We start from the raw sequence: 55,077 nt of genomic DNA on the forward strand, positions 1-55,077 counted from the left end.
TCCCATATGCGGTACGTAACCCAGCCTGCGACGCAGATGAGAGGGAGTCTCACGCACGCGCCCTCCGACGGGCCACGCGAATTCGTGACTTGTGTGTGTGTGGACGTGTGGTGACCTGTGTGTGCGTGTGGAGGCGGCCGAGTGGACGCGCCGCGTGGACGCGGCGGGGTGTACGTGGCGTAGCCCCTAGCTGCCCGCGTGGGCGCAGGGCAACTGCGCGGCCAATGGACTTCGACATTCGAAGCCGACATTCTTGTCATTATTAGAGAAATGATGAATTACTGGGAATTGCTTTTCAACTGAACTGTGAACGAAGCCTACGCGAATTGTGTTCATCGTTGCCGCACCTCACTCATTTGGGAAGGACCCCGCCTCGTGGCCTCCCGCACGCCACTTACCGTGCAGGTTCCATTCAGACACCTCTTCCAGCAATCTCTGCCTTCGGCATCGACCGACCCTCGATACCACCACGTGCCATTCAAAGCCTTAGCTCGAGAATTCACTGCCATTATTGCGACCTGATTCTCAGAATGAGCCAGTTTGACTTCTTATCCGTCATACAGACGATATCGGTTGCATCCACACAGATCCTCCCTCCGTTGCTGTCATCGCCGTCATTAGCTGACATCGCAGATACAGCCATCGCGCTCAACCCGATCGTAACATCATTCTGGCTTACCCATATCCTCATCTTTTTGCAAATTGTCCTTTCCATCTTTTCGAGATCCTACGCCTGGAATGACCGCTTCTGGCCGTTTATACCACCAATTCTCTCCCTCGTCTTCACTCTCCACGCTCCGATTAGCTCTGATCGACGCACAGATTCACGTGTTGATCCACGCCTATCCCTAATGTGCGGCCTTCTCATTATCTGGAGCAGCCGACTCACGGCAAATGCCATGCGTAGGGGCTACTACTCACCTGGCTTTTTGGATTATCGCTACACTTGGCTACAGGCTAATGTTCTTCGAATCAAGTTCCTCTTCAACATCGCCTACTGCGTCACCATTTGTGGCTACATGAAAATCATTCTAGCAATGGTCTCCTCGCCCCTATAATACGCATGGGTTTCGCGCGGACCGACAACACCGCTCTCATGGCTTGATGCACTTGCCGCGGCTGGCATGACGAGCTGCATCGTCCTGGCCACAGCAGCAGATAATCAACAATGGGCCTTTCAGTGTCGAAAACAAAGTGGCTTTCTCTGTCCTCTGAGGACCGCAAAAAGAAAGGCATGCCGGCTGGCTTTCCCGAGGCGCAGGATGGTTTTCGGCAGACGGGACTCTTCGCATGGTCACGTCACCCCAACTACTTTGGTGAAATTACCGGCTGGTGGTTCTTCTATCTTTTCTCGGTGGCCGCCAGCACACGCATTCTCAACTGGACGATCAAGGGGGCCTGTGGTGTATACTATCCTTTTCAAAATCACGACCCCACTCGCAGAGTACATCTCGTCTGAAAAATATCCCGCATACCGTGATTACCAAAACCGTGTTTCAAGGCTCATCATTATTGAGCAGGGCTGATTTTGTTCTGCATCGGTTTCTTTGTTGCGACACCTTTCGTCTAGTTCTTACAAGACTTAACGGCGGTACAAAATTACTATGGGCGTTTGGTTGGGCGGCTAGGAAGCACAGGAAGTCCGTGGAAAGGGTGAAGTGCAGGGCGGCAAGGGCGATGCAGGCGAGGCAGAACAGGAGGGATGGGGATATGGAGGGCGCGGGGGAGGAGAAATGCAGGCGGAAGGGGGCTTGGACGAGAGAGATGAGGACGACGTGCGGGGTGCGGACTTCGTGCGGGTGCGAATGGGTGAGGTGCTGGAAGGCGGTGGCGCCGGCAGACAGGGGGCCCTAGTAAACCTAATGCATGCTCATCGGAGGTACTGCGGAGGCCCTACGGACCACACGTATGCAGAACGGAGTGTCTCCGGATGGCCACTGGAGTCAGTTTGGCAAAGTTTTCAAAATCGTGACAATAAGCGTACAGTATCCGGAGCGTTTCCGGAGGACATTTGATAGCAGTTCGCATTGTGTTTAAGGAACGTAGTACCACCGGAGGATACCCGTAGTTCAGCTCATTTATATCAACTGCTTGCCTCGAATCGATCAAAACCTGGAGAAAAGCCTCGTCGGCCTCTCTCCAGTTCTTGATCGATGATGACGTCGTTCGATCTCGTGCATGAGCTCGCCTCACAAAGGGTAGCGCTTGCGCGGCAACCACCACTACCTCCAGCTCACCAGCTCTGCACCTGCTGGAGGAGACCGCGCCTCGCGCTGGCTCGCGCCGCGCCGCTTTGCGCACAGCCTTGTCCCTGTTCTCGCTCAACGCCCGGTATAATCCATGCCGTATAATTCCACATATTACTCGTATGCCCCTTCAGCCACTACATCAACACCCTAATTCACTGCTATTGGCTTCCCGTTAACGCCCTTGTGTAGAATCTCCCAGAAGAAGCCTTCCAACACATCTGGGTTCCGTGTCCAATCCTCGTTAGCATTCTCCTCAATAAGACGCAGTGCGTCCTTGTTCACGCGCTTGTCATGAACCAGAGCCTTTCGCACACGCTCACTGAACGTCATCGCCTTGCTTTCGTATTCTCGCAGTGATATCGGCTCTGGCGAGTCCTGGAATGTAGGATACTCCAATAAACGACCACAATCATCCTGAGCCCACTTACGGAAGCTGACGTGATCGCGACTAGGCTTTTTGCTCGTTTCCAAGGGGCGAGGATTTTCCGAAGTGAGGTCAGGTCCTCCAGTAGCCCGTAATCAGACTTTTGGTCTGCTCTACTGCTGCAGCCCATACTGAAGGCGTTGCGTTGTTGGCTTGCAGCTTAACGTCGAATGCTGTATCCGTCTTAACCACTGCAACCGCAATCCCGGACGCCATACTAGAAGTGGAACCTGGGGCAACAGACGTCTCGAGGCGGACCCTGTGGTGCATAGCTCTCGAGATTCGCCATGCTGCATACTCCCAGGATCGCTTTCGCGTGAAAATGAGCGAGGAAGACTATTCGATTCATTCTCTCCACGAGAAAGTCCTTCGCCAGCAGAGGCTGCAACAGCTTTGGAAACTACGCGCTCGGTCTCGCTTCCCTTCCCTGCTCCGCGAGCAGCCCCGCCACGTCGCCGTCCCTGACCAGCTTTCGGATGTGCGCCAGCTGCGCGACAGAGCCCGCCTTCTCCACGGCCGCGCGCACGCCTTCGCGCTGCTCCTGCGACAGACCTCCCACGCCCTTTGCCCCGCCGCTCTCGCGCGCGCCGCCGTTGGCCTTCTCCCTCGGCACGCCGCCGCCGCTCGCCTGCACGTGCCCAAAATCCAGCAGCTCCAGCTGCGGCAGCTGCTCGGCCACGCGCGCGCGACACCGCGTTGCCGCGCACTCACAGCCGCCGCAGCCGCCGCAGCTCAACAAGGTTGAAGTCGGCCACCGTCGCGATCCGGTTCCCCGTCAGCACCAGCGTGCGCAGGTTTGGCAGCGACTGCGCGAGCCGGCCAGTGATCCGCGCGATCCGGCTCCCGCCCAGGGGCATCGTCGTTATACGTGGGAACGGCGAGAACGTGTCCTCCACCGTCGTGATCACGTTGTTGGATAGGTCCAGCGTGTCGAACCCGTCGCGCGCCCTCGCTAGGTTCTCGATCGCAGGGATCGACAGGTGCTGTAGTACCAGCGTCCGGTCCCACACCCATATCAACACCGCCGTAGACTGCTGCACCAGTTCCAAATCCCTCGCCACGGGGCGAGGGATTTGGAGTGAGGGGTGGTGGGGGGTGGTGGAGATAGAGAGGTGGCTTGCGGGCTGGGGTGCGGACCAGGAGAAAGAGGGATAGCGAGGTGGTGGGGCAGGTAATTTCGGGGAGGTCGTGGCGAGGAAGGGGGAGTTCATGCAGCCCCAGAACAGATCCACCGTTTTTGCGTAGATTTCGTTTTGTTGGTGGAGATGCATTCCCTTTTTCAAATATCTGAAATGCCAAATTTGGCTGCGCCAGTCACCGCAATACACGTTTACAAAAAATTTGATGATTTAGGCTGTTGCCCGCTGGAGATGCTCTTAGAGCATCCCCACCGGTAGAATCAAATACCCAAACAACCAAAATTTGATGATTTGATGTCGATTGAAATCCCCACCGGTGCAACCAAATCATCAAATTTTTGGTGTCGATCTAAAAATCGGAACCAAATATCAAGAATTTGGTTCGGATAGTCTCTGTTTGATTACCCTTGACAATCCAGTTGTGCACGTTTTATTGGTCGACCGAAACGGCTTCCCACCAAAAAGTGCATCGATGCGGTATTTGCCTCGAGATTACCAGTGTCTCCCGCAGATCTAGAATGCCGCCCACTACGGCGTGCATGCTCTTCCCCCTTCCATCCCTCCAGAACGTCGACGGCCCCGCCATCCCTGAGCGCGTCCTTCCCCGCCCGGCTCTTACAAAACAACAACACTTCCTCGACCAACCAGGCGCGAATCTCCGCCATCTCCTCCCGTCCCTCCTCCTTTGACCTCCCCAAGCACATTGCGACCGCCGCCGTACCCCCACCAACACATCATGGCACTCGTCCGCCATCGCGCAGTTCCGCACCCAGCTCGCCCCCGCCAGCCTCTTCTCTGCCTCCCCCGCCTCCAGCAATCTCAGCAACCTCGTCAACAGCTGTCTCTCCGCCTGCCTTCCCTCGACCAACAGGACGTCCCTCCCCTCCTGGCTCGCGCACGCATTCGACAGCCGCAGCACATTCGGAATACTCGGTACCCTCTCCACGAGTACGAGTAGCGTGCCCCTCTCCCGAAACCCGTCTGCGCCCTCCGCTTCGTCCACGCCCGGCGCGAAGCGCGTCAGGTTGGACAGCAGCGCCGCGTGCAGCGCGACGACGTCCGCGTCCAGGACCACCTGCGCTGCGAGCCGCACCGCGTCCGCGTGCGTCAGAGCCGCCGGCTCCTCGTCCTCCGACTGGTTCACATGCGCAGACAGTGCTAGAGCAGTGCGATTCGCTGCTCAGCAGCAGCAGCAGCCGCAGAAGAACGTCGCTCGCGGCTGTCGAGCCAATCATCCGCCGCAGCACCGCTGCCGCCGGCGCGTATGTTCTCTCCGGGATCGCGCTGCTCGCGGTCGCGTGGGGAGCGCGTGCTGTCCGTGAGCAGGGAGGACAGCGCCGGCAGTGTGTCTTTGTCCACGGTGGAGGTGAGAGGGAAGGAGTGCAGACAGAGTGGCGAGGGAGAAGGTCGCGGGATGGGTTTCGAGTGAGCGTGCGACTACGACTGAGGGTACGATACGAGGGTGAGTACGAGTGTGAGTACAAGGATGCGATGGTGAGTACGAGGGCAATGTACTTCATTTGGTTCTCACCGGTGGGGCAGTTCTTTCCGAAGCATCAAACAGCCAAATAACGAAACAACCAAATTCTAGGGAGCCAATCAAATTACAGAAAAAGTGTGCCAAGTGTTGTTATTTGGTGATTTGATTGCGTACCGGTGGGGATGCTCTTAGGGTGCAATAAGCATCGCTCATCTCAACTTGAGGTGAAATGTGCGCATGTCATCTCAACTTGAGGTGAAATGTGCGCATGTCATCTCAACGTGAGGTGAAATGTGCGCATGTTATCTCAATTTGAGCTGCAGATTCCGCAAATAATCTCGATTTAGCGCAACTTATTTTGCACTCTATTTGACTACTCGGCATACTTTTCGAGAGTATGTAGCAACATTATTGCAATACCTCTCTGGTAGAGAGATATGCAATAATACGATGTTGTAATTGTGAGGGGTAGAGAGTCTCTACCCCCCACAATTGCAATTATCCGATCTCTCATACTATACTATTGTGACCAAAACATGCTCTTTTCTATCTCGAATGACGTAAGCTCGACAACTAGCACACTCTGATTCGAAGAGGGGTCGAATCTTATTTTTCCACAAGAGCCCCTTCACAGCCCTTCCCAATACCACTGAGTGGTACCTCTACAGAGAGACCCTTCCAGGCCATTTTCAATGCCTTCAATAATTTTATTCTGGCCCTGAAAGCAAAATCGGATGATCTCTGAAAACGACACGTGACGTTAAATCCATGCAATGTTTTACCGTTAAATTTAGATCATCTGCGCTTACGGGCTGCCAAGTTGAAATAATTAGCAGGTTTCGGACCATGACTTCGAATGCTGACTCGTCAAGACATCCTCTTCGAAAGCCAGATCTCAAATCTTCGAAGGCATTTCAGTTGCACCCGACGTCATAGTCGAGTACCGTCTGCTCTCCGCTCCCAGCATGACTGGGGGCCGCATTACGCGTAAAGCAAAGATACCGAAACGAGGGCACGCAAACAATGAAATCAATCTTCATGATGGTCATATCGCCGCCCGAAGTATGCCAGAAGACGACAGCCGTGCGTGGCAAGACATTCCGTCCGGATCGCTTCCGATTTCGTCGGTCAGAAGTACTTTCACTGACCCGTCACCGATTCAAACTCGCGCGCAACGAAACAAACGTCGTCGTATTCAAGCAAAAGGTCCGAAGAGTGCAAGTCAGCCGCACGCTGATGTCTCGTCCAGAAATGAACCCAGAAGAAGGAAAGCGGCGCGAAAGACGTTTTCTCCGATAGCATTGGATTCCGAAGATGTACAGGAGCAACTTAGTCCTAAAGGCCCTGGTGGCGAGATTAATCCCTCACACAGAGCAGCAAGAGAAGAGGTTGTACCCGTCGAAGGAGATGATGAGATTGAATGCGTCCAAGATGAGGATAAAACTGAAGCACTTCAACCATCCCGATTTCGTATGAAAGGCTTGAACCAAGTGCGATTGCAGCAACGAAAGCCTTCCGCGGATGACCCCAAAGAGGTCCAGGACGCTTCATCGAAACCGAAACGCGAAACCGAAGCAAAGGCGACTGTGACGGAGGATCACGCAGTCTTGATAATTGAAGATGACCAACCTGCGGCAACTGAAGAAGCCTTCCAATACACGACCCTGGTAGGTACAGTTTATTCTTTGAGTAACGAGGACGTCAATGGGCTGAAGAACCAGCCAATGAGTATGGTGTCGTTCGATGCTTTCCTATGGGTATGTAATGAGGCTATTGCAGCACAGTACAACCCGAAATGTCACTCATTAGTCCACGAACTGGAGCTAATGAGCGTGTACATGGCACGGGACCCACGAAGGAGGTCAAGATTCCAGAATCATTTGCAGCCCCTGAAGTTCTGGAACCATATCTTCCTCAAAGACGTTGTCGTTCTTGTTCCACTCTTCTATGAAAATCATTATTCCCTTTCCGTAATTGAAGGCCTGTCTTCTGGGTCGCAGTGCTTCAGGCATGGAAGTTGCACATGCCCTCCGCACGACAGGGAAATTTTCATCAGGCACTACGACAGTTTGGGATCCACTTCTCCGCACAAGGATCACATTGTAATAAGCGCAGTTACAGATTGGCTTTGGGACGGCGCGTCATCAAGGTTGAATTTCAAAATGTCAAACTCCGAGATGTCTCAGCACTTTAAGCTGGAAAAGGTCAAGGAGTGCGAAGGAGACCAGGACATGTCGCGAAGCCATATGAATTGCTCGACGTTTGTAGCCATGTATTGCCATTTGGTTCTCTCGGGTTCCAAAATGACATCTGAAGCTAGAAAGCCGAATGAAGCCATCCATGACTTCATTGACACAATGAAGATGAGACTTGCTGTGAAGTGTACCAAGAGAAATGATATCCGCCCCCCGGCGCGACTAAGAAATGCCCTGGCTTATTACCGTCTGCCAGTGGAGCAAATCTCGCAGGTAGCGAGCACGGCGGACATCTTCCAAGTTGCCAACTGGAAAATAGATGAGTCATTGAGCTACATGTGGTCTGCCGCAACCAAAAGCAAAACCGCAGAGGGCCTGAATATGTTCAGGCGTCAAGAAAATCGAAAGGCAGAACTCAAGCTGGATTTCAAGAATCGGTTCGCGAACGACGTCAAGAAAGGCCCCAAGCTTGCTGCTGGCATGCATTCGGGAATATTGCACATTCCAATGGGATCGCTTTGGGCTGCCGCTGAATGCTGTTATAACCTTCCTGGGCAAGATCTAGCAGAAAGGGTCTTCATCACCATGCGCTGTTATCCCGATTCGGGTGTCCTGGTGCGCACTCCCAACTTCGTACTCAATGTGAATTCCTGTGTGAAACTCGACATCACAAAGAGCAACAAAAGGAAAGCATCAACACTCCACTCTGAAATGCGAACCTTGCTTGCCATATTTGGCGTGGATGTCAACAGCACTGCTAGAATTACGACCCGTTATACTCCTGAGGCTCGCATTTTGATGCAGGAAATTTCAGTTCACGTCGTCGGCGTTTGTGAATACATACTTCAATGTCTGGAAAGGGTTACAAGTCTTGGAGAACTTACGCCGCGCGAGACACGAAGTGAATTGCTTAACAGCATCCTTGGTGTTGGATTGGAGAGTCAAGATCCAATTGAGCACATTCGCGCAGGAAGGTTTCTGAAGAGTGGTGTTGACCTCCGTACCGGTGAACCTGGGAAGCAGACATATAAGTGTATGAATGAGGCCCTGGAGATGGCACAGAAGGTAATGAAGAAGGCCGGCAAGTCGTTTTTCGAAGAATGGAGAAGTAGAACGAACTCACAGACCGGGAGGAGGATGCAAGGCAAGATCGGAGAATCTGCTCTTCTGCAATTCCCCAACTCTGTCTTCAGGGAAATGTACAAAGCACTGTGGACAGAAATGTCAGAGAGGCTGAGCATCGACGCAGGAGAGGATACGAAGAAGGCTCTTCTTAACGCCTTTAACGCTTCAAACGCCCTCTTCGTCAATGTGCATGGTGACAGGGTTGTACCCACGCCTCGGCTTATTTCTGTCTTTCTGGAGCGTTCAGCAGCACCTCGGGAACCTGCTCCTCCTCCTGGAACTGCTATTACTGGATCTTCCACTGCAGCTCCACCCATTATTCGAAGCCAGTGCATGACGGATATTCAAGGAACGGGACGCTACGCAGAAAAACACCAGCTGCGAGAACAACGTTTTTTGGTTTCAATTACAGAATGCTCAACTGAACTTTACTCCTTATCTCAGTATGCCCAAGGCGATATTGAGGTGTTTGCATCTTGCTTCTTTCGCGTTCTGTACACCACAGTGCAAAACGCTCATTGGATCTCGTCTCGCGGGTGTGGCACGAGTTGCAAGACTATGGCCGTACAGTCCCTGGATAGAGATATTGGAAACATCCTCAAAGCACCTGTCACTGGATGGATTGCAGGTAGCTCCTCAAAATTGCATGAGTACAGCACTGCGCGACGCCATGATGCACTTGTCTCAGCATGTATGCTCTTTGCCTCTGCTGAAGACTTAGTATGCATCAATCCTTATGCCTGGAATTACAATGATCCGCCACATATGTTTGGTCCTGTCTACCACAGATGTGATGGCACGGTTGTCGGGTGGCGTGGAGCTGTGACCGACGTCCATGACGTTCGGCCGTTACCGTCCCGTTTTTGGGACACAAATGATTCCATAGGGATAGGTCCGCTTGCATTTCCGGCTTCTTCGTATGGTATCGACTCGTTCTTCATTGGGAATGAAATAAGTTCCGTAAAAGTCATCTATGTCGTTCAAGAGTCTGCCAACGACCATGTTGACTCTCGTGACCTGGCTGGTCGTAAAATCAACTTCGCAGTTATGGATGTCGTCAGGATGTACTTCTTGGACAGTTCTAACATAATCATGACTACTAAATTGGCACTTGTGGTGAGTCCGCCGAACAGAAGTGAAGAAGGAACACAAAGCCGTCAAAACCTGAATTACGAACTGAACCTATGCATACTTGACGATATTCCACTCGTTCGAGGTACGCGTCAAAGGCCGTCGGCTAGAAAAATGTTGGCTGAAGGTTCTTACAGATCACTGCTTATATACAAGGTCGGAGAACACAATTTGAGAAGGAGTTTCACCATGTTTAAAGACATTAATAGCCTGCCTCTTCTAGACAGAGGAGTGACGTTGGGATTTGCTGATATTGAAGGTCTCATGCAACGGCAGCTGAACAAATTTTCGATGACAGTGGCCGTTCGCCAACAACTCAATTTTGACTCAGTTCCCCATACAGTTGCAAGTGGACCACAGAAGTCGTTTACCATTAGACCTGCTGGTATTGCAGAACTAATAATGGAACAGGCGCGGCGAAAGATGCGACGTTACGCTTCTGACCTCTCCGAAAGCCTTAACGACAGTCAGCTCGAGTTTCTCGCGTCATGGGCGTCGTCAGCTGTAGCGTACTACTCCTTGCATCCCAAAGGAAGGGATTTATTGCGACAAATGTATTTGAAAGGGCCTCGAAGTTATAGTGGAGGGAATGATGACCCCTCACGGTTCATGTCGATGACTTTCTTTTGTCAAGGACCTCCGGGCACTGGGAAATCTCATGTTGCTACTATCCTTGCCCTGGCTGCAATCGACCGAATCCTTGGAGTTGCCGAGAAGCCATTGAGGGAAGGAAGCTCATTGCCGAGAAACACGGAATGTTGTAACGAGTTCAATGGACGAGTCCTGGTTTTAACCGTTACCAACGCTGCATTGGACGACATACTCATCAAATATAACGCCAAAATTCCGAAGCATGGCTCAGCAGACATCAAGCCTCTTCGACTTGGCTACAACTCAACGATCCCTTTCGTCCAGAGCCGAACGGTGGCACGACTTGCACGTGCCTACAAGATGAGTGAAAAGCAAATTTTGACACGGCAAAGAGCTTTTTTCTCCACTTTCGGAGCGGCAATCGCCCTGGACTGGACGCCTGTGACATCTTTCGATTTGATAATCGTAGATGAAGCTGCATATGCAGAAGAGACAGAGCTTGTCGCAACCCTTTCACGAATAATTTCTGCTGTTGGGGAACCAGAACATGGCACGTCTATTGTCTGCGTCGGTGACTGCGCACAACTACAGCCGTTTGACGACAAATCTTTCAGATCTTGGACAAGTCACAAACGAGCGGAATCGCATTTCTTCAACAAGGCACTCAAATTCCGCTCCAAAAAACCTACCTTCCCGACTGGGAAGGAGACTCAGCACAAAGACATTTGGAACGCTTCCCCTCGGTGCGTTTTTCTTCTCGACACTCAAATGCGAAGTGCCCAGCCCATCGGTACCCTTGTCAGCTCATTGTTCTACAAACACACCGTCAAGAACGGTGAAAGGAGAACGGAAAACCGTACATCGAGTACAATGATAGAACTTCAAACACTGGACATCCCTCTCAGTATTGTCAATCTTGTGGACACTCAACACGTATCTGGGAACGAATTTCCGAACGTCGAGGAGAAAAACACAGAGGGAGGAGGATATCGAAATGAATTTGAGGCAGAGGTTATTGTGGACATGGTAAGTGGCTGGACACGTGCGCAAGGAAGGAGTAGTGGAATTGGAATCTTCACGCCATACAATGCTCAGAAGAACAATATAATCAGTCTCTTGCAGAGGAGAGGCTTAGAGAAGAGTAAGGTCGAAGTGCTTACATTCGACTCATCACAAGGCAAAGAATACGATGTCGTAGTCATTTCTCTGGTTAGAACAGTGCTAGCGCATAACGAAGGGTCGGTAAGGCCTAATCTGTTCCAGTTCTACGAGAACAAGAACGCAGCTTGTGTAGCCTTTTCAAGAGCCCGAGAAGCTCTTGTAGTTATCGGAAAGTGCGGGACAATCGCACAGGCGAGCCCTTCTTGGAAAAAGTACTTGTCGGCCCTACGGAAAGGATCAAAGAGGGAAGAAGAAGCTTATACATATTTACAACCGCTGTATTCAAGGCCTCCGCACTCAACTAGCCGTCGTCGACTCTCTTTGGTTCCTAAGCGATCTCCATCGCCACATATTGAATAGGCTAGTGTTCATTAACACGTTAAATGCGTTTGCACCGAGCATGTGCATTTCGGAATGCAGCTCACTTGGAGGCGAAATAGATAGCACTAACTGTGCGAACGGGCCCCCCGCAGACCAAACTATCCCGCCTTATTAAATCTCATGTTTGTGTGAGAGTGTCAGTCGGTGCGCACGCATTTCGCAAATTTGGCCACTTTTTAGAAAACAAACGGGCAAATTTCGGACATAAACGCATAGATTTACCATAGTCATGAAGGACTACAAAAATTTGAGCTACGCGATGCTGCAGAAGGGGCGGTTAGGGCGAGGGGGAAGATGGACCGCGGGAACGCGAGCTACGCGATGCTGCAGCAGGGGCGGTTTCGGGCGAGGAGGAGGGGGTGATCGGCCACAGCAACGCTAGCTACCTGATGCTGCAGCAGGGGCGGTTCAGGCGAGGGGGCGGGGGTGATGAACTACGAAAACGGGAGCTACGGGATGGTGCAGCGAAAGGCGGCTCGGGCGAGGGGGAGAAGGAGGTGATGGATCACAGGAACGTGACCTACGCGATGCTGTTTAGAAAGGCACGGTGCTGCTCGAATGTCACAGGCGTGATACGTTCCATAGGCGTGAAACGCTTCATAGTCAGGCCATACACTTGTTGGAATTCATCGGTCGTACATGCACTGTAGTAGAGAGTGCATACTCTGTAAAGGATCAGATTTTACATTGACTTTACGGCAAGGTGTCTATTTTTAATTAATTTCGCTGAAAGGACGCAGCACCGTACATCAAGGACGCAGCGCTGTACATCAACATTTTTGCATATAATGGGGGCTGGAAGAAAGGCACAGGATGCGTCGGATCATATTTCTTCTATTGGTACACTCTAATCGGAGCCCTACAGAGCCCGAATGTTTTCGAGTCTTATAGGGCTCCAATCCTCACGAGCCCAAGAGTGCTCGAATTCCTTCGAGCCTTATAGGGCTCGAATGATTTCGAGTCCTATAGGGCTCCAATCCTCACGAGCCCATCAGTGCTCGAATTCCTTCGAGTCTTATAGGGCTCGAATGATTTCGAGTCCTATAGGGCTCCAATCCTCACGAGCCCAAGAGTGCTCGAATTCCATCGAGCCTTATAGGGCTCTAATGATTTCGAGTCCTATAGGGCACCAATCCTCACGAGCCCAAGAGTACTCGAATTCCTTTGAGCCTTATAGGGCCGGAATGCAGTCGAATTTTATCTTCAATCCAATGTTCCTTCAATCATTTTCGAGCCCTAGACGGCTGCAATCTCCGAGCCCTAGAAGGCCTCAGACATGTCCGGCGCATTGCGCATTCCTATCCCTATTTCTCCTTCGTCACGGTCACGCCATTCCATCGAGGTGGAAGCTACGAACACACGTGTACTATGCAACAAACCGTCGTCGTCATGCTGTTCGTCCGAGCATCCTACTCTGCAATGTTTTACAAGAAGACGCAAGCTCATTTATCCACGAAATTATTATTATTATTCTGTCCTGTACCCTCATGTTCCCCTCCACGTCCGTCCCCTCTTATTTCACGGGTTCGAGCAAATGCATTTCCTCTGTGTTTCCGCCCGCCTTGAGAAGCCCGTTGTCCAATTTGCACTCTGTGCCATCTCTACTGTAGGGGTCCGTCTCCTCAACTAAATTTGTGCGGATTTGGTCGTTGACGTTTTGTTTTGAAACCTCATCTGCGGTCTTGAACCGGCGTGTCAGTGGCACTGGATTTTGTGAGAGCGTTGTGTGCTGGCCAACATCAATGCGGTCAAATTATGATGCAGATTTACCCGCTGAACTCATTTTGATATAGCATTTGGGTAGCTCATCGCACATAGAGCTGTTGTGTCTATAGCTCAGGCCAATTTGACACATAGCCTCCACTTTTCATCCCGTATTATTTTTGACTTGTGGCCTGTTCACGCAAACAATATTGTCTTCATCTGTTCTTCTTGTTCAATTTATTACAGAGCTATGTTACTTAGATCAGAAAGCTGCTACGACTACTTTGTCCCTATCGGCCGTACTTTTGCTTTGTTCCAAAGCAACGCTAGACAAGGGGCCTGAACAATGTGTATGAGTTGCGAAGGTGGGTTCCCGTTCCTAAAATGAGAAGTCTTAAATCTCTGAAATGCTTGCAACTGATACCATTCCTTGTAAATATAATGCTCTTTGTTTGCAAGTTGCACGTTTTCAGCAGCGACAAGATTCATCTTGAAGTCGAATATCAATATAGCACCGGCAGGGTCCATGACATTTTTTGCACGTATCTGTTCTCCTGAGAAACCAGCATATTGATGCATAGGTCTGGCAAAAATCGCGGTTCCAATAACCCTATTGAGATCTCCCAACACTTCAACCCGAGACAATAGATTCGTTTTCCAAACTAAAAACTGCCCAGAATAAAGGTCTCCCAAACCCTCTAGCCCAGTCTGGGGATATTGCTGACAGGGAACGGGGAATGCTGTGCCAGCCGAGTAAGTGAACTTTGCCTCCTTGCACTCACCGATTCGAACTGCAACTTGATCTTGGGACAACTGTTTTCCGTGAAGTCTTCTCATTGAAGGGTATATCGTTGCAGTTCCTACCTCAATGAAACTTTCACATTTTTCCTCACTGAACGAAGTGCGTAGTAGCTTAGTTCTCGCTTGCGTTATTGTGTTACAGCTTTTTTCGGTACATGGGCTACTCATAAATAGCATGACTTTCGATAATGAAGAGAATAGAACTTTGCAACCTTCTTCGTTCATACCTTTCTTCGCAAATCGGGACAGCACAGCGTGACAAGAACCTCTATTTCCTTGCGTCTGTAACATAAGGCAGAGAGCTGCAATGGCTGTAAGTTTCTTGATTCTTCCGTAGGTCTTGAGTTCCCGGAGGTCGACATCAGCGTGCTTCTTCGTCGGCTCAATTCCACGACTGAAACTGTGATTCAAGATCGGGAATCTAGCCCTAGACATTGCTTGGATCTCCTTTGGAAGAAGATCCCTGTACGTCAGATTCACGTTTGCCTGTCGCTGCCTTTTTTCCTCTGTATATACCTTCCGTACTAATTCTTGTATTGTTGGTCTGGAGAATGAATCCATGGTGAATTCCATATCGGGGTCGCAATGGGTACCAATGCCAGTTCCATCAAGCAATAACCGGAAAATACTTTCGCAAGAACTACGCGAAATACTGAATGTGGTGGCATTGTTGAGACCTGTATTTGATCGATGAGGTGGCCGACTCATTCTATTCTCCAATGGCGCACGGAAACGTTCCGTGCATAGTTTTTTTCTCAAAGGGGAATCTTTCTCTCCAGTATTTGGTGGAATTCTGTCAATGTTCTTCAAAAAGACATCGGATGGATTTGATATCACACAGGATTCTTGACGACCTGGACGGTCAGGTGTACAATCATTATGATCTTGGTCGCCTTTGACTTCCGCATCACAAACTTCGAGGTGTTCTTTCGGCGCATCGAAGACGGCATTTCGGAGGTGAATGACGGTCTCAGAAGTTGTACTTGCGCCGATCTTCGCTGTGACTTGGAACTGAACGCTCTTCAGATCGGAAGACTTTTCCACTTGTTGTTCAACATATGAAAGTGTCGAGAGCACATGCGTCAGTGCAGTGGCCATGGCACCATTGATACCCAAGGTGGTAAACAACGCACCTTGTGGAACTCTTTGACGTTGGAGAAGGCGTATGCAATGAACAGCAGTCGGGGTGAAACAACTACACGAATCTGCAGTAGGAATGGTATTTGGAGGCATTGTTAGTTCAGTTGCCATCAGAAGTACGTCCTTGAGAGATTTGCAGAGCAATTAATACGATGTGACGCAAAAAGAGATGGAATTTACTTCTTGTGCTCTATGGCGAAAGAGGGATACTGTTAGGGGCAATAACGGTTATGAGATTTCGCTACCCTTACGGCGGCAGCTCATCTCACTTTGAGCTACGAACCTCATTCTATCCCCTCTCATGTCCCGACAGATAAGCTGAGTCAGATGAGGTCAGATTGTCCCACTCGCCACCTCACCACCTGCAGAAAACGACCGGGCGGCATGATCTGCTTTACCCTTCGAAGGGTAGTACTGTACCCTCCTGCGAGTGTTACGTATACCCCTGGAGGGGTACTCTACAGTACTATAGTGGTAGAGCAGGACCTAGTAGCGGGCACCTCACCGGGCCACGGCGAGACCGTGCAAAAGGCGAGTGCCTGTAACGGTATAGTCTCGAGTAGGTTCCATTGGAGGAAACGCTACTGCAACAGATCCAAGTAATGCTGAAATGTAGCGGAGCTCTGAAACCTGAAGCTCTAATTGAGATGAGCTATAGGAATTGCAACTGAAATTAAGCTCAATTCTGTCGAAGACACATTACATTGAGCTCATCTATATATAGATCGAGCCCGGAAATGTATACATTCCCGGGCTCGACATAATTTTTGGGAAATTTTGAACTTCAGGATGTTATCGCCCGGGGCTCCTCCAGCCAGTTTCTGTAATATGCAGCTTTAGGAATCATATAAAGCGGCTCTATCGTGCTGTCCAGGCAGCCATGCGTCATCCGGTGCAGCTACGTGTAGTGGAGCGGTATGCTGCAAGATCTTACATCTCACAAGGATTCCCTCTCATGAAACTTTCCTGCTAGCAGGAGAGTACGTACAGTATAATCCTGCTGTACAGTATAACGTTTACAGATAATGGCGTGCCCGTCGCAGGCCACGTAGGGCGGCGGATCCGTCAGCATGCGATCCTGTGAACAGCAATAAACAAGGAAATAATATTGGTGCCAATTGAAGCCTGAAGCAGATGCACAAATATAAACTAATGACGTTGATAATCGATATCGCCGTTATAAACGGTATTATCCGCTGTCCGGATCTTGCCTTGAGATCCAAATCAATTCTCAACAAACCCATTCTCAAGTACTTTGGCTGCCGGTACCATACTGTACACTGTACTCTCTCTCTGTAGACATTGTCACCGTGCTTGACGCCTCAAATACACGTAGTGTACTGTACCATACAACTCTATCTCCTTTGCTTGATATGTCATATTGAGAGGGGCCACAATGTGCATGTCTGTGTCCCACGGTGATTTACATGTAAAGTTTACCGGTACTTCTCTTTGCTCACTTCGAAGTTGAACTGTTGAACTTCGCTACTTCGAATTTCGAACGCGCATCCCGTAATGTTACAGGGTCATCGTCGCTGCCGAGATCAACCTCCGAACAATTATCATTCACGGAACCAGTGCTCTTTGTTTATTTGATCTAAGAATTGGTTGTGATAGAGGAATGCCGAAAAGAAGAAGGATTGATAACATTGCCAATAGCCGCCCGGTGGGCGTTAACGGCATGTCAGACTTGGTGTCATACTCCAAATATGTTCAATCTTGCGGCGCACTGATGAGGGCCGAAGACACAGGGATGAACTCTGTGGATGCAGTTCTAGATGGGTCTTCTTGCCGTGAATCGGGAAGCTCATTGAACGAATTTGGCCCATCCGACTGTGACGGGCCTACGTGGGATCGTTCGCGGACTAGTAACGTTGCTGGTTCACTCGTGCCGGAAATGAATGCATCGGACTCGCGTGAGCCGCAGCGGTTCACATTCGAAACCGTCGGGCAGCGTAGAACTGGAAGCCACCATGGCAGTGGGGGACGACACCGGGAAGTTTCCATTAGAGATGGCGAAAAGTTTGCCGAACTCACTAGAGTCGTAATGGCGCACATGCTCGTGGATTTATGCGAGAGTCGTAAGAATGCCTTGGCGTTGTTGTCATCCATTGCGGGTGATTCGGTTCAAAGGACAGTGCTTCCTGAAAACTTTAATCGATTATGCTCACAAGATATAAAAACAAATCGGATCGACAAGCTCCCAGGGACAGCAATTGGGATCTCGGCCAACTTTACCCGGCTTCCGAGCTGCAGAGATTCCTCAAACATGGATCGAAACCCGGGTGATTCCTATGCGTTATGTGTTTGGATCGACGACGATGGGGGCACAAGATGTACGTGCGTTGGGCAATCGCGCTTCCAAGATCTGAGAAGCATGGTTTTCAAGCCATACTGCTCTCATACTCATGCCTTCCGCAGTTTTGTTCAGCATGTTTTCGGTCTCGCATCGAAAGATACGGACTACAAGTGGAAGGAATTTGTGCAACTTGTTCTAGAGTCCGACGCTGACTCGGGTAATTTACATTCCAACGATAACTCAAACGTTACGAGCATGCATAAAGGTTGCATTGCAGTGGTTAAGGAGCACCCAGTATCTGAATCGGAACAAGTAACCTGGATACCGGTCCAAGTTCGAGTTCGAATCCAGCGAACATCCACGAAAGAACCTCAGTCCACACTAATTTGCTGTTTTTGCGAAGCTGTAGCGCGACACATGTGCAACCACACCAAAATTGCTCGGCAGGCGCTCAACAAGGAACTTTTCTCTGCGCAACATGTCTCTAGAAGCAACTCAAAAAGCAGTACTTATATGCGATTCGAAGAAGCCGTGTCCCAACTTCCGCTCACGGTCGCTTCATGCCCCAGATCAACAAAATTGGACTTTGATGCTGGTGAAATTGCCCGGCAGGGGGGAACAGTGATTGTACCATCCCCGACAGTTTGTAGATATTGTGGGGCATCCCGGGGCTCAGCATATATCAATGAACGGAGGGGTGTGTTGATGTCTAGTTACGGACCTTGCAAACTTAACGTACGCACCTTTCGGTGTCAAAACTCAACTTGTGGACGGGACGTTTCCGCTGACGGAAGAGAACATTGCATGACCTTCGAGAGTATAACCACCGGAATTACACATATAGCAATGAGACAGACGTGCGAAGGTGTGGTTCTTGGAAGCGGGACTCTCACAGCGAGGTTACAAGAATTATTGAAGAAGCATGTTACATCTCGAAATGCGGGTATCGGTGATCACTCGGTGGAACCTCGTTCTGTCAAAACCTTGCTTCGTGTATGTGTTCTTGGTATGCATCTCATGACAAAAGATCCACCATCTCAGTTCTTTACATGTACGACCTGTCAACCGCTAATATCGAAGCCGGCGAATGGAAGTGTGCGTCCAAAAATGACTGCACTATGCGTTGATGGAATCTGGCTCGGATCGCAGAGCCATTTGTCAGAAACCTTCACCAATATTACGGCTTCTTGTAGGCCTTTTGCAGGAGCAGTAATTAGAAAGGCGCGTCCGCGCTCGTCACTTATAAGAAAGCAGACCAATGCCGTACTGCTGATGAATGTGCTGAAGGGAAAGCGCATTGACGTATCCGAGGCCAATCTCCCCTCGGTTTGTGCTGCCTTAAGAATGCTACAGGAAAACGTTCTACCTCCCGGATTCTTTGATAAGGAGTACATATGTGGGCAACATCCAAAGGACTCCAGTAACGACGTGGGTGAGAATAGCACTTTGTGTCGCCTTCGATCATTTCTGTCAATCCTGTTCGATGTCGTTTCCATTCGAAACAGCTTGCTCTTAGCAGTGCTTCAACACGATCTCACTCGACGCTCCAGTCAAAGAAACCAGCGGTGGGAATCCCTGGTCTTTCATCTGCGACTTCATGTGCCAGAACTTTCACCTGAAATCCGGCATACAATTTCGCAAGAGGGTTCAGTTCGTTCCTCATACACATTACCCTTACCAGACCTTCATAGATCACGCAATTTACGTCAGGAAATGTTGTGGGGACCTGCTACGCAGGAGATGAAAGAGTTTCAAAAGGTTGATATCTTCAAACTTCTTACTGTCATCGTAGAAGGTCCGCTTCCGAACGTGGCGAAGCACGAACAGCTCAATTCTATGGAAGAGTTGATACAAATGCTGAGGGAGTATAGTGGACTCTCTTTGGACAAGAAACTTCGCGATCACCGGGAATCTAAAATTAATTTTTTGGACGGTTCCAGACACATGGATATACTTTTTGAGAATAGGATCTTCTACAACGGAATAACTGGGATCGCTCAATTAGATGAGTTGCAGCGGAGACAGCAAAGGTCAAGAGATATTGGCTCATGTTCTGTGGCTGTTGTCTTCGCCGATCTGCTGCAAGAAGTGCATTCCTGCATTGATATCTTTTACCGAACGTATGAAAAACTTACGGAAGCCGCACCTAAGCAGAAGGAATTCCGAACTTCTGGCGAACAGACCGTCATTGGATCTGCTGCTTCCTACGCTCGCGAATGGGGTACTTCAAATTTTGAGGCCCTTCGCCAGAAGTTTCTTAGTCTGGCATCTGCTTTCAGAGCTGAATTCTCAGTTACAAGGACACATGTTCTAGAGGGGAATCAGATTGAATCTGTTTTCACAAACGGATTTTACTTCCCATCTATGCCGCAGATTCGACCGTTACCCTTCGGAATTGAATCAGACTACAGCCCAGAATCGTTTAGTCCATGTACAAAAAATTATGCACAGAGGCAAGGAGGTTTCACTCCGGGGGCCTTGACTTTCTGTTGCTCCTGCACTAAGCCAGTAATTCTCGGATTCAAGGTTCTTGATAAGGAGGAAGGCCCGAAGGCTGTCCTGGATGTGTGTGTATCTCGCTTTGTCACCATGCCGAAGTTCATATTGTATGACTTTGGCTGTGGACTGTATCGATCCGCAATGCACACTCTGTGGTGGGCAATGAAGAACACAACTGTATGCTCTGATGCGTTCCACATTGTCAATCACACGTGCTCACAAGCTTTCCACCCAAAAGCCTATAGCTCAATGGATGGGACCAACACAGTTGGGCACGAGCAACGCAACGCCCCAATCGCTGCCATGAAGAAAAGTCTGCGACGGACATCTAGACAGGCCTACATAGTTATGCTTGCGTATCATGTCCTAATTTTTAATATACGAGCCCACTTTAGAGCGGATACGGAGTACAACGCATTGAAGGGGAAGGACTATGAGATTGATACGTGGTACTTCCAAATCAAACGGCTGAAGTGTGCGTGCTGCTCCGAACTGAATATGGACGGGGCACAGGCACTGAACAGTACTGAGATACAAACCACGGAGACGGAGCAGTAAAATTGGATCAAACGTGTGTGTCCTCTGGAGCTCAAATTGAAATGAGCGACATCAATCAAGTCTCCAATTGGGCTCATCTCTGAATCTGAGATGCAAAACTGAGCTCACCAATAAACTTTATGTTTCAATTAAATTTTATCTGCACTTTTCAATCCAATTTAAGGTCGCAAGTAGCCGGGCCAAGCCACACGGGCTGGGCTGTGGGATGGGACCAGACGGGAGGGACTGGCCCCAGAATCAATCGTTCTCAGGACCCAGGTTCCAGAATCCTCCAGCGATGCATGAATTTTGACCCTCAGAAGCACGGCTCCGGTTGTGCTGTACTGCATCCTTATGGTATAACTTGTACCTCACTCGTACATCGCTCCCGTCGCGGCTGACAGAATCTCTGCCGAGTACCCGGAGGGTATAGCTTTGTTGATATCAACATTTGACATTTCCCACATTGTGGTATATGGGGAGCATGGTAGGCATGGACTCACTGGAGCAGTGTAGATTCTACACTGTAGACTGATGTGAAGAGGCGGGGACGGCTATTGATCATGACTGCCTCATACATGTGATGTAGTCCACAGTTTCATACTGGACGGGGTAGGAATTTTCGTATCCAAATTGGCCAAAACCAGCAACTTTGCATGTCTCATGACATAATGATACTACCAACAGTGCCCATCTAAATTTGAGACGTGATGTAAATAATAAGATGAGAATATTACATGTGATCTCAATATGAGATGAGAATACTATATTTGGTCTCAACATATCACGTAGAATTTGGAGCTCATGTCAATTTTCAGGCCAAGGATTGTTTTGTTGAAATGTGACCTCCACTCGAAGAGTGACAGATCTATCATCAAAAATATGGCCCAATATTGTAAAACGGACATAAGAGGCAGCAAGATCAACTGCTCATTTGGGGAGCATGCTGGGACTTGAGGCAAAACATTTCCCGCCAAAATATGGAGTCTCCCTGGTAAGTCGATAGTATCTGTAGGGGCATCCAGATTTTCGAGAGCTCGACACTTGGGTTCCCAATTCCGAATATGCTTTGCCTACAGTATGTTCTGCGCACGGTACTGATCTTCGACGCCAGCTTCAACAACAGCTACAATCCGCCGGAGATCATTGCATTGACTGCCCATAACATCGACGCCAGCTTCAAATATACCACTCCTATCTTGTGGAGAGCACTGCAATCTGCGTTTACAATTCGGATCGGGCGAGCTGTGTATGCCTCCCAATGGATGCAGTTCAGAAAAGAGCGTTTGATGCATTCTGCAATGGGGAAAGTATTGCCCTGATTGGATCTGCAGGTTCTGGGAAATCATTTCTCATCAACAAAATGCTAGAGTGGGCGAGAAGGCAGTATTCGGAGGATGCCGTCATATCCTGCGCATTTACCAACAGTGCTGCAGAATCAATAGCAGGGAGCACAATTCACAACACTTTCAATGCCCTTCCGTCATGGAGATTTACGAATGAAAGTTTGTTACAAAGGGTGCTGGCGAAGAAAGCCACGACAGACAGAATTATGCGAATGAAAGTTCTGGTTATTGATGAAATTTTTCAGCTAAAGGCATGTGAGCTAGATGCTATTGAGTATGTTGTGCGGGTATTGACTCATTCGGAGAGGGATGCCGCTTTTCCGTTTGCTCGCAGGCAAATTATTATTTCAGGGGACCCGTTGCAGTTGGAACCCGTGAAGCTCCTCGAAAAAGGAAGAATTAATCTGTCGGCGTACGAAGGAAGAAGCTGGCATAGGCTCTTCGGCGGGGATGGGGTAGGCCTTATTGCCTATTTGACTGCGAATCATAGACAGAAGAAGGACAGAGACTTTTTTGAGTTGTTGACAAGGATAAGAGGGGGAAGGCATACTCAAAAAGACATGATGAGTCTCAACTACACCAGCCATGGCCAACACGAACCATCACTTGGACATGTGCGCTTGTGTTTGCAGAAGAAAACCGCCAAGAAAATTACGATGAAACGACTGGGAGTGCTAAGATCCCAACTCGTTGTATCCCGGAAGTTTGATACTTTCTCCGAGAATGGGCTTCGGGAAGTTGCGACAGGAGGTATCAGAAAGCGGCTGGACGAAGCAATACCGCAGGAAATTCTTTTGAAGCAAGGTGCTAGGGTCATGCTTACTCGAAAAATTCGAGACTTGCTCCCTGGAACAATATGTGTAGTGCAGGAAATCTGGTCCAGACCTCTCAATATGTCTCTCAATCTGGACGGAAATCAGATTCGAGACGGCCTTCAAACTCATAAGGAAATTTTGCTCAAAGTTGTTGTAGTTTCCAAAGCCGACAACGCGACGAAAGAGGCTATAACTTTGGACCTTCGCTTCATGAAATTTGAAGTCTACCGAGATGATGGAACAATTCTGGCTACTCGATTCCAACTTCCAGTTATTCCAGCATACGCCCTGACAGTTCATCGGTCACAAGGTTTGTCGTTCGATCAAGTGGCAATAGACTTCTCAGAGGTGAGGAATTGGATGCCGGCAGGAGGAGCATACGTCGCTCTGTCCAGATGTCGCTCAAAATCTGGGCTATGGGTAAAAGGAATGCATCAAAAGTGTGTAGTGACTAGCCCACGAGCACGAGCATTTGAGAAATACATTGAGAAGATTGCTGAAGTACACCCACATCGCATTATTAGGAATAACAACTCACAGAAAATATGGCGCGACGAAATTCCGATGCCGACGACTGCCAACGCACTATGTGTGCGATCTCCAGTTAAACTGGGGGAAAAGAGAGAAACAGAGAATATGGGGAACAAAGATGTTTATGGAGATGTTCAAGATATTCAAAAGCACTGGAAGAAGCACCGTACACAGTAGCATACACGAATTAGCCGAGTTTTCAAATTTGGAGAGCAAGAAGAAAAGAAAACAAAGACGATGAAGGACATTTAAAACATTAGAAAGGTGCTAAATCAAAGCATATGCTCCTATCTATTGTTTCAAACATTCCCTGTAGTCAAGTGGTGATACGGATCTTCACATTTTTCATTGTCATAGAGTAATTTATCAACAGTAAACTAATGCCATGACATTCAAAGTTGTACCTCAAACATGTCCTTCTAATCAGTACATATCAAAATTACACTGCACAAAACAGAAGAAAGTGTAATACGACTCGCGTTGCTTTGTTCAAATGTTCGCCAAGGTTAAAAGCCCTTGTCATGTGCTGAGAAGTTTCCAAATGGATAAATACGCAATTGCCGGAGGCAATCTTAATGTAATGTCCTTCTAAACAGAACATCTCAAAAGTACACTTCCCAAAACCGAAAAAAGTCTAATACTCCGCGCATTCATTTTCTCAAATGTTCGCCAAGCTTAAATTCCCGTACCATGTGCTGAGAAGTTTGGAGGTTTAAAGTTCTTTGCATGTATTGATTGTACAGTACACACATTGTGGATTGAATTGATATAAAAGAAGAGCATTGCAGCAAGTGGTCAGGTACTGACCTGACCGCATCTATTTTGACCTTACTTGAGGAAGTTAGAAGCGTTGCAGTTGGAGTTTTGTAGGGACAGAAGAATAGCCGAATGTTCAGAACTGGTTTCGGGGGCCTTCAAAACGTGGCCACAACACTTACCAAGTAGATAACTATGCAGTTGCCGGAGGCAAGCTTAATCGATTGTCCTTCTGAACAGTACTTCTGAACAGTACTCTCCACCAAACAGAATAAAGTATAATTCGCCAAGGTTAAAATCCCTTAACATGGACTGAGAAGTTCGGAAGTTTGAAGTTCCTTGCAAGTTTGATTATACAGAACATAAGTTGTGGATTGAATCGATACAAATGAAGAACATTGCAGCGAGTGGTCAGGTACTGACCTGACCACATCTATTTTGACTTTACTTGAGAAAACGGGAACCGTTGCAGTTGGAGTTGTGCAGGATCATGAGCATTGCTACATGCCCAGAACTGGTTCTGAAGCCTTCAAAAAGCGGCCATTTATCATGCGTGAAGGCCGTCAATCCTGAGCAAAGTTGCTTGTCATAGGCCATCAATTCTGAGAATCGTGGAATATGCATACGTGAAGGCCATCAATTCTGAGCAGAATTGATGAGCTCTATTGCACTGTTGGCGAGGGGCGGGATAAAAGGTCTCATAGACAGTCTCGAAATCCAGATTTAAATCTGATACACAAAAAAACGTTCCCGAGACCATCAAATTACCTACCCATTTTCAATTAATTGATGACCTTGGCGGCCTGCGTTGAAGGGGTCTTCCACAAGTGCTGTTTAGGCCATCAATTTGGAGGAAAATTGATGGGCAGGGCAGGGGCATTTGGGGCGATTTTGATTTTGAAGTGCTGGACTTACAAGTGATCTTAATCTGAAACAGGATTAGTGCAGTTCATCTGAATTTGTTATGATTAACTCCAAATTATCCGATTGTCTGCGTCCTGCTTATAATTGTTTCAATTTCTCTCCAAGCGACAACAGTAAAATTTTCTGGTCGCTTCTGCAAGTAAAAGAAAGCTATTTATTTTAAGCGAATTTCAACGTGCTCCTTGTTACACCGCTGTCCTTGCCCCCATGAATCGGGGTGAAATGGATCACCGGAGGCGTCGTCGTCGTTCCACATCTTGCACCAGTGCCTAATCCTGCCAGTTCCAACTCCTATTCCAGGCAGAGGTTCAACTTCAGTGTGACTTTCTAGGGATGCCTGCGTTACTCCGTGTGATGTTCTCGCTCTGTAAGTCCTTGAAGCACTTATCATATCTACTCCCCACGCTTCCTTTCCCCCTCCTCCCCCCCTCTCTCACTCCTTCCTTTGCCACCCTACTTTCTCTTCAATTGTTCCCCTATCATACCTCTCTCCCCCCCACAATTGATGGTCTCGAATTTCCCATATTGCCGGCTGACGAGAAACGAAATTGCGTTGGACGGCATCACACGCATTACTTCAAAGTAAAGGTAGGTGGCCCTAATTCTTGGCCAGTGCCCCTAATCATTTGGCCACCTTGTTTGTTACGTAATAATAATCGAAATTATAATAATTATGCACTCTCGGTCCACACAATGGCCCTTCTCATCTCTTCTGAATGCGGTTGTGCCAAAACATGTAGTGGAATTCAAAAACAAATCAGACCAATCGATTCAGCTGTGTCCAAAACAGCGGAATACGATCTATCAGATCCTAGATCCTCATGAATACAGTGAGAGGGCGGGTTTCTGGGATCAATGTCGCCAAAACCCCGCCTTCCCATTCACAAGCAGGCATCAAACTAGAATAGCTGCCCCCCTTTCAATCTTCCCCCACTTTTCCTTGTTCCTTCTCCTCAATTTGCCATCCCTGCGATAGCATAAGACGACATTATGAGCCGTCCGCATGTACCTCGGCGCCGTGAAGACCGCAAATGTCTTGCGGTTCAAGAGTCCCGGGCAGGGCGTATGTCCGCAAGAGATGCCGCAAAGTGGTTTCAAATTTCTCGGTCCACAGTCCGGTACGCCGCAGAAACGCTAAACAAAACAATTACGAAGCAGGCTGGGCGACCATGCGCGCTAACTGATCAAGAAGAGAAACCAATTCTCGCTCTCCTTACTGATTACGCAAACAAAGGAATACTGATGGACTCCCATCATGTGAGACAGGCCGTCGCAATCATGGTGTCTCACATGACGCCAAAAAGACAAGCGTTACTGCCATTTCGCGAGGGACAACCGGGTAGAAAGTGGGTACAAAACTTCATTAAGAGGCACAACAAACTCGTCAAATTTTCCAAACCAACAAAGCAAGAAGCCGAGAGATTCGACGCATGTAGTGGGGAGGTCTTGGCTACGCATTTTGCTACTGTTGAGAGAATAATTGCTGAATACGACATCGACGCTGAACGTATGTGGAATTTGGACGAGTGTGGAGTTACACCTGGCAAGGATGTCAATGCCAGGTCAAGATCAAGAAAAATGATGCCTCGAAGTTGCTCCCAAGACATAAAAGTCCCCCGCTTCTCGTACGACAAGAGAGTAACGATGATGCCCACAATATCCGCAGCTGGCAGTACAGGGCCATGTATATTCGTTTTTAAAGGCAAAAGAATTCCTTTCAGGAATGTGTTGCGTCATGGAACTGTGGTGTTAGAAACACCTTTATGCGTACAACCGCGGTGTTCTCTTGGTGCACTGCGTGAGGAGTGCGGAGGCGTTGATCAAACGAATTTTCTCAACTGGGCACGCTGTTTTGTGGACAGTGTTAGCGATTTGACAGCAAATGGGAGGAAGCTTCTGCTCATTTATGATGCTTTCCGCTCTCATTTATCACTTGGTGTTCTACAGTTGTTTCATAAAAGCAACATCATCGTGTACGCTTTGCCCGCCCATACCAGCGGGAAGACACAACCGTTAGACGTGGTAGTGTTCAGTGTGTTTAAGCGAGAACTGAACAAAGTCATGAATTCAGTTGCTACAAAGGAGGAAGTTGAGAGTTGGGATGTCTTTAAATTGTGCATGCTAATAAGGCATGCATATGAGAAAGCATTGTCTTGGGAAAATATCAAGGCAACATTTTGCAGAGCGGGATTATGGCCTCTCGACAGTCGGAAGCTCCTATCTGTTCCACGCCCAGCCGCGCCTGGCAGTTTAGAAAAAATACTGGATAAGGGCCAGTTAGCTGATTTATTTGAAAAGAAGAGGGCAGTGCTAAGGGAACAAGTGCTTGGCGAAGAAGCGGTTCTACAGTCAAGGGGATATGTTGACTCTACATGCGGCCAAGTCATGACGTCAGCGAATGCCCTGACTCTGATTGAGGCGCATGTCAATCGCAAAAGACGTGCCACAGCGTCGGCGAAATTGGTCGCCAAGCAGAAGGAATTGGTGGAACAGAGGAACGTAGTGGCGTGGGAGAAAAGGAGGGCATTGCTGCGAGAGTTTGTGGAGCTGAGGAGGGCAAACCAATGTGGGGAATCGATAGAAACATATAGAAATCATGTGCGACCTCTCGGAGAACGACGGGCTTCTGCCAAAATTAATGCTGCACGTCGCGCACACGATGCTGCAACAGGCGGTGGTGGATCGAGTGAGTGACGTGGACCCAATAAACGTTACATAATTTTGGCAGTCCACCGAGCCAATTCCGATCAGTGACCGATCTTTAGGCACTTTTTGCCAAATTTCCCTTGCTTCAGTGTGGAATGTTGCCTGTCACCTTTCTTTAGTGGCGTTTCGCTTTAGCGGAAACGATTGGTGGACTTTGATAGAGCTTCAAGTCACGATTCCAACGGTCCAGAAACCATGTTCTCCGGCCCTCATTTCCTAGTTTTGTTTTTTAAATTACTACCGGTGGCCAAGAATTAGGGCTACCTACCTTTACCGGGTTGTACAAGTGAGGAAAGAGCCGGAGGAGGTCGTGTAAACTTTACGTCGATCAGGGCGCTTGTATCGCCGGATGCGGGGCCCGAACGGATGGTGACTCTGGTGGCGTTCGCGCCACCATGTCCGTACGCGAAAGACGTGGCAAGCCCTCCAGGGTCTATCCGACCAAGCGATGTCATAACATAAAAATCCGCGAAACTTATCTATTTTTCTTCGATCGGTTGAATCGTTTTAAATTTTTTCTCGGGTTACAACGGACTAGAAAACACTCTACGTAATGCTTCTATGCCACTGTTATGAAATTAGCTCAAAGAAAAATGCGTACTGTGAGCCAACTTCTACTTTTGAACGCCATTGAAGAACGGCCTAGTACAGAAGAGGAAAATGAGAAAAGGGGAGCAACAAATCCTTCAGCGTACGGTCCAACGTAATATGGGTGAAACAAACAATGGTTTGCCGAATTACTGTAGACTGTACTTTTATAGTCGTGAAGCACTGCAGAGGAGATCATCAGTGCCACCGCAACTACTGTACTTCGACAAACCACGGAAAACGGATGAAGTCAACACTGACACGTGATCAATTGAACGCTGCCTGTGGCAACAGGCTACGATTATGCGGTTGTGATGGTGCTACACCCACAAAAGGCAGCGTTACATGTGTGCGAAGATATGGAGAGTACAATGTCTTGGGCTAATAACAGCACATAGATAACAAGTTAGGGTATTCTAAAAAATGATCATGAGGTTTGTGCTTTATCTATACGTATTCAGTACGCTGGCCTTGAAAATTATTTTCGTCATAGGCAAACTCAGTTTTCCTACAGAAACAAGCAATGCTCTACCGTACATGTCCCAGTGCGCAAAACTTTTGGCAAACGGCTTCTTTTGCCACGGTGATCCCCGCGTATACTAATTTCCGTGTCTGTCTGTCTGTGTGTTTGTGTATGTGTGTTCGTGCGCTCCCGCACGGGTTCTCATTGGCGCACGGGGGCGCTGCGGCGACAAGTGGCGGCCACGTGCGGGGCGGCCTGGCCGCATAGCGCACGGGGGCGCTGCAGCGACAAGTGGCGGCCACGTGCGGGGCGGCCTGGCCGCAGGCCAGGCGGCCACGCGGACACGTGTAGAAAGCGGCGGGGCCGTGATTTAATTTCATTTTTTACTACAGTGACAAGTGTACTGTGCGGACGGGGGGCGGCCTGGCCGCAGGCCAGGCCGCCACTGGGACACGTGGCTACCACGGGCACTAATGCGGCACTACAGTAGTTTACGAATTTAAATTTAACACTACAGTAGAGTAAAAATAATAATACAGCCCCGATCCGCCTCGCGTTCGCTAGCGATCCCGGCGCACACCGTCTATGCGAAATCAGTAAGTTACTAACTGTCCTCTTTGCTCCGGCCGGCTTGCCGCCCGCGGTATTAGAGCGCACGCGAACGCTTACTGACATTTGACGGTGTGTGGTTTTTTACGCAGTGTCTACGCAAGAAGAGAGAGAAGAACTACGCCGCGCGCGCCGCGCCGCGACCCCGATCCGCCTCGATTTCGGCGATTCCCCGCCAGCGACCACACGTGTCACAGTCCTACAACCAGCTCCTCCGCGCGCGCCCGCCCCACGTGTACCGCGCGCGCCGCTCCCACGTGTGCCACGGCTCCCACGCGCCCCTGCGCCAGCATCTGCACCACGTGTACCACGCGCTCCGGTCCCACGTGTTATACGTTTGCCCCCGCCTATCATTCCTACATTTCGTGGGCTACGTGTGCCACGTGCAATCGAGCGGCCGCGTGCGCGCGCGTTGCCATCTGCACGTGTGCCACGTGCAATCGAGCGTCCGCGTGCGCGCGCGTTGCCAGCTGTCAGTGCTGTGTTGCGGAGTGTGCCCGTGTACACGTGTGACATCTGCAACTTTCATTGCACGCGCGCGGTACTGTGGGACGGGCATGCGCAAACCGAGGGGCACGTGGCTCAAGTGATTCAAGCGGGCCGCACATTCCGCTGCGAGGTGTGTTTGTGCACGGTGGCAAGTGCCCACGACTTTAGGCGACACCTGGCGGGCAAGAAGCACAAGAGGAAGCTCCAATCGATCACGGGATAGTACAAGATAATAAAGGCCCTACTGTTACTTCTTTTGCTAAGTGCTCTCGCGGACGACCTAGCTGGCTGACGTTGCGTTTAGACCTTTGAGGACTGCTTGCTACGACTCATAGCGATCTACAACGGACCCCTCGCACTTACGTCAACCCTAGCTGCACTTGCTGAGATACCACTAGCGCGCTGGGCATAACACAAATGGCGGGACCAGCAGATGAAGACGTAGCAGAAGCAAGAAGGCAGCAAAGAAACGCGCGTACAAGGGCAAGGAGAGCGCAAGAGTCGGAATCTGAAGCTCAAGCACGTCGTGAGGCAGGTCGAGCTCGGGCGAGAATCCGGAGGGGACAACACACCGATTCTGAGGCTCAAGCGCGTCGCCAAACCGCCCGGGAACGTACTGCAGCACGAAGAGCAGCAGAGACTTCTGAGCAGCGCGAAGAGCGTCTTCGTCGAAACAGGGAGAGAACCAGGGCGCGCAGAGCCGGTCAATCACGGACAGAGGGTCTCAGAGAGTCTCCAAAGCTCCGAGCAGCAACGGAACGTGCCAGAGCCTCGAATCGAGCATCTATGCAACGCACGAGACAGCCTGAGAGCACTCCTGACCGCATAACTCGATTGGAGGCCTCTCGTGTCTCAATGCAACAAAGAAGAGCTGACGCGACAACCCCAGAGAGACATGAGCGTCAAGACTCAAACTGAAGATCCACAGAAGCAGCTAGAGCGGAAGAAAATACCCCCCTCCGAGATGCACGGCGCGAAGCGGATCGCAATGCGACACGAGGAGCTAGAGCCGAGGAAATTACTCCTGCTCGTGAGGCGCGGCGAGACCTTGACCGTCTATCCACCCAACGATCAAGGGATGCACAAGACACACCGACTCGGAATGCCCGGCAACGATCCGACGGCCAGGCTCGAACGGCTTCTCGGCAGTTCTTCCCCCCACTATCCGAATCCTCGCCTTCGTATCGCGATCTCGGCATGGTCCATATTGAGTGTTCGCACTGCAAAGCTCTGCATTTCGTCCAAGAACGCATCGTGAGCAGCTCTGTCGCAAGGCCCATGTTTTCCACATGCTTTGGGAAGGGGAAGCTGTCACTGCCCCTTCTCACCGACCCGCCAGCTCTTCTGCGCTCTCTTCTCATCGATGATACTCCAAGGGCCCGCCGCTTCCGTAAAAACATTCGAGCATACAACTCAGCGCTGTCTATGGCGTCCGTGGTCGCCAAATGGGTGAACAGAGGGCCCGGTACTTCCAATTTTAACCACACAATGACGATGCAGGGCGAGATGTACCATTACATGGGTCCCATGATGCCATCCGAGGGGCGGGCGCCTTCCTTTGCTTCCGTTTACATTCACGACACTGACTACGGTACTCAAACGCGCACAAGGCTTGGCGGAGCCTCTACACGGCTGGAAGACACACTGTTAATGCAACTGACGCACATGCTGCACGAATGCAACCCCTACGTGCAGACTGTTCTCAGTATGCGAGAATGGGCTCAATCCCCTCAACCCAACACTCCAGCCCCGTACCAGATGGTCATCCATGCCGACCGCAGGCCAAGTCATGAGCACGTGCGCCGGTACAATGGTCCCGAAGCTTCTGAAGTCGCCGCATTGATCCCTGGAAATGAAGACGGAGAGATTGGGCGAAGAGATATCGTCGTGCGCAGGCGAGGGACTCTGAACAGTAACGGGAACGAAGTGCTGGATCCGATTTCAGTCAGTCATCGTGCATACGATCCGTTGAGTTACGTGCTTTTGTTCCCGAACGGTAGAGATGGATGGTATCCAGAGCTTCGATTCTCCAGTCATGACGACGGCAGACGTACCAAGATTACTCCGATGATGTACTACGGATGGAATTTGTTCGAAAGATCAGGCGAGTTCAGCACAATCTTGCACGCAGCGCGACTCTTTCAGCAATACTTGGTTGACCAGTTCTGCAAAGTGGAGGCAAAATGGCTTTCGTATCTCCGCCACAACCAGACACAACTTCGAGCCGCCGACTACACCTCACTGCGCGACAGCCTAGGAGACTCCGGTCGTGCTGAAGATGAAGCCGATGCCGTGCGTGCGGGACGACTGTTCATTCTCCCTTCCACGTACATTGGAGGTGACCGCTACATGAGGCAGCAGATGCACGACATCATTGCTATATCGAACCAAATTGGCCACCCGGACATCTTCCTCACTATGACATGCAATCCAAGCTGGCCGGAGATCACAAGAGCCCTACTGCCGAACCAAACGCCTCAGGACAGACCGGACCTGTGCGCACGTGTGTTTCGTCTCAAAATGAAAGATCTCATGTCCTTGGTCATCAACGAAGAAGTATTCGGAACCGTCGTTGCCCATGTACGAGTCATCGAATTTCAGAAACGCGGTCTTCCCCACGCTCACGTTGTATTTTTCCTAGATGAAGTCTCCAAGAATGATCTGCGTACTCCCGAAAACGTCGACCGCATTATCTCTGCCGAGATCCCGTCTGCCAAAGATCCAGAACTCCAAGAGGTCGTGCTCAAGCATATGATTCACAATCCATGTGGAGAACGCAATCCAACAGCCGTGTGCATGGGCGAGCAGTACTGCAGGAAAGGGTTTCCAAAATCGTTCAAACACGAAACCAGCCAGTCCGACAGTGAGTACTACATCACGTACCGAAGAAGGGCACCCTCTGCAGGTGGCGTCTCCATCGAGCGACCCTCCCGTATTGGCCGACGACAGCAATCCGTCGTGTTCGACAACTCCTGGGTCGTTCCCCACAGTCCTCTGCTTCTACGATCATTCGCTTGCCATTTGAATGTGGAACTCTGCGTTTCACGCGTTGGCGGAATCAAGTACCTCTTCAAGTATGTTTGCAAGGGACAAGACCGAGTGACCATGGAAATCACTGCCGAGAACGAGTGCCACGACGAGATCTCCAACTTCCAAGACGCCAGATACGTTTCGGCATCGGAGGCCGCACGGAGGTTATTCTCCTTTGACATTGTAGATCGCAATCCTCCAGTAGTCAGGCTTGCAGTGCATCTGCCCAACCACCATACAGTATACTTTGAGGAAGGGCGAGATCAGGAGGCGGCGCTTCGACCAGCATCAGGTACGAAGCTGACCGAGTGGTTTAAAGCCAACGAGAAGTACCCAAGCGCGAGGCATCTTCGGTACCACAAGTTTCCAAGGTACTTTACGTGGAAGACACGCACCAAGTCATGGAGTCCAAGAGCAACCCTGCGAAGACGGAACGCCACCAGCGAAGAGGAAGCCTACGATTTCAGTGGTACAGGTGTCAACGTAGTCGGTCGAATCTACACTGTCAGTCCGAGGGAGGGTGAGCGCTACTTTCTTCGCCTCCTCCTCACACAAGTGCCAGGTGCGACATCCTTCGAGAACTTGCGAAATATCGACGGCGAGCAGTGCACCAGCTTCCGAAAAGCTTGCTTACTACTCGGTTTGCTGGCCGACGATGCCGAGTGGAAGCACGCAATCCGAGATTCATTCCGGTCAAGCTTCGTTCCTCTTTCTCATCTGTTTGCTACGATTCTGGCACACTGCCAGCCTTCGGACCCTCTCTCGCTGTGGAACGACCACCTGGACATGTTTCTCACCGATATTCGCAATCGTGCACGCAGACAACCCATTCGAAGACAGCAGCTTCGCGATGATCACCACGCCACATCTTACGTGCTTCGAGAGGTACAGGAGGCCTTGCAGATCGTGCGTTCCGACTGGACACTCGCAAACTTCGGACTCCCACTGCCCGATGACAGCCTTCCTGCTTTGGAACAGCAAAACGAGATCGAGACCCCCGAAGCTAGAGCGCAGCAGTGGAAAGAGCGACTACAGACGTCGTTGCCGCTGTTGAACACAAATCAACGTCATGCCTTTGACGAAATAGTGGGCTCCTTGCTTCCAGGCGTATCCGTCTCTGCATTGCTTCAAGGATCCTCAAGCGCCGTGGCGGGACCTTCTATGCCGACACGAAGTGGTCGTCTCTTCTTCCTCTATGCTCCTGGCGGAACAGGCAAAACATTCGTGCTCAGCGCCATTCAAGACTTCCTTCGTACGCGCCGTAAGCAGGTCATCGCTGTCGCTACGTCTGCTACTGCTGCTGTGCTGCTCGACGGTGGACGCACCGCTCATTCCGTGTTCAAGATTCCCATTCCTGTATCTGCCGAAAGCACGTGCAGCTTCTCCGCTAACTCCGACACAGGCCGTACACTGCAACAAGTCGATCTCATCATATGGGACGAGATCGTCATGTGCCATCGACATTGCATTGAGACTGTCAATCGCTCCCTTCGCGACTTGATGCAAACCGACCGGCCCTTCGGAGGAAAGTTCCTTGTGCTCCCTGGAGACTTTAGACAAATCCTTCCCGTCGTTCCGGGCGGGTCCCGAGGTCAAATCGTGAGCGCATGCGTCAAGGCTTCCCCGCTGTATCGAGAGTGCCGATTCCTGCGCCTTACCGAGAACATGCGCCTTGCTGCTCTCCGAGCGGACCCTGCAGAAGATGTGGAGGCTCTCAACTTTCCAGAGTTCCTCCTCAGCGTCGGGGAAGGCAGAATTAACGGCCAACAGCGCCCGGAAGGGATCTCACTTCAACAGTCCGTTGCGTTCGAGCATACCATCCGCAATTCATGCCTCAAGGTCTTCCAAGGCATTCGAGACAATCACGCCGACCCTGCCTGGCTCACTAAGCGCGTTATACTCACCACAAAGAACAGGCCGCTCGAGGAAGTCAACGAGGTCATCGGCAACATGATTCCGGGATCGTATCGAACGTATTTGAGCGCAGACAAGGTCGAGAACGAAGACACCAACGCGCTGATCTATCCCACAGAAATGCTCAACACTTTGACCGCCGGATCTGCTCTACCAGACCACAAGCTCAAGCTCAAGAAAGGCTTCATCGTCATGCTTCTGCGCAATCTCGATCCCGCTACCGGTCACGTCAACGGCGCGCGATATGTCATCGACAACATGACCAACAACCTGCTCTTTCTACACGTTACCACCGGGTCACACCAAGGCAACAGACTGTGTCTTCCTCGAATGCCCTGCAGACCAGGAGACGACAACTTTCCCATCCCTGGCCTCACCCGAACGCAGTTCCCCATTCGCACGTGCTTCGCCCTTACAACGAACAAAGCGCAAGGCCAATCCTTCGGTGGCCGCATTGGTCTCGACTTACGAGATCACTGCTTCTCGCACGGTCAACTCTACGTCGCACTATCAAGGACTACTCACCCAGGGAACGTCACTGTCCTCACTCGAGAGTCCAATTGAACAACGCGAAACATAGTTTACCCCGAGGTCCTTCAGTAGTTACCAAAAAAAGTAGACGCCATTGTCTTTACATCTTTTCATTGCCACCCTTCCCAAATAGTGTTCCTCCACGCTTTCTTGGCTCGGCGCGCGAAGCGCGCACGGAGCCCACTTGTCACTACCTAAACGTAATGCACAAAGTGTAATCAACAGTGCACCTTACACGGTCGAAGCCGGGTCTGAGTCAGGTTCAGAAAAGAGCTTACCAGGGTATACAGAATGGAACGGGTTTCCTGCACTGATGGTATATATTTTACTGTGTCCTACCGCTCACAGAGGTTTGGCTGCCTCACCCCGGTCGTCGTGATTTCCTTTTGGGGTGGGCGGAATCAATTTCAAATGCTGTCAATTGGAGCGGTTAATCTTTTGCTCAACGTCACCATTCTGGCTGTACTTCTGTTTGCTGAAGCGCTGATCGGGAGTACCCTTCTGAATTTTGCCACTTCGCGTCTCATCACTACCGGCAGTGCTCCCGTCGTTCATGAAACTGATACGCATCTACCGTTTGTGCCATTATCTGTCATCAAATACCGCAAACATCCGGGTATGTCCGCCATGCTCCTATCCTGAGTGTACAGGAAGAGTCCTACTCTCTGTTTACTAAATCGTTCCCCCCATCTTACCTTCCTCAGCAATACTATGCACGATTTTGATGTCTGTTTTTCTTGTGGCGTCCGGGCTTTATTCTGATATTGGCGTTGATGTCTCACCCAAGTGTCAGACGCAAAAAGATCACGGTCAGATTATGAACATGACTTCAGATTACTACGCGGGGCTGAGTTCCACGATCTTGGTGTCTGCCTTAACTGCCTTCAGCATTATAGGGAATGTGAATTTTACCGAAGGGGAGTTGGAGCGTGTTCAAGTTGGATTCCCTCGTCACCTGCGTGCAGACACTTGTTTTTCTTGCGTGCCTCGTGAAAACACAGTCATAGTCGACAAGTGCTCGATTCGAAATTGGAAGAGATATGAACCTGGGGAGCTCGATGTTGGAGTTGTTTATGAAGAGCAATATCCGTTTACGACCGTGGCAGGGTTTCGAGAAACCACAGAGAATCCACGTGAATTTTTCGGACCTGGAGATGTAGTGAACAACAATGACATGGCATCTTCATTCTTATTCAGCGTCAGTGCGGACAAGGAGATAGTCCATTATCTCGAATACAACGAAAAGAGACACATATCAGAATTGAGAGAGAGCAATTAAGTCCCCTGGAAATCTAGTCAGTGCTTTGACAAGAACAAGTGTATCTGTGAAGAATATTTCGTGCGAACACAACTTGTTGGATGCCAAAATTGTTGCGCTCATTTACAGAAACTACAGAACGAGTCAACTTGAGCAGTTGTTTCTACCGCCGAGTTTTAACGAGAGCTCCATGGAGTTTAGCATTGCTTTCACTGCAGGCTCTGTCTATCGAGCCATTTATGCAGCGCTAGCAATACAGAGTGATCGAGAGGAAGGAGAATTTTATGTGTACAAGGAGTGCGGTCGATATCGGTGGAACTTCCTTATCCCAATAGGAGTGTGTGTTTGTATAACTGTTGTGCTGTGGTTGGTATCATATACATACATTCGTAGAAGTTGGAAATATGGAGGGGTGAGCAAGGACATGCAGCAGTGGCATCGTCTGGCGCAATTTCTGCAACAACGGAGTGCTTGTTGGACAGCTTCCGACGATGTGCCGGAGGATTGGAGCACATGCAGGCCACTCTTTGATGAGGCGCAGTTGCTAGATAGCGAGGAGGGAGGGCCTGAGGGTTGCCAGCTAGTGGTTCGGCAAAGATTGAAGCATGCGGGACAAGTGCACGTGTCCACGTGTGCGAGATTAAAGAGTGGGGTGTTGGTAGACTTTAGTTGTCGGAAAACCTCTATGACCAGGTTTTTCCTTCTTGAGTCAGGTCTGTTTCTGACGCAGGCGCACTGGAGCCTGAGTCGTTCCTAGCTCGGAACGCGAATCGGGTGAAGACGTAGGTACGGAGTCCGCGCAGGAGGGCTCCGCCAATGTAGCAGTAAAGCTTCAGTTGTTTATTCGTGATCGTCTTGGCCGAGACTTCTCAATGCGCGGTAGTCGCAGGTGGCAAAGTACTCGAGCACTACAGTTCGAGTACTGTCTGTTCCCAACTGACAGTCTTTCGCTGTACTCTGTCCCAATTGCGACACTAAAGTCCCCGACATTTGGTCTTCTCTAGCTTCCTCCTTTCTTACCAACCCGTACGATGTATACTGCATTGAATCAGAGATTCACTCTACAATAGATCACCTGACCAGGAGCGTCCGTGATGCCATCGTACAACATCACACCTCCAGAGTGCTCCTGTCTTTCGACATTAGTGTAAATAGGAAATTACACAGCGGACGAAACAATTTGGGTGAAATCCATTGTGGTGCGTGAAAGACTGCGAAAAGGCCTCATAAAAGCGTTGAGTTTGGCTTTGAGCCCGTTGCTGTCCATTTGGGTCATTGTGGTGTGTTCAGGACCACATCAGGACCAATGATAGCAACCTGGGCCGGACCGGCCGGGCCGGTCCCGGCACCAGTCAATCATGCGCCGGGGCAAAGGCCATTGTTGTCACTTCATGATTTATAATTTTCATTATTATCGCGTTATTATTATTTAAGTCTAATATAGGCCAGTTTGCGCGCAGGGGGGTGGCCGATGCGTGGGTAAGCGACCGGGACGCCGGCGGCCACAGTGATCCCGCGCTGTAAGTGCGATATGGAGTGAGCGAGTTTACACGCAGTTACTGGCACTTGTAGTACAACGGCGCAAAGGCAACGGCGCCACCGCTGCCGCCCCGGGATACAGTACCATGGGCTGTAAGCGTGAGAAGAACTGTAAGGAGTTATATTTACAGCACACAGCCGGTGCGGAGTACAGTAGTACCCCGCTGGTTACACGTGTAGGATCCGAACGGTAAGTAATTAGTAATTAATGGCGCAAATTAGCCAATTTAGCACAGTAGCTGGTATACAGTAAGTAACAGCTACTGTAGCGGGACAGGTGTCCTAGCGTCCCACTTAGGGGTTAAGACCGGGGGCACCTGCCCCGTTCCAGTAAACGGGAGGCAGACTCGCCTCCCTTCCCTTTACGGCTTTTTTCTAACTCCGTCCGGTTTTACCTGTAAGTCTCAGGCTTCTAACCCGTGACCGGCCGTCCGGATCTAACACCACCGACCGGCTGGGCGTCACCGGCCACGTGAGCCTTCCCTCTTTTCGAGTCCTTCCGTACGGTTTGCGCTCGCGTGGGTTACCCAGCGGCGCGCGCTCCCTTACCTCTAACCCCCCTCGTTCCGAGTGGTCGGGACGAAGGTAGTTATACCACATTTTGGTACTCTTGTGGAGGGTATAACTACAGAGGTTGAGCCCGCACTGGATCACCAGCGCGAGCAATTACCGATCGGATTGAAAGAGGTCGAAAATCACCGCGTCGATCGCCAGTGATCATCGACGATGAACCGTGCGGATTCCGCCGGAGAAGATACCGCCTCCGGGCGACCAAGTACCCGCAGTGGCAGGGGCGCACAGCGCCCCCGGATCGACAATCCGGAAGCCCTGCTACGCCCGCCGTCTACCAGGGGCCAGAAGACCCCTTCCGTTTCGGACACCACCGCCGGGCTACCGGCTGGTGGGGGGAACCGCGTACAAGTACTGTACGACGCGTTACTCCCGCGATTACAAACCTGGATGGAAAATTTCTTCGCTGAGGAACTACGTCAGGTCGTCCAGGTTTGCCTCGACCGAACGGCACCAAGACTGGTGGCGGAGCATGCGGACACCGCGCTCCGCGCCCTGCTGGACGAGAAGATCGCCCCCCTCGTACGCGACGAGGTGGTGGCAGCGCTCGCCGCGGAGGAGGACGAATCTCCGACCGCATTGGCTCTAAAGGGAGCTATTAGCTCCGCCGTGGCCACCCGTCTGGCCACGACATTTACCGAAACGGGAGGCGCGGTACCGCCGCCGGCGCCGCGCCGTGAAACCGTTCCGGGCTCAAGCTTTAATATCGCTGATCCGATCGGCGCCGTACCCGGGATTGATAGGATGGACCCTCACCCGGAGGGCAGAGCCATCTATCTCCCAACCGTTCACGGTGCTACAGGGAGGACCACAGAAAATGTCCTCCCCATACTCGCCGGTACGGGCGGCCCCCGCGGGACAGACAACCGCCTGGGGCTCCCCGAGACAGAGAATCGGGACCCGTACCGGTTGAGCAGAAGACGTGCCCCCGGCACGCACAAGACCGAAGCGGAATACACCCGGTATTCCGAGGCAGAAGACCCCCGTCACAGGACGGATGAAGACCGCGAGGAACGCCGCTGGCGATACCGCGATAACCGCGCGGCACGCCACGGGCGATACCGCGATGCCGGAGGGGGAGGATACCCCTCCGATGATGACCCATCCGGTTCGGAAGACTCTCGCAGGCGGGGCCACAGGGCACGCCGCGATAGAAGCCGAGACCGACACCGGCACGACCCGTCCGACTCGGAAGACTACCACACCGAGTTGGATGAGGGGCTTCGTCGCTCGAGCAGACGCCGCCGGGCTGCCCCGACGAGAGACGAGCGACGGCCCACGGTAATAAGGCCCCTCAATGACCTGTTTACCAAGGCCGTCAACTACAAGACCTACCGCCTGGAACGGCGTAGCTCGCGCTACGACTCCACAGTAGCGCGGCACATTAACCGTTACCGGAAAACACTGGACGTGCAGATGAGGTCCCACACGTTCAGCGGTCAAGATCCGATTGCAGTATTGGGATTCCTCGCACGCCTCAAGATGGCGTGCGACCACAACGGGATCACCGAGGGAGCCGCCGTGTGGTGCTTCCAGTTCTACCTCACCGGTCAGGCTCACGCCCTACTCCAGTCCCGTCTCAATGGAAGTACCATGGCGGTTGACGTGGAGCGGCGCGAACTGCTCAGGACGTACCCGCAGGTCGCCAACTTTTTGTTGCGTACCTATGCGACCGATGAGGTAATTTCCGAAGCGGTTGGTGACGTGACCTCCTTCCGTCAAAGTTCGAACATGACGGAGGAGGTCTACAGTAACCACCTCTGGGACAAGGCCCTCCGATGCGGTACGGTATTCTCCGACCGGCGGTTGAAGTCCCTATTCGTCGAGGGGTTACTTCCCGCCACGTGCGCACAGGTCCGTAATTACCTCGCCACGTACCCGGATGTGGATTACCAATCCGTGGCTCGATACGCGCAAGCGATCGGGGAAACCAATCGGGCTTCCCGTCGACAGGGGATGTCCGCCATGGCGCACCGAGAGCCGTCCGGAGCGGCTAGAAGATTTGACCGCACCGCAAGGACGAGGCCCGTGCTGTCGGTTGAGTCGGCATCCGACATCCCGACAGCTGGGGGATTTGCTGAAGAAGCAATCCTGGCCGTGACGGACCAAACCGCCACGCCGACCTCGATGAGCTCGCCACCCACGAGTTACTATCCGTCGCCGGCAGCTTCGACGGCGGGCGCCCCGGTTCCGCCCGCCAACCCTGGCGACGTGCGCACAGGACCGTACGGGAGGCAAGGGCAGGATCCACGCGTCCGGTTCTCCGGCGGGAGATTTCCCGGACCGCCACCGTGCCGGTTCTGCCTGGACACCACGCACCGACAAGAGGGGTGCCCCGTCGTTGCCGATGCGGGCCTGCGGGCCAAGCTTCTGGAGGCACGAGAGGCCAACTACCAGAAGCTACGCATCCGGCAAGGCCTCCGCCCGGGATCCCCGTTCAACCGCCAGGGGCCGTCCGCTTGGCGAAACCAGCGTCAAACGGCCCCCGCGGGCGTCAACGTGGTCGAGGAACCGCACCTCGACCACACCGAGGACCCCGTGGCGCGAGCCGCGGATGAAACCCGCGAGGACTTGCTGCTGACGGGGGAAGCCGGGGAGGACGCGTAGAGGCGACGACGTCTCTCCCCGTGCCCAGTCTCAGAAGCTTAGGCACCCCCGATCCGGCTGCGCCAGTGGAAGCGCAGCCGGGTAACCGAACGGAAGTCCAGGCCATCTGCTTCTTCAAGAAGCAGAATTACAAGATCTCCGCGACGGTTGGTCAGAAGCAGGCGTTGATGGTCGCCATGACGCCAGTGCTTGACTCAGGAGCCGGCCCGAACCTCATCCATTTACGGTGTGTCGCCGAGTCGTGGCGACCATCGATAAAACCGGTTCGGAGCCCAGCGCTCATCGACGCGTCAAACCGCGCGATGAAGGCACTAGGGGAAATCCCCCTGCTCGTCCGAATCGGTGAGTTTGTGGCGCGCGTCCCGTTCCTGGTAGTCACGAGCCTCGCCGTGGACTGTATCCTCGGTACGACCTTCCTGGATCGCCACGTCAAGGCGATCCTCCCACCGCAACGGAAGGTCGTGTTACACGACGCGCCACCCGTGGCGTTAGTCGGAACAACCCCCTCGAGGCACGACCGCAAGATGGCCTCGAGGAGCACCGCACAACAACTACCGCCGTCGGATAAACCCGAACGGAAGCAGGTGGCGTTCCCCGCCAACACACAGTCACGGAAGATCCGCCTCGTCAGAGGGGTGACAATTCCCCCGATGACGCAGGCCATGGTGAGGGTCGCCACGCCGGTGGGGGGGCTGTGTTTTTTACAGAACTCCCCAAAAACCGCGCACAGGAATTTGACCCTCATGGCACAGGGGGTCATGGATGTTGCCCCCGAAAAACCGTTCTCGGTAATGCTCAGCAATTTTGGGCACCGCTCCGTTCACATCCCGAAGCATACCGTAGTCGGACTGGCTCTTCCGTCGCCCACTCACATCCTGACCCTTGGCGACTCGGCCGCGGAAGCGGCCGAAGCTAAGGAAGGGGGAGGGATATTTAATTCCAACCTCTCAACCGCAAAGGAGGGCGCGGAAGAAGCCGCTGACAACCGTACGGACAAGGGCGGGGCTGAACAAGCCACGCCGCCCAAGGCGCACCCCGAGGCGGTTGGAACGGATAAACCCGAAGACACCGCCGCCCCTGAGGAGGACCCCAACGCCTGGCAGGAGGACGTCCACATCGGTGCCGAGGACGAGGAGGTACGCTCGGAGATCCTCGAGGTACTGTCCGATTTCAAGGACATGTGGACCGGCCGGCTGGGAAAAATCGCGGCCACGAAGCACCGGATTGAGCTCAAGCCCAGTGCTCGCCCGATTTACCAGGCGCCTTACCGCGCTGGACCAACCGCACGGGAGAAAGAGAAAACGGAGATCGACCGCATGCTCCGGGCAGGGGTAATCGAACCCGCCACGGCCGAATGGGCAAGCCCCGTGGTATTCGTCCCTAAAAAGGATGGTACCATGCGGTTCTGTGTCGACTACAGAAAGCTCAACGCAGTCACCGTTCGGGATTCCTACCCGTTGCCGAGGATGGACGAGTGCATCGATTCCCTCGGCGACGCTACTGTCTTTACCACGCTGGATTGCAACAGCGGGTATTGGCAAGTAGAAATCGCCGAGGAGGACCGCGACAAGACGACGTTCGCGTCGCATTGCGGGTTGTACCGTTTCCTCCGCATGCCGTTCGGTTTGAAGAACGCCCCCGCGACCTTTCAGCGGGCCGTCGACATCATACTGTCGCGGGTAAAATGGGAAACCGCACTGGTCTACTTGGATGATGTTATCATCTACTCCAAGACCGTAACGGAACACTTCGCGCACGTCCGCGAGATTCTACGCCTACTGCGGGACGCGGGCGTGTCGTTGAAGCTGTCGAAGTGCGCCTTATTCGACACCTCGGTCACCTACCTGGGACACGTGATTCGACCAGGTAGGTTGGAGGTCGAGCTCCGCAACGTGGTCGCCATCGAGCGCGCTCGACCTCCCCAGAACCAAACGGAATTGCGGTCATTCCTAGGAATGTGCAATGTTTACCGCCGGTTCGTGAAGGGCTTCGCGAAAGTAGCCGCTCCGCTAAACCGGAAGACGGGGAAAAATCAACCCTTCGAGTTTGAGGTTCTTACCGATGAGGAATACGAGGCGTTCGTGGAACTAAAGAAGCGCCTCGTGTCCCCACCGATCCTCGCTCTACCCCGTTACGGAAAAAAATACACCCTGGATACGGACGCTTGCGCGTACCAGGTCGGCTGTGCCCTATTACAGGAGCAGCCGAGCGGTGACCGCTTACCGATCGGTTATTGGAGCCGCGCCCTCACGGACGCGGAGAAGAACTACACCACTACCGAGAAGGAATGCCTTGCTGTCGTGTGGAGCATCCTCACGCTTCGACCATATCTATATGGGAACACGTTTGACCTCCGTACGGATCATGAGGCTCTCCGATGGGTCCTCAACCTGGCGGATAGCTCTGGCCGGCTAGCGCGCTGGCGTCTCCGCCTAGCCGAGTACGACTACGAGGTAAAGTACCGGCCGGGTATTAAGCACCAACTCGCGGATGGTGTATCACGCCTCCGAGTTGACGGCGCAACCTCCGAACCGGTTGACGACGAGGTCCCGTGTTTCGCAGTACAATGGCGAGAGGAGGACCATGACCCCCGCTAAGGTACCGTACACTGGGAGACCCCCGTCGACCCGGGGAGAGCTGAGCACGCGTTCGCGGTTATACTTGAAGAACGCGACGTCTCATCCGTAACGGTGGAAGAATTCCTTCGGGAACAGGCCGAGGACCCCTTCTGTAGGGCGGCCGCCGAGACCGTGGGAAACCCGGACTGGCGCTACGACGTCGACCGATACGGGTTCGTCGTCCGCAAGTCCCCCCTCGATGGGACCCTGCAGCGGGTTGTACCGAAACGGCTCAGGGCGAAGATATTGTACCTCGCCCATCATACCCGCCTGGCAGGACACCCGGGCGGTACGAAGATGTACTATACCCTCCGGCAGGAATATTATTGGCCTCATATGGCCAACGACGCCTTCAGTACCGTACGGAACTGCGCGTCATGCGCTGCCACCCGGGGAACCCTGGTGAGGCACCACAAGGATCTCAAGCTCTTCCCAGCGGCAGGACCGCTGGATTTCGTCGCCATGGACCTGCTGGGCCCTTTACCGAAGACGGCGCACGGGAATCGCCACGTGCTCGTCATGACCGACCGGTTTACGAAGCTGACGCGCAGCATCCCGTTACGGACAAACACCGCGTCGGTCGTGGCAAACGCCTTCCTGGACAATTGGGTCTACGTATACGGCGCACCTCGTTACGTGCTAACCGATAACGGACCACAGTTCGCCGCCAAGTTCTTCGACGCGGTGTGTGCCCTCCTGGGGGTGAGGCATTTCCTGACTACCGCCTATCACCCCCAGACGAATGGGCAAACCGAACGGTTCAACCGTACTCTGGTACAGCGCCTCCGACATTATGTCGCGGAGCATCAGAGGGACTGGGACGAATACATCCAGCCCCTGACTTTCGCGTATAACACGCAGGTCCACCGGTCGACGGAGACAACCCCGTTCGACCTGGTGCTGACGCGACCACCGTCCGGTCTGGCCCTACCTGGTACTGTACCGCAGGATGCCGTCTCCAACACGGAAGATCCGAGGACCCCGGTACAGTACAAGCGCGCGACGCTGCGTAAACTCCGCGACGCCCTTGAGCGCACGCGGGTGAAACTAACCGCGGCGCAAAGGCGATACAAGGCCGACTTCGATAAGAAGGTGCGTTTCCGTTCGGTCATCCAGGTGGGAGACCTGGTCTATGTCGACCGCCCACCTCGGCCATTGACGAGTACCGAACGGGGAGACCTGCCAAGTAATGACGGGGGACCCTCCGTCAAGCTGTTACCGAAAACGGAAGGCCCGTTTCGGGTCCGATCCGCTACGGAGACCACAGTGGTCGTCGATCAAGACGGGGTCTCAAACCGCGTGAGCATCGATCGGATAACCCGGATGCCGCGGGGACCCCGCGACGTCACTACGGCCGCCCCGACCCAGCCCGCGGCGGCGGGAGAACCCGAACCCGCCGCGGAGTACGTGGTTGACCATCAATTTGACCACCGGGAGAACCGCACCCGGGCCCAGTACAAGGTCCGCTGGTATGGCTACGCCCCAGCGGACAATACCTGGGAACCCGCGGAGGGACTCCCCCAGGCCTTCATAGACCGCTTCTGGCGCATGCAGGCGGCCGCACGTCACCGCTAACACCGCACTGGGCGACCCAGCGCGGGGCGGGACGATGCCGCGGAAGGCCTCCCCCGGGCGGCGATTAGCCGCCACAGGCGCACGCAGAACTCCGCGCGCGTCACGGCAAGCCCCGCGCCGGAAGATCCGGCACAGGAGGGGGCAAGGTTGCCACAGACGCACGCAGAACCCCGCGCGCGTCACCGCAAGCCCTGCGCCGGAAGACCCGGCGCAGGAGGGAGCGAAGTCGCCACAGACGCACGCGGAACCCCGCGCGCGTCACTACAAACCCCGCGCCGGAAGACCCGGCGCAGGAGGAGGCAAGGTCGCCACAGACGCACGCGGAACCCCACGTGCGCCACCCCAAACCCCGCACCGGAATACCCAGCGCGGATGCGGGCGACTCCGCCGAGGGTTTCCTCCAGGCCGCCACCACCCGTTTATGCCACACGCGGAAATACTGTCAAGGCGAGCCCTCGTCGGCGGTTCAAGACCTAAACCGCGACCGAACCGGTAGCAGAGCCAGGAACCGGGTGTGTGTGGCCCTCAGAGCACGGGCGGCGGTTCCAAATACGACCGATTTTGGAGACCGCCCAATCGGAGCTCGTCAAACCGCCGAGAAGCCACCCCCCCGCAAGGAAAAAGCAGGCAGAAATTACTAAGGAAAAGGCCGATTTCCCCGCAAGTCGCTGGTGCAGATGAGCTCCTCGTGCTGCGTAGGGACGGGAAACCACCTCCGCAGCACTACGCCGCACCAACCGCGAGGTCACCCATCGCGGGCCGCCAGGCGAACCGGCCCCCGACACCGACAGGAAAATTCTAGGAGACCGGTACCGACCCCTCCTACGATGTCCGCTGGTAGGCTACAACCCAGCGGACTACATATAGGAACTGAACGAAGGCCTCCCGTAAGCGGTAATCTACCGGTCATGGCGCGCACATACTACTGTGCGCCACCGGCGAACCCGACCGGATAGACCCGGTGCGGATGGACTCGCTGCACCGTTGGAATGAACCGGTTCACCGGTTTTTAATTAAGCCCGCGGATGGGCTACGTTTTCCCCTCTCAAAGGGTGGGAAAAAATCGTAGCCCCCTCCCGTTAACGGCATTGCATTCCCCAGGTTCGCCCGCGTCCGGAGGTCCCAAGACGGAAAACTCGACTTTGGGAAGGCCCAAGCGGATTTGGAAACCGGAACTGTAAACCGCTGTTTCTGCTCGTTTTTACAGTTTCTTTTTGTTTCCAAATCAGGGCCTCCGCAGAAAGTGACAATGGCAGGACTTACCGACCGGTTTTGGACGAACGGCAGAGCGTACCGCCGCTGGGAGCTCCCCACTGACCGCACGGACAGGCTGGCGGTCACACACCCCGCTGTCTCGCGGGTGAAGGAGCGCCGTTTTTGGAAAAACGGCCAGCCCTCCGGGGGGGTGGGAGGGGTGGGAGAAAATCGCTCCTTTGGCGCCGGTTTGATGATGCCCGGCGCCGGGGGAAGACGTCCCACCGCAACGGCAAGCCTAATCGGACGGTTGAAGGTACAGTAGGTCCGTCCGCTGTACCTGTGAACCCGAGTTCCCGCCCGGTTCTTCAAAAGAACACTGTACGGGAAGAAGGGCTACGATTTCCCCTCTAGAAGGGCGAATAAAAATCGTAGCCCATATCCGAGAACGGTTCCAGACTCCGGAGGTCGTCACCGACCTGGGAGTATTTGGAAACAGAAACGTGTTTATGCCGCTTCTGAATGTTTTTTACAGTTTCTATTAGTTTTGTAATAGGAACCGTTCGAGAAAGGGACTACCATGCGGTTTCGCTCTCTGTTTTGGACGACAGAGGTACCGCACGGACCGGGAAAGGTCTGGGACGTACCGCTGCGGGGCTGGCGGGGGCATACCCGTGGGGTTTTGGAGGAAGTCGAAGGGGAATTCTTGGAAAAATGGCCAGCCCTCCGGGGGGGTCCTGGAAAAACGCTTCTTTGCGCCGGTTGTTCGATGACCCGGCGCAGGCTGAAGCCGCCCAATCCGAACGGTGGCGTACCGCCGATGGAACCGCGATCCAGCGCTGAACTCCTCCGCGCGGGTCGGGTGATGACCGCCGCTGCGGGTGTGCATGCGGGTTTGAGTACTCGAGGAAGGTGACTACTGTACGGCCGCGTCTCCGCGGCCGACGCATGGTCTCCGTTCGGGATAGGAGACCGTCACAGCTGGCAGGGATTTTAACCCGCCGCGACGGGGACGTGTCGCGAAGTAAGGAAGGGGGTCTGTAGTACAACGGCGCGAAGGCAACGGCGCCACCGCTGCCGCCCCGGGATACAGTACGATGGCTGTAAGCGCGAGAAGAACTGTAAGGAGTTATATTTACGGCACACGGCCGGTGCGGAGTACAGTAGTACCCCGCTGGTTACAAGTGTAGGATCCGAACGGTAAGTAATTAGTAATTAGTAGTTAATGGCACAAATTAGCAAATTTAGCACAGTAGCTGGTATACAGTAAGTAACAGCTACTGTAGCGGGACAGATGTCCTGGCGTCCCACTTAGGGGTTAAGACCGGGGGCACCTGCCCCGTTCCAGTAAACGGGGGCAGACTCGCTTCCCTTCCCTTTACGGCTAATTGCTATCCCGTTCCGGTTTCTCTTTTAGTCTCAGGCTTCTAACCCGTGACCGGCCGTCCGGATCTAACACCACCCACCGGCTGCGCGTCACCGGCCACGTGAGCCTTCCCTCTTTTCGAGTCCTTCCGTACGGTTTGCGTTCGCGCGTGGGTTACCCAGCGGCGCGCGCTCCCTTACCTCTACCCACTCGTTTCCGAGTGGTCGGGACGAAGGTAGTTATACCACAACTAGGACACACTCTTTGCTGATGGAGCCGAGAACGCGAGCGGAGCTCGACACCGAGCCGGTCGACGTTTGGACAGACCACATTTTGCTTCTGTTCAATGATGCTTCATTCGAGGCGCAAGCATTTCGGAGATTCGCCGGAGGGGTCACAGTGGCAGATATTTCTGAAATTGATCCTTCGAGAAAGACATACACAACGCATGGTGGTGTTTTAAGGCGAAAGTTCGGGGAATTCAAGTCGCTCTACGGCACATGTTTGTCTCGATTCGAAGCTTCAGGCCAAGGAGATAGCGAGGGATTTGCTTATTTTGCGAACGGCAAAAACTACATAATGTATGCGTTTTGCTTCTTAAAAGCTTGCCCTCTACTGCAGCCATTGGAGACACGTGCGTTACGAAGAGAGGCACAACGGGAGGAAGTTGTTGGGGATGGAATTAGTCCTGAGTCAGTGGTAAGGCGGAAAAAGGAAAAGGGAAGCCCAAGAGATCAACATAGTTGGCATGGAATCCCTGTCGTCCGTCTTCATGCCACGCTCCTCGACTTGCCGAGGAGACTGAATCAACAGAGCGAGACAAAGCGAAGTATGAGGCGTCTGAGGCCCGGTTTCGTTCAACGCAGGCGCTATTGACGGCTTTATCTCAAGCGAAAAAATGGAGCGTGAAGCTGCGGACGTAGAGGAGAAAACGCTTTACAATGATAGTGTGAAATCACTCAGGCGAGAGCTTTCCAGTGCTCCATAGGTATCGTGGTGATGAAACTGCCTACCTTCTCGACTTCAATTGACCCACTTTTCCTCCTGACCGAGCCCAACGCTCTGCACCTTTCCTCCTTGGCACTCACGATCGTCAAAAATCCCAATCTGTTTCCCCGCTCTCCCGGCCCCTTTTTGGCAACCCCTGCAGCAAGTCTTCCATCAAAGTGCTCTCACCATTTGATTCTCTCTACCCGCCTGTGTCGTGCCCCCTTTGACGTTACAACCTCTCCGCCATCCACATCTGGACAACAGCAAGCTGCAATCGGCAACGGGATAAGAACGGGAGCTTGAAACGCCTCGGAAGGAGGGAAGTGTGAAGAATGTGGAAGCAAAGAAGAGAACGAAGAGGAAAAACGAGGATCGGGGAAAACGTAAATGTGCGGAGTTTCTCTTGTGGGGTATTCTGTAGATGGAAACGAAGACGGCGAATCATATAAGAGTGGGGAGGAAGTGGTGAGCGAGGGTAGCGAGAGGTCCCGGGGCATGCGATTGTCTCTCTGTCGAAGCGAGGTGCGGAGCGGAGGGGTAGGTATGGGAGAGAGGGATGGATAGTGAAGTAGAGGGGATTTCGGAACGTCTGCTCAGAGCGATGAAGAAGCGAAAGTTCGGAGCGCAGGGAGAGGGCGGAGGCGGATGGGAAGTAGGGGAATTGAGACATGCACTCAAGCGGTGATAGAACAACAGGACGGGAGTGACTTGGTGGATAGGACAGGCAACGAAAACGGGAGTCCTAAACAGCAGAGAATATCGCAAGGGGAGGAGGAAAAGGCAAGGGGTTAAGAAGCGAAGGTGGCATTAGAGATTCCCCCCTGATTTGTCTCCACCCCGCACCGCTTGTTGTCGCAGTTGTGCCGGTTTTTTGTGGTCGTTTTGAATGTGTGAGTGCTACTTTTGTTGATGTGGTGGTGTGTAGGAGAATATTTTGTTTACATATGTGTGTGCGGCCGTAGGACAGGCAGAGTCCGTTGGTGGCGCGGGGGCGGAGAGATGGGGAAGTAGAAGGATGGCACGAATGCCTATTCGCCAAGATATTCTCATTGGGAGGTGCAACGCGGCATGCGACTGTTTCTCCATGCGATTCCTCTTCTGATCACTTCACAAGCCCGTCCTCTATTCTCCCCATTATCTTCAGCATCGTCGAAGCACACAGGGGTTCTACCACTGCCGAGAACCGGCGTCAGGTTCCACGTTCCACAAAGGAGCTACCGTATCTTTGGGGGTCGTATGAGACCAATCGACGTAACATATCTGCAACTTTGTCCCTCTCTTCTGTATTTTCCCTTACGCAAACCCGCCCTCCTTGCATTGCTTGCTTCATGTGCAAATTATTTTGTGTATGCACGAAAGGCGTTCCTCGTACATCGTTCTCCTGTGCTGTATCCAGAGTCTCGATATAGTTATGATCATCGCTTTCAAGTAAATAGTTATGAATTTTGCAGCAAACAACAACAATGAGAGTGCCGCAAGACACCGAGAAACGAAGGGTGTCCAAAAACGCCGAAGCGAGAAATCAACATTCCAAAGGCTTGCTCAACAATGATGCGACAAGACGACAAATAAAAGTTAAGCGCGTCCTGTCTCTGGGACAGGCCAAATCCGCTGTATGGTGTCAACACGTGCTGACTATTAGCAAAGGCGTCATCGACCGCAATGCGTGCCCATGAAGGCAGATCCCCTTGTTTCACTACCGAATACAATAGCGTGTCTTGAAATGCCGTCGAATCATGAGTGCTACCTGCATGGCGGGCAGAAACAAACACAAATATGTAGTCAGACGCAACAGTGGCTTGCACGCACAAAGCGTAGAAACCTTTTCGGTTGAAGTACTTGCGTGGGTCTGGAGTGTCGTGTAACGTAGGTTGCCGTACTTTTATAGCAATGCCATCAATTCCTGCGATGATACCTTCTAGGGGCGAATTACGCAAACTTTGGAATTGCTGCGCTGCTGCTTGGCAACTTGGGATAGAGGTTAGAAATTCGATGGTTGCAAGCACTTTGTTGAGGGCTTGCAATGTTTCATGAAATAATGCATATGTGGTGGACGTTGCCACACCATAAGACCAAGCAGTAACAGTGATTGGTTATTAAAAAGATTTTTCCTTCTTAAAAAGAACTGCGTTTGAATATTGCCTAAGCCGAATTTAAGCCTATTTATGGCTTTTAGACATAGGTCGCCAATTCGGGAAAGTATATTTATTCTTTGCGCACTGCAGCAAAGTGTGTAATTTTTGTGAAACTGTGAAATTCACGGTTTCAAAGAGTGAATAATTCCTTGGAGTCATGATGTAGATCAATCTCCTCTACCTTTATGTCGATGAACTACAGATTCGACAATCTTGACCCATGAAGTGCGGAGGCAATGTCGCAGAAAGAGATTGCATATAGCTGGCATTTCAGAGATGCCAGCTATATGCAATCTCGCAGTCAGTCGAGCACATGATGCTCGGCAAGCGCTCGAGGAGGTGCTACACGGCAGTCCGATGGAGGTCTTGATGGGGCAAAAACTCCTTTACGTTCGACCGCGAGGGGTGCACAAAGGAGCAGCAGTGGCTGAAGTGTTGAGACGCTTCGATGTCGAGGGTGAGGCGCCGGACTGGGTTTGTTCTATTGGTGACGACCTAACCGATGAAGACATGTTTAAATAAATATATCGCAATGCTGACGGGAAGAATATTAGTGTTCACACATGTACAGTTGAACGGAAGAGCACTTCAGCCAATTATTACGTACAGCATGTTGATGAAGTGCGTGACTAGTTGGAAAGGCTCACACAAGTAGATGTAAATTCGCCTTGATGGGGCATAAAATATTTGTATAGGAAGAAGACATCGCATCTTCTCAGAGCCTGTCGCTTAATGTTTTAGTCTCGGCCTTGCCTCCCTCCTCTCACTCCGTCGCTTGCTCGTGCACACATTGTTCGGATCGTCTAGCCTGTTTGGCAGCCAACCGTTAACAGTTCGACCGCTTCTCCCCGTTCCACCCGCCCACACATTTGCCGCATCTTACCACCACCTCTTTACCCTCTCACTTCCCGCCCCTTGCACCTCTGACCCCCAACCATCGCCTCTTAACCCCCCTGTAGGGGGGTGAAGAGGCCCCCGGCGGCTCCCACCGCCGCATCCAGTCGCGCAACTTCTCCGAGGTCGACTTCATGGACTCCGGCCCGGGCCGCTCGCTCATGTCCGAGCCGCGGTCCTCGGCCTGCAGGACGAGCTCGACTCGCTGCAGCTCGACGACGTCCTCGTCGAGGAGTACTTGCTCGCCAAGCCAGTACTGCGCACATTTCTTTCGCAACTTTGTTCACACCAAGACGCCACCCTCATGCCCTCCTTTTTCGGTTCTCGCTCCACCTGGTCTACCTGTATACTTTTCTGTATTTGTACAACACTCTTGTACATCGTGCTTTCTTCTACGAAAGAGGCGTCATACCACTTTCTCATTTATTAGCATGCTAGTTCCTTAAGCCCATCTCCTCACCTTGCCCTTTGCCACCTTCTCCACTGGGTTGTACAATAAAGTTGAATCGTCTAGTCGACACATCCCGACATCTTAGTACACATAGACACCCTCAGGTGGTTCCAGGTATTCGAAGAATAGGTCGACACCGAAGTCATCAATTGTCTCAAACTCTGTCGCGAGGGGTGGGGCCATTCGACATCCTGAAAGCGCACGAAGTGATACGGAGGTTGGAGGAAGCCTGTGTGACCTGTAGTTGTAAAAGGTGGTTTGGTGTCGTCGGAAATAGGGACCCAGTGCTCGAATACAAGAACGGTATCGCCTGAAATGACCTCGTTGGTGGCCAATGAAGCATAACCTGTACCAATCATGGCATCGTTTCCCAGACCATTGTCCTCTTGCAGAATAGTGGTGCACTCTTTGGTCTGGTTCCGACCTGCTTGAAATATGCGTACAATGGGAATCCAGGGCTGGTCATCAATCTTGACAGTTCCCTGGACGAGAATCTTTGCTATTTGTATGGGGCGGTTGTTGGGGAGGACGGGGCGGATTCGCATCATTGTGAAGAATCGTAAATATTGTTACAAGGTGGGAACGCTTGTGATATCTTGCTCCATTTGACGCTCTGAGCACATCCCTGACTTCTTGACGAGATTCATGAAATGATCAAGGGCGTCGACACCATTCTTGTAGATACTGAAGTAGGTCAGGTAGGCGCGGGCGACAAGGGCAACGGCAGTGAGAGGCAGATAGCGGTCGGAGACTGCGTTGCGAGCGATGATGATAACAATGTTCTGGGAGCCCATCTCCAACCCCTGCGCGAGCCATTAGTAGGGTGCACAGACAATCTCAAAGACGGAGGACAAGGAAGGGGCGAGATAGTACGGACCGAGATGGCTGGTGGTGGTAACGACGACGCCGGGGAGGATATCGGTCATCCATGGCTCCTGACCTTGGGCGCCGACGTCGAGGACGAGAGCGCGTCGGGTTTCGCCATACTTCTTGTACGCCTGCTGCAGAGCGACTTTCCAATCTGAGACAAAGGTGTACTCCTCGTAGAGAGCAATTAAGACGCCATCGGAAAGCTCTATGATTTTGCGCGGCCTCGGCTTCTTATAAAAGGTGACTACTGTGCTGGGTACGAATTTCCCATTCCCTACGTCCAAAAACCTTTCCTTGTATATTCGTTTATTTTTGGGGCGCGTGCAGTGCAGTGTCATGAGCGAACACACAGCCGCTCACAGCATAACATGCATCAATGTCTGGTAAATACCCGGAGGGTGTTCAACATTCTCCAAATGGGTCTAGTGCTTCCCTAGTAAGGCGCTGGACAACATCCGGAATCTTACCGGTCGTGTTCAAGTCTGGAAAGTAAACGAGAACTGCCGCAGAGGGTATATCACTCTGTGATTGATCGTTTTGTTTCATCGGGGCGTAACGCCTAGTGTAGCATAAGCTTCCTCCTTTCTGTCCCTGTACAAGTTCGAACCACCGCACAGTTAAAACGATATTGTTGCTATTTGCATTCTCAACATGTTCAATTCTTCCCAACCAAAATGGTGTCACTTCGGTCACGTTTGATCCGCAATTCACAGTCACCATGCTGCCCCTATCATATGAGCACGTGTCCTCCAGTGCCAATTCGGTTTCCGAATCATCATGTGATGCCTCAACTTCGCCGCAATCATCGCAAAAAGAAGCAAAATGCTGGAAGTCCCACTCTGGCGGGGCGGACTCCTTGCTTTCCATTGAGTCTATTTCAGAAAGAAGTGATAAAACATTTTCTCTGCATCCAATTCTATTCTCTGTCACATTTATGCGCTTGCGATACGCGCTGATGTCAACTTTGGAGGGCTTATTTGTTTGTATGACTGGTGCTTTTCTCATATCTGGAACAAAATGGAGGAAAGAACCAATGAATCCTTCGGTTCTATCAAGTTTTTGAAGCGCTTCCCTCTTTTCAACCATTTTGTACCCGACCAGGCAGGTAACATGAGCACCACCTCCTTCGAGCTCATGAGAATCATCCCGCTCGAAGACAAACTTTCTGAATGCGAGCATGTTGTTGATTCTCGACGCAACTGCACTTTGTTTATCACAAGCACCTGAAAATTGTTCATCCCAGAGACGGGTCGCTTAGATATGGCATGGGCACCAGAGGCGTGCGTAAAACCGCGCAGGCACTCAGCAGCAACACAAGGACTGCAACAAAACAAAAAGATCTCAGCAACGACATAGGCAGGCTCTTCGCTCGCAACGATTCGGATCGGTGGAGTATGGCCCGCGACAAAAAATCGCATCAAAAAGCCCACAAATCATTGCAGGTCCCTATCG

General features: G+C 52.0%; 3 protein-coding genes across 3 annotated transcripts; all 3 read left to right on the forward strand.

Annotated features, from left to right (window-relative positions):
* Positions 1-4,548: 4,548 nt before the first annotated feature.
* CHC_T00005301001 (hypothetical protein) lies at positions 4,549-4,770 on the forward strand. The gene has a single exon (XM_005716777.1). It carries the CDS (start codon positions 4,549-4,551, stop codon positions 4,768-4,770), a length of 222 nt encoding a protein of 73 aa, XP_005716834.1.
* Positions 4,771-25,582: 20,812 nt separating this feature from the next.
* CHC_T00005302001 (hypothetical protein) lies at positions 25,583-26,053 on the forward strand. Its single transcript, XM_005716778.1, has one exon. The coding sequence runs from the start codon at positions 25,583-25,585 to the stop codon at positions 26,051-26,053; it is 471 nt and encodes a 156-aa protein (XP_005716835.1).
* A 5,227-nt stretch (positions 26,054-31,280) lies between these two features.
* Positions 31,281-35,591, forward strand: CHC_T00009485001 (ATP dependant DNA helicase). The gene is made up of 6 exons (XM_005716779.1): positions 31,281-31,896; positions 32,011-32,993; positions 33,033-33,519; positions 33,568-34,023; positions 34,246-35,006; positions 35,112-35,591. The coding sequence occupies exons 1-6, from the start codon at positions 31,281-31,283 to the stop codon at positions 35,589-35,591; spliced, it is 3,783 nt and encodes a 1,260-aa protein (XP_005716836.1).
* The last annotated feature ends 19,486 nt before the right edge of the window (positions 35,592-55,077 follow it).

The sequence above is a fragment of the Chondrus crispus genome, genomic scaffold (genome assembly GCF_000350225.1).
Source record: "Chondrus crispus Stackhouse genomic scaffold, scaffold_280, whole genome shotgun sequence".
Lineage (NCBI taxonomy): Eukaryota > Rhodophyta > Florideophyceae > Gigartinales > Gigartinaceae > Chondrus > Chondrus crispus.

Coding starts and splice junctions, on each gene's coding strand:
- CHC_T00005302001 (XM_005716778.1), top strand. CDS start 25,583: ATGTTCTCGCTCTGTAAGTCCTTGAAGCACTTATCATATCTACTCCCC.
- CHC_T00009485001 (XM_005716779.1), top strand. CDS start 31,281: ATGGTCCATATTGAGTGTTCGCACTGCAAAGCTCTGCATTTCGTCCAA. Junction 33,520..33,567: donor GACACGCACCAAGTCATGGA/GTCCAAGAGCAA, acceptor GCGAAGAGGAAG/CCTACGATTTCAGTGGTACA. Junction 34,024..34,245: donor GGAGGCCTTGCAGATCGTGC/GTTCCGACTGGA, acceptor CATTGCTTCAAG/GATCCTCAAGCGCCGTGGCG.
- CHC_T00005301001 (XM_005716777.1), top strand. CDS start 4,549: ATGGCACTCGTCCGCCATCGCGCAGTTCCGCACCCAGCTCGCCCCCGC.